This window comes from Callospermophilus lateralis (genome assembly GCF_048772815.1).
Source record: "Callospermophilus lateralis isolate mCalLat2 chromosome 11 unlocalized genomic scaffold, mCalLat2.hap1 SUPER_11_unloc_2, whole genome shotgun sequence".
Taxonomy (NCBI): Eukaryota; Metazoa; Chordata; class Mammalia; order Rodentia; family Sciuridae; genus Callospermophilus; species Callospermophilus lateralis.
In genome coordinates, this window is record NW_027510154.1 from 2912928 (window position 1) to 2985016 (window position 72089).

General features: G+C 35.9%; 2 pseudogenes; both read left to right on the plus strand.

The window, feature by feature from the left end:
• The first annotated feature begins 8018 nt into the window (after nt 1-8018).
• LOC143387432 (leucine-rich repeat-containing G-protein coupled receptor 4-like) lies at nt 8019-14562 on the plus strand (annotated as a pseudogene).
• A 5856-nt stretch (nt 14563-20418) lies between these two features.
• LOC143387431 (coiled-coil domain-containing protein 34-like) lies at nt 20419-53719 on the plus strand (annotated as a pseudogene).
• The last annotated feature ends 18370 nt before the right edge of the window (nt 53720-72089 follow it).

Below are 72089 nucleotides of genomic sequence, written 5' to 3' on the forward strand. Positions count from 1 at the left end.
TCTGGCATGTGGCATGGGTGCCAGCTGCTAACATGTATTGTGTCTTCATTGTTCTCCCTTTCTATCCACCCACCCAGCAATACAGACAGACTGCCTCATCACTTTACCAAGCACCAGTCTGGTTGGAACCCTATAACCAATCCTTTTGAACACTGGGAGTTTCATACTGTTCCCAAACCTTAAGAATTAGGCCTGGCTGTCTGGTAGAGAAAGATGCAGAAAGCAGGGAGAAGCATCAGGCTTCTTTCCTCATCTGAGCCTCAGTGTTCTTACCTGCACAATGGCATGGTAATGTCCCCCTGGTACCTGATATTCATGTAGTCAAGCATATTGGTATCTAAAGCACTTAGCACAATGCTTGGTACCTGGAAAACACTTAATAAATGGTTTTTGTTGTTTCCATGGTCCAGACCTGCTAGGGATGCAGGAAGATTAAATGAGATGTAACCTTGTCTCTAAGAACTCAAGGTCAAATGAAAACCACAATGAACCATCTAGTATATGGGGGTGGGTACAGAGTGGACACTTATACCTGATGAGGGTATCAGGGGAGTACTCACTCAGAAGGTGATATTCAAACTAAGTCTAAAAAATGACTGCCTTTTCTACTTAGGCAATCCCACCAAAAGCACATCAGAGCCTTTCTTGACATTATTGATGTTTATGACTCCCATGGTCCCTGAGTTAATCATTCATTCATTCAATAAATCAACTAAGTATCCATAAAAACTTTCTGGTGACATGACACAACTTGAGCATTAAAATGATGCTTGTCAATCTCTTTCTAGTCACTGAGCCCCCACCCTGGTCCCAGCTGGCTACTGGCATGACTGTGACAGTGTCCATGGGAAGCTAGCAGGATGGAAGGGAAGATGATCATGGAGGGTACCTGTCTAGCCTGTGACCTTTGCCAATCTACTTCATGGCTCTGCCCCTCATCCATTCTGTTAACACTGGGAGGTGACCGTTGTTCCCATTGGAAAAGTGAAGAGGCTGAAGCCCAGAGACAGTGTGTATTTCCATGGTGCCTTCCACTTTGTTTGCTGGGAGACCTGGAGGAAGGCAGTATCTTGGGGGTAGGATCATCCTGCCCTCTAAAGTCTTTAGCTACTACTGACTTGAAACTCCACCCCCACCAGCATTCCAAGTTCCTGGGGAAATTCCAACGCCTGTGCAAAGATGGCATCATCAAATTTCTAGGATCTTACATTCTTATGACACCTAGGGCTCAATTTGGTCCTGTCTTGGCTGATATCTTGTTGGTCCTCTGAGTCCTATGTCTTTTCATATTAATTCACTGTCACAAGAAATCAGTCCTTTGCTGGAATTTCCAACACACACACACACACACACACACACACACACACACACACACAGAAGACATACAGGCTCAGACAAACATATACACACACAGATACACACTTATGGATGTACCCAAACACATAAAAATAAAGACACACAAATGCACACACACAGACTTGGACTGCCTCACAGACACACAGAAACATAGAAATATAGACATACATACTTATAGATTCTTAGATACTTAGACATAAACACACACATAAAAATTGATAGATACACAGAGATCCATGGGCACACACACACCAGACTTGTATGTGCAGCAGAATTTACAAGAGTCTGGGGATATTAAAGGAGATTTTAATGCAAACAACTCATACATGAATGTTAGGAATCTTTTTTTGAATCTCCCTGAACATCTGTCCCTTTTCACCTTTTATATTCCCTGCCCCTCATCAATATTCTCCTCCACCTTTTTCCTTATCAGAACAATTTATATCTTTTCAACTCCCTAATTTCAAAGTCTGCTCTGGACTTCTCTTTGCACTCTCTCTCTTCTGATGATCTAGTTCTGCTGAGAAACACACTCTGATTTGGTCTCCTGCCCTCACATCAGGTTTTGCAAGGGAAAAAGAGTGACAGAGATATATTTGCCCACTGATGTGAAGTACATCACATGCCCTCACACAAACCTAACCTAAAATGCTGGCGTGGAGCTCACCACTTGGTTATTATCATTATTAATCAAGGGTTTTGTCTTGGTGCTGTTGGAAGTTTCCTTCTCCCCTCTACAAATCCACAGAATTTTCCCACAGTCCCTTCACCCAGTTTCCTCTAATATTGACTCTTAAAAAGATTAAATAGGTTGGGCACAATGGTGCATGTCTGTAATCCCAGCAACTCAGGAAGCTGAGGCAGAAGAATTGAAAGCTTGAGGCCAGCCTCAGCAAGTAAGCGAGGCCCTAAGCAACATAGCAAGACCCTGTCTCAAAATAAAAAAAAAATAAATAACTAAAAAAGGCTTGGGATTTCTCTCAGTGGCCAAGCACCCCTTGTTTCTATCCCCAATACAAATACATAAATAAAGAACTATAGTATAATGATCAAAACAAAGACATCAAACTGGGTACAAAACTATCAACTAACCTATAGACTTTATTTGAATTTCACCAATTTTCCTTTAAGATCCTGTTTCTGTCTGGGATCTTGTGTTGCACTTAGTCATAATGATGCCTTACTCTCTTCAAATTTGGGGCAATGCCTCGGTCTCTCCTAGTCTTTTATGACTGTGACCCTTTAGAAAGATGCTGGTCATATGTTTTGTACAAGATCTCTCCTCTTGGTTTTGGTGTTTACTTATGACTGGGCAGAATTATGGGTTTTATAGGGAAACGTCACAGAGGTGAAAGGTCCTTATGGAATTATTTGGTGGGAAGGAGAACACATCAGCATGACTGGTTAGGAGAAATATTAATTTCAATTATTTGATTAATGTGATGCTTTTTGGATTTTTTACTATGAACTTACTATTTCTCTCTTTGTCATTAATAAATATATTTTGGGAGATACCTTGAGAATATCTTATTTCTCCCTCAATTTTTACTCACTTAGGGGATGTGGCTCAGTGGTAGGAAACTGGCCTGTCATGGGTGAGGCCCTGGGTTAAATTCCCAGTAGTAGAGGAAAAAAAAAACAACTTTGCTTTTGCTCACTTAAATTTTGGCATCCATTCACAGATCTTATCCATAACAGTTATTATTATGGTCTCCTAAATGTTATTTTGTTTTTATTTCCCTCATCCTTTTTTATTTATGAACTGTAATTCTCTTTAAGAAAACAACTTGCTCTTTCTCTATTCTTTTATTTCCTATTTTTTTCTATTCATATAGGCTATGGTTATGTATTTAATTCTATGATTTATAATCAAATATTATCATTATTTATTTGCTCAAACTCTTCTAACTTGGCTGTTGGGAACTCTTTCAGATTGTTTCCTGTATCCTTTCAATAAGTCCCTATCACAGTGACCAAGTTATGCTGCATGCATTACAAATATATCACAATAAATCCTCCTGATAAATGTAATTGTAATGTACCAATTTTAAAAAAAATCAATCCCCTATTCCTTATTAAGCATGTCTCTATTTTCTGCCACCACAAGGAGTTCCAGGATTATTTTATATTTTCCCTGCTCCAGTTCTGGGATCAACCATTTCTTAAAGAGACCTGGTCTCTATTATTGGAGAATGGTATTTAGAAGCCATATCTGGGTGGAGATCTGTCCTGCTCATTGCTATGGAAAAAAGTTTTAAGTCCTCTTAGTGTTCAGAATTTGGAACTATGTTAAATCTGTAAATGCATGCATACACATACATCTCTTTTTCTTTGTTTTCTTTTTCCTTTCTTCAAAAATCTTTAGCTCATATTTTTACTACTAATTTCAATTCATCACCACAGTGTTCATCCTAACACCATATTTTTTCTTTTCCTTTTTTTTTTGTACTGGGGATTGAACTCAGGGGTACTCTACCACTGGGCTACAACCCCAGCCCTTTTTATTTTATTTTGCATCAGGGTCTCAGTAAGTTGCTGAAACTGGCCTCAGACTTTCCATCCTGCTGCCTCAGATTCCTAAGTAGTTGGGATCACAGGTCTGCACTACTGCACCCACCAAATGTCCTCTTTCCTTACTTGTGACTGTGGAATTCATTTTTCCTTTTCTTTTTTTTTTAATTAAAAGGCTGTTGCTTACATATTGCTAAATTGTGAAAAATGTTCCTCAATTGTGCCTGACACAAGAACACAAGATAGGTTGCTAGATAATCTTGTAAGAAGCTACATAAAATAGAAGCCAACTGATTTAATGGTCCTTCTTCATGCAAAAAGAACTAATCACACTCTTTATGCTTTATTGGCAGTGGGGTGCAGAAGGGTCAGCCCAGGCTGTGGAATGTAAACTTATTGTTCCAGCCAAATGAGACAGATGATATGGGATTGAAAATTTATTTAAGCAGTTATTTGTCAACATGGTTCTGAAAAAAAAAAAGTTATTTCTTGCTCCAGTCCTCTGGGGAAAATTTCCACTCTGAGGTCCTCTCACTTTGGCCACTGGCCTCCCTGGAGTCAACCTGCCTCTTGGGCTACTCTTTATCTTTTTATTGATTTCTGGTCTCTTCTCATTCCAACAATCCCAACATAAGTGCTGCTTCCTTTTCTTCCTACAAATGGGGATCTATTTCCTTTTCCACAGACTCCCTGAGTGTTCATCTCAGTGTGGGGTCTCAGCAAACACCGCTGAATCAACTTGGGTCTTCAGAATCCTTTTAATCAGAAAAGCCAAATTTACATTTTTCTTTATTTTGTGGCTTGAGCTTTGGTTTCCCTCATAGGTTGCCTGTTCTGATGACATTTGGGGTGTGGGAAAATTAACTGTTTTCCCATCCTTCTAAAAGAGCCCGAACTTGTTCAACAGGGAACCTCAACTGGAATGCCTCACCAAAACCCAAATTTTGCCTACTGTGCTTCAGATATGTGAAAAATGAGGAAGGAAGGGAAACAAGATTAGATCTCTCTGAGGGCCTATGGAGTATTATTATTCCCAACTGAAATCCCCATTCTTTGAGTTCCTTCTAGTAAGAAAGAAAATAAGCTTGGTGCAGGTATTATTCCTTTTAGAGTTATCAATGATTCCAGAAGTCTACAGAATTGTTTGACTGCCACCCTGACCCTCTTGCAGGGAGAGGTGGGGGGTCATCTACACAGTGGCCTGGGCTGACCATAAATGAACTGGAAACACCCATAGTGGGGAGAATGTCAGTGAAAGTGGGAGCCTAAGGAGAACCTATGTTTTCTTAGCCATATCCAAAGAGCCTGAATGGAACTGTTTAGTAGCCACAGACTTCCTGAGAATGCACTGGGCAGCTTCCTGGAGGTAACAGGGAGATAATTCATGATTGGGACACTGAACCATCACAAGAATGTGAAGAACTCATTTTGAGGATTCTGAGAATACTGTACATTCTAGGAAGGAATGTTTAGCACAGTCACTAAGACTTGGTGGGATGTATGAGTGATAATATTAATGATGATGTCTTTGGGTCATGCTGAGTAGGGATAATAGCAGTGGTTTAATTAGAAGATACTCATAACAACCAAGGTGGTTGGGGTTTAGTTCACATCTTCCTTATGAACAGGCAAGACACTTAAGTTTTCATCTTAATAAATTCTCACAACTGTGAGGCAGGTACTCCCATTAGTCCATTTTACATCTGACAACTGAGATTCACAAAGGTGGAGAATTGTACAGTGATCACAAAACTACAAGAAAACAAAGGCCTTTCATAAATATGATACTGTGTGGTCTTGTCGGAAGGATCTGTCTTCTGGGTTGCAGGGATTTGATTTAGCCGAAGTAATAAGCATGCATGGGGCTATGGATGGTGCTTTAGCACAGTGTCCCCAATGCTAGTTACATGACTCAGAGAAAAGAAACTGAGACCCAACTGGAATCTAATGATAGAGGTACTCAGTGAGCCAGTAAAGGAATGTGCTCATGGGGGCAGTCATAGCACCAGGGATTGAGTCTCCCAATCATGTATTCAATGACCTGGCTGGGGTTCAGAAACAAGGTGGTGAGAATTGAAGTAAGGCATGCCAGACAGACACAGCAGCAGGAGTCAAAGCACTGTAGTGTGTAGTAAGTAGCATGGTGTGGGCCTGCAGTGACAGGCAGTTTAATGCAGCCAGAATACATGGTTCAAGATAAAGGGAGAAAAGAGAGAAAACTGAAAGAGAAGCAGGGGCCTTAAATGAATCAGTCAAGGCCTTGGGCCCTAGATAGATAAAAGTCTGGATCTGGAGTCCAATTCAGCCATGTACGAACTATTTTGACCCTGGGCCACATCTTTAGAGGTTTTTTAAGCTTTGTTTTACATAACTGGAAGCATAGTGACAGATAATAGTCTACATGTTAAACTGACAGCTTGGGTACCTGGTCTGGAGTCACAGAGTTGATGAATGGATTTGTCAAGAAGCATTTCTACTTTCTATTACATGTGATGAATGGATTTGTCATGAAACATTTCTACTTTCTACTACATGTGATTAATGGATTTGCCAAGAAGCATTTCTACTTTCTATTACATGGGATGAATGGATTTTCCAAGAAGCATATCTACTTTCTATTACATGTAAAGCTTTATTGTTCATCAATTGCTTATGTATTCTTACTTACTTTTGAATATTTCAGGTCATTTACCCTGTTAATAGTGTGATTATTCTGGCTCTGAGCTTGTCCTCTCAGTCTAGGTAGCCCTCAAGTGTAGACACCATATTTTAATCTATCATCACAAGATTTAGCCATGCAGGAATCTCAGCCTTACTAGACCATTAGAATCACTTGGGTGTACCAGAAAGCTGCACAGGTCTGTTCCGCATCCCAGATGTATTAAACTAGGACCTTCAGGACTTTGGCTTGAGCTTTCACTCTTGGGCAGAAAAATTGTTGAATCAATGAGTAAACAATCATACTGTATGTACAGTTGTCCCTCAGTATCCTTGAGAGTCTGGTTTCAGAACTTCTCCTGGACTCCCAAATCCATGGATGTTCAACACTTTATACAAAGTGGCATAATATTTGTATAACCTATACTTATTTTTTGTATATTTTGAATTATCTCTAAATTACTTATAAAAATAGTACAATGTAAATTCTATGAAAATACTTGTTATAATGTATTGTTTAGAAAATAATGACAAGAAGAAATGTCTATACATGTTCAGTAAAAATGCAATTTTTAAAATATTTTTAGTTGCATATAGACACAATACCTTTATTTTACTTGTTTGTTTTATCTATTTTTTGAAATGTGAGACTGAGGATCAAACCCAGTGCCTCACATATGCTAGGGAAGTGCTCTACCACTGAGCCACACCCTATCCCATAAATGCAGTTTTTTTAAAAAATATATTTTTACTTTTATTTTTGTAGTTGTCGATGAACAGCATGCCTTTATTTTATTTTATTTATTTTTTTATTTTTTATGCAGTGTAAGGATCAAACCCTGTGCCTCACACATGCTAGGCAAGCACTCTGCCACTGAGCTATAGCCCCAGCCCTCAAAGAAATTTTTTTAAAGAAAGTTTTTGATCCTCAACTGGTTGAACTATGGATATAGGAGGCTAGCTAAATCAGTCAGGATAGACTACAGCAGGCTATGAAAGATATTAACCCCCAAATTTCAATGGCTTAAAATCAAAAAGATCTGTGTTTTGCTCACATTATGCGACCATGATAGTTTGGTAGAGGGCTCTGCTCAATGGAGAAAACATCTTAATGGGCATTATTGTTTTCCTATCAGAGAGACATATCTCAGGCTCATCTCTCATTAGCATTAAATGCTCCACCCAGGAATGGCACAAACTCCTTCCATGCACACTCTTTGGTCAGGACTAGTCACGTGACCTGGAAGTGCAATCCTGCAGGTTCCCAGAAGGTGAAGAGCCAGAAGTCATTGGTGAGCAGTGCAAATGACTACCAGACTCTACAAAATTGGCACCATCAACTTTATTTCTCAGCAATACTTACAAGGTGTGTTCAAGGCCAAGTATAAAATATGGATTGGGATTTCATTTTTTTTTTTTTTTTGGTTTGGCTCAGGGCCCTATTTTTTTGTTTTGCTTTTTTTTTTTTTTAGTTTAATGAGGCTAGATGCTATATGGCATTAAACTTGGTGGTTAAAAGCCTGAATGTCCAAACCTTCAGCTCTGCCACTTACCAGATGTGTGAGCTGGACAAGTTAAAGACCATTTATACCCATCAAAGAGATAATCAAAGGATGTGAGAGGCCAATGAAGGAGGTTCTTTCTCAAATTGAGTGCTTAGAACCAGACAGCACTTAACTGAGTAGGACTGATGGGGAGAGGGCTACGTTAGGAGGTTTCACAGAAATTGTGGTGGCTCCAGATGGCAGGGAGGATGCGTTTATCCCCCATAAATTTCTGCCTCCCTGCTTGACCCAGTGTGAATGTTTGGGCTGAAGAATCAGAGAAGCCAACTGGAGTTGGTTTAACCACATGAATTAGCTAAAGAAAGGGAATGTACAGGCTTCCTACAGATTTTCTCTCTCTCTCTCTCTCTCTCTCTCTCTCTCTATATATATATATATATATATATATATATATATATATATATACTCATATATATAATATATGAGTATGGGGATTAAACAAGGATCTTGCATGTGCAATCTACCACTAAGCTACATCTCCAGCCCTTTTAAAAAGGATTTGTATTGAGATATGGTGTCACTAAGTTGTATAGGCTAACTTTAAGCTTGCCATCTTCCTAGCCTAGCCTTCCAAGTAGCTGGGAATACAGGCATGTGCCACCTCATCTGCCCGGGGCTCTCTTTAAACCAGATAAATTTCTTGTACCACTGTCTCTAGCATGTTTCCCCAAAATATCCTGGGCTCTAATGGGCTTTGGCTTATGAGAGGCCAGTGTTTGGGGGTAGAAATACTACCTGCTTTAAGTAGAAATGGTATTTCATGAGGGGATGTCAGGCACCCCATAGAATCATTGTTAGGGCTGGAGAAATCATTGGCCAAAAAAACTGTTTTAGATATGACAGTTTGGATTATAGGCCTGTATCATTGCACCTGGCAACAGTTTTACTTTAAATTGCAGTATTATTATGAAACTTTATATATACTTGATTTGCATCCACCTTTCATAAGAGACACCTCATTGAAAGGGAGAAAGTTTGTGGTGTATCTTTATGATCATTTTTATGAGCTTTACCAGAGTGTATAACATAGATAAGGTTCCTAGAGGATAAATTGTCAAGACTAAATTATATGATACTTAGACTTTTCTGACACGTAGGTTGGGGTTTTCAAAGATTAAAAATGCTTTTTACAAAACAAAATTATGTCTATGAAGTTGCTACTCAGAGTGTATTTTACATTTTTCCCCCAGGTCTTTATCAGTACCATATGCTTATCAGTGCTGTGCATTTTGGGGCTGTGACTCTTATGCAAATTTAAACATAGAAGATAACAGCCTTCAAGATACCATAGTGTGACAAAGGAGAAAGGCAAGTACATGAACCTTTAGAAACAGAACACTCCCTAAGGCATTAATCAAAATGCATGTGTTGTAATCAGTTTGGGAAGGATCAATATGAGGTCTGTGAGAAAAATGGCCTTTCCTGTGTTACTGGCATATTTAATGTGTTATCAAGCCACATTTGTATACACTGAACTTGAACATCATGCAGGGGAGAGAAAATTGTGGGAACATTTGGTTCTTTTGAGCTGCCCACTTTTAATTCAACATACTTTGTTGTATATTCATGTACCACTGATGCAGCAAATGTCACCAGCACTGCTGAAAATGAAGAGCATAGTCAAATAATTATCCATTGTACACCCCCAACAGGTAATGATCAACCCATTTGGCTGTAATATTTTACTTTAAGTAAACATTGGGCAAATATATCTAATCTTCCTGGCGATGGATGTTATTTCTATTTTATAAGAGTGGGTCTAGATGATCCTGTAAAGCCTTCTGATTCATAGTGTGGTCAGTGTACCAGCATCTCTTGCAGAATCTCAGGCTCATACCACTGAATCAGAATCTGCATATTAACAAGTTCTTGCAGGGGAGGGTCATGTACATCAAGTTGGAGAGGGAATTTCTTGATGGTCCTTTAGGTCTAGAACTAGTTCTGAAGTAAGTCACTGGTCCATAATTTTTTTTGTTTTTATATTATTCTTTATTTATTGTAGTGCCAGGGATTGAATCCAGGGCCTCCAAAATGCAAAGCTTGTGCTTTATTACTGAGCTTAGTCCCCAGTCTTCTTCTTCTTCTTCTTCTTCTTCTTATTATTATTATTATTATTATTATTATTATTATTATTTCATTTTATTTTTGGGTATTGATTGAATCCAAGGTTTCTTAACCACTGAGCCACATCACCAACCTGTCTTACTTTTTCATTTTGAGGAAGGGTCTCATTAAGTTGTTTTGGGCCTCACTAAGTTGCTGAAGCTAGTTTTGAACTTGTGATCCTCCTGCCTTAGCATCCTGTGCCACTGGGATTATAAGCATGCACCTATGATTTTTTTTTAAATGCAATCTTGTCTATTATTTCTTATTTAATTCATTGAAGTTGTAGTTTTAGGAAAGTTATTAAATGATTCCAATATTTACTTGATTGTAATGTCATATTCTGCCTTGCCTACCAGAGAACTTGGATTTATACTTTTACCATAAAGGCAAGATTTTAAATATTTTTTGTTAAATCAGGTGCTACCAAATAGATTCCTATTAGTATGATGTCACAGGATGAACTGGCCATTAATTTTGGGGGTAGGGAGGGTGACGGGGTAACAGGGATTCAACTCAGGGGCACTCAGGCACTGAGCCACATCCCCAGCCCTATTTAATATTTTATTTAGAGACAGGGTCTCACTGAGTTGCTTAGCAACTCAGTGTTGCTGAGGCTGGCTTTGAACTCACAATCCTCTGGTCTCAGCTTCCTGAGCCACTCGGATTGCAGGCGTGTGCCACCATGCCTGGGTTGGCCATTAATTTTATAACTTAGAATCATCAGTGTTTTGAATTCACTAATAACTGATGCTGAATTGTGAGCTTCTTAAGGGTCTATGTATGTATGCTTTGAATATTTAACCCATTTCCTTATGTGGAGAAGGAGAACAAACTTAATTTTAACAGATGAGTAAGTGCAACAAGCAGGAATCATTAATGTAATTTATTTTATTGTGCAGATATTAATTTTTGACAGTTAGGAGTGCAGTTTACTCTTTTGCCCATGAATGATTCAAGTGTTGGAGATTTTACACAGAACTGATGATCAGTGAGAAGGAAACAACATACTTTTTGGAGGGGACGGTGGTACTGGGGATTGAACCCAGGGGTGCTTAACCATTGAGCCACAGTCTCAGCCCTTTTTTTATATATTATTTATAGAGGAAGGGTCCCACTGAGTTGCTTAAGGCCTTGCTAAGTTGCTGAAGCTGGCTTTAAATCCATGATCCTCCTGCCTCAGCCTCCAGAGCCTCTGGGATTATAGGTGTGTGCCATTTTGCCTGGCAGGAAACAGCATTCTTTGTAGTACTGGACACACCTATAATCGGGTTCATTCTGGAGACTGAGGCAGGAGGACTGCAAGTGCAGGGCCAGTGTCAGCCACTTAATGAGACCCTTGCCAATTTAGAGAGATCCTGTCTCCAAATAAAAAGTGAAAAAGGCTGGGTATATACTTTAGTGGTAGAACACCCCTGGGGTTAGTCCCTATACTACCCTCCCCGCAAATAAAATGTGAGAAAGAACTTTCATTCTAGCACTTCCTGACGGTTCAGAGTGAAAAGAAATTTGACTAAAAATTTTGTGTTCATTGAAAATCAGATAAATGATGCAGAACTGTAGTTCTATTGTATATGTCAAATTTCATGACAGTTCAGAAAGTTAAAACATCTTTTAGGCAATCATAATACATAGTTATCTTGCTCTTTATAGTCAAACATTTTTACTTCCTAATTATAAATGAAATATTTTTCATTTGCGACATTACCAGCATGTCAAAGTCAGTTATTAGAACCAGAAATTCAGCTACTAAGTGCATTCTTGCGATCCTATATATGTATGTATATGTGTGTGTGTGTATATATATATATATATATATATATATATATATATATATATATATATATGTTTTACTATTATATAGAGGTTTTGTTTTGTGCCAAGCTTTGTATGAATATTTAACATTGATTATCTACCATAACCAACTTCAGCAGGTTGCTGTTAAATGCCATAAGAAACTGGGTTTAAAATGTTACAAATCTGTGTATATACATACATATACAGTTATAAAATATATAGAGAGCTGGAGTTATGGCTCAGTGGTAAATGGTAAAGCTTTTGCCATGTTGGAGGCACTGGGTTCGATTCTCAGCACCACATATAAACAAACAAACAAACAAATAAATGTTCATCAACAACTAATACGAATATTTTTTTTAAAAAATGAAGTACATAGGGATAAGGAAGGAAGAAAAAAAAAGCTAATATTTACTAAAGTTCCAGTATGTGCCCAGAAGCCTGCTTAAGTATTTATGTATGCAAATTTACTTAAGCAGTCAACTGTATTAAGTAGGCATTATTATCTACATATCAGAAAATGCAACTTATTAGGCTTAAGTGGCTTTTTTAAGGTAAGAGTAGCAAGTTATGAACCATCTGATTCCAGACCCTCAATATTTTAAGTAACTTTATTTGGTAGATACTGTGCTTTGTATATTTAGTATAAGGAAAAGTAGAGGGCTGGGGTTATAGCTCAGTGGCGGAGTGCTTGCTTGGCATGTGTGAGGCACTGGGTTCAATCCTCAGCACCACATAAAAAAAAGATATTGTGTCCATTTAGAACTAAAAAAATATTTAAAAAAAGAATAAAGTAAAAGAAAATGTAGAAAATTTCTTGGAAATATCTCTATATGGCCTTACCAAATAATAAAAGAAAGTTATCCTGGTTATGTTTTGTTTCAGTACTGGTGATTGAACCCTGGGGAGCTTTACTACTAAGTACCCTCCCTGGAGCCCTTTTTATGTTTTTAGTTTGAGACAGGATCTTACTTATTTGATGAAGCTGGCCTTGAACTTGCCATCCCCTACTGCTTAAACCTCTTCAGTCCCTGGGATTATAGGTGTGTGCCAGGTACCCCAAGATATTAAGCTGCTTAATTTTTAAAGTAGCCTAGTCTGTGACTGAAATATCTTAAAAGCAATATTTTTTTTCAGTTTGGTTCAATTCAATTAGGTAGCTGATTTATTCTAGATTCAACCATCATTAGTCATTTTATCAAGAATATTAAATAAAATATGGTATTTTCTAAATTGTCTTTCATGTTTCTGTTTCTTTTTAATGTTAGGTGCTTTTAAGCCCCGTGAATATTTACTGGGAAGCTGAATGATACGTCCCACCATGTGGTGGTTCATTTTCTTAGTTGCATTGTTTTTCAACCTGTTAGTCATTTTAAAAACCTTCACATCTTGTACATCACTCCCTTCCTCCAAGTTGTTCATAGGCTTGATTTCTGTGTCTAACTTATTCATGGGAATCTATACTGGCATCTTAACTTTTCTTGATGTCGTATCCTGGGGCAGATTTGCTAAATTTGGCATTTGGTGGGAGACTGGCAGTGGCTGCAAAGCAGCTGTGTTCCTTACAGTTTTTTCCTCAGAAAGTGTCATATTTTTATTAATGTTAGCAGCTGTTAAAAGAAGGTTATCTACAAAAAATATCATAAAAAATGGGAAAAGCAATCATCTCAAGCAGTTCCGGATTGCGGCCCATTTTGCTTTTCTGGGTGCTGAAGTATCAGGCTGTTTCCCCCTTTTCCATAGAGGGGAATATTCTGCATCACCCTTGTGCTTGCCATTTCCCACAGGAGAGACGCCATCATTAGGATTTACTGTGACTTTAGTGCTGTTAAACTCACTAGCATTTTTATTAATGGCCATCATCTACACTAAACTTTACTGCAACTTGGAAAAAGAAGACCTCTCAGAAAACTCACATACTAGCATGATTAAGCATGTTGCTTGGCTAATTTTCATCAATTGCATCTTTTTTTGCCCTGTTGCATTTTTCTCATTTGCACCATTGACCACTACAATCTCTATCAGTCCTGAAATAATGTAGTCTGTTACTCTGATATTTTTCCCATTGCCTGCTTGCCTAAATCTGGTCCTGTATGTTTTCTTCAATCCAAAATTTAAAGAAGACTGGAAGTTACTGAAGTGATGCGTTACCAAGAAAAGTGGATCAGTTTCAGTTTCCATCAGTAGCCAAGGTGGTTGTGTGGAACAGGATTTCTACTATGACTGTGGCATGTACTCACACTTGCAGGGTAACCTGACTGTATGTGACTGCTGTGAATCTTTTCTTTTGACAAAACCAGTATCATGCAAACACTTAATAAAATCACACAGCTGTCCTGCATTGGCAGTGGCTTCTTGCCAAAGACCAGTGAAATATTGGTCTGATTGTGGCACACAGTCAGCCCACTCTGACTATGCAGATGAAGAAGACTCCTTTATCTCAGACAGTTCTGACCAAGTGCAGGTGTGTGGACAAGCCTGCTTCTATCAGAGTCGAGGATTCCCTTTGGTGTTCTACGCTTACAATCTACCAAGAGGCATAATCCACTTGAATCTAATGTATGAAATATGATATGTCAAGAGCTTTGTAATTTTTGAACAACCAATAAAAAATAAAAATAAAAATAAAACAATACCAATCAAAAAGAAAAACTTATTTAAGTGAACTTAAAAAAATCTTGGTGAAATGGCAAAAAAAATTTAAAAAAATAAAACAAACAAACAAACAAAAGCAATCTACCAAGAGGTAAAGACTGAACTACTGTGTTTGTAACTGTTTCCCCCATCAACCAAATTTACAGTGTTTATAGAGTGAACCCTATTCTGTTCTTTCATCTGGGAAGCACTTCTGTAATCACTGCCTGGTGTCACATACAAGGGAAGGTGGCAGTTTATTTCTCAAATCTGATATTTTTCAAAGAACAGGTGCCTAAATTATTAATTGGTGAAAAATGCAATGTCCAAGGAATGGTGGCCTATTTAAAACAGAACTTGAAAAGGATTTTGGGTGTGGTATAGCAATATAACTTTTAGGTTTTTTAGATCCATAAGGAGCAAATTTATACCTATTTCTGAATTAAGCACAAGATAAAGGACAACTGTTAATATTTTTAAAAAAGGTAGTTCAAAATGTGACTTTATATAACTGACAAAAATGCCTTGCTAATTTTACCTAATATTTGATCATTAATCTCAGGACAACTTACTACAGGGCCAAAAAAGGGATTGTCTCCCAAGTAGAACTGTGAGAGTACGCATAGGTTATCATTGTTTTCTATTTCCACTTTTACATGAGAATCACAAATTTTGTTCAATTGCTTTATAAATCTATATAAACCTGAAGATGTTTTAAAAACCATATTAACAGCTGTTAGAATAAAAAAATCAGTACATTTGTTTGGGGTCATTTTACATTGCTTTATTATGCTTACCATGATTTTCAGGGTTTTGCAATTATATTACTAGTACAAAATAAATGGCTAATTGATGTGTTAGTTTAAGTAGTTTTGGCTACACTACTTACTAATGAGATTTTAATAGTACCTAAGGGATTTGATGGCTCCATGTAATGTTCCCATTAATGAATGCTTCTTAATATCATTGGTTCTACTGATATTTTCCAGTTTTGTTCTTATGTCATCTATTTACAGTATGGATTATACAGAAAGTAAACTGGGGTCATTTTTTTAATTGGAAGAAGCTGAAAATAAATATGACACAAAGCACTTAAATTTATTTCTTAGTAAACTGGATTCTCCTAAACTTATGTTATTACTTGGAAGCTTCTATAAAATTTTCCCATACCATGACTTACAAAAAAACCTATTCAATAGTTCATATGCTGAGTTCTTGTTACACTAGACAGACATATCATTAAGTGGGGGGGGGAGGGAGAAGGATAAGGTTTAGTCCTATGTCTTTGAAAATTAAAAATTTTACCTGATTCTCATATAGGGTCTTCTGCCATGTTTTTTTGTGGAGTCTTAAAGTTATAATTGCTGAATATGTTTTTTGAACAATGTTCTAAATAGCAAACTTACTGCCATATTATTATCCTGGATATACTAAAAAATTAAGCTAGATTACAGTTTAATAATTAAACTGTACATACTGTGCATATAAAGATTTTTTATCTTATGTAAATTATTTTTACAACACAAGTTGGGTAACATGGTTTCTGTTCATTTCATTTAATTAAAGCTACCTCTTATAGTGGCTGCCAGTAGCAGAATGTTAAATTGTGGTTTATATACTTTTTTCATTGTAAATAATCTCGGTTGTACATTGTCAGTGTAAAAAAAGAATCTTTGTATATCAAAATCATGTAGTTTGTATAAAATGTGGGAGGAACGTATTTACAGTGTGTTGTAATTTTGTAAGGCCAACTATTTACCAGTTTTAAAATTTGTATATTTAAACATCTGATAAATATTAAATCATAACTTTGTAGTAATCTTAATTAAACTTGTTTTCTCAAAATTCAAGTTATTGAAAACTTTTCATTCATTTAAAAAATAGAAAGCAGATATATAAAATCTGTGGTAAACTGTGCTATATATTGTATGAAATACAATACTCTATGTTTTGAATTATTAAAGTTTCTAGAGAGCAATATATTTTGCCTTAATTTGTAACTAAGTATGTTAATGCATTTATTAACTATTATGGAGACAAATTTTAAAAGTTTTAAATAGAAAAAACAGTATTAGAAAAAATGTTGGGAAAAAATGCTCACTATCTCTAGCAGTCAGAGAAATGCAAATCAAAACCACCCTAAGATACCATCTCACTCCAGTAAGATTGGCAGCCATTAGGAAGTCAAACAGCAACAAGTGCTGGCGAGGATGTGGGGAAAAGGGTACTCTTGTACATTGCTGGTGGGACTGCAAATTGGTGCGGCCAATTTGGAAAGCAGTATGGAGATTTCTTGGAAAGCTCGGAATGGAACCACCATTTGATCCAGCTATTCCCCTACTCGGTCTATTCCCTAAAGACCTAAAAAGAGCACACTATAGGGACACTGCTACATCCATGTTCATAGCAGCACAATTCACAATAGCAAGACTGTGGAACCAACCTAGATGCCCTTCAATAGACGAATGGATAAAAAAATGTGGCATTTATACACAATGGAGTATTACTCTGCATTAAGAAATGACAAAATCATAGAATTTGGAAGGAAATGGATGGCATTAGAGCAGATTATGCTAAGTGAAGCTAGCCAATCCCTTAAAAACAAATGCCAAATGTCTTCTTTGATATAAGGAGAGTAGCTAAGAACAGAGTAGGGACAAAGAGCATGAGAAGAAGAGTAACATTAAACAGGGATGAGAGGTGGGAGGGAAAGGGAGAGAGAAGGGAAATTGCATGTAAATGGAAGGAGACCCTCAGGGGTATACAAAATTACATACAAGAGGAAGTGAGGGGAAAGGAGGAAAAATATAAGGGGGAGAAATGAATTACAGTAGAGGGGGTAGAGAGAGAAGAGGGGAGGGGAGGGGGGAGGGGGGATAGTAGAGGATAGGAAAGGCAGCAGAATACAACAGACACCAGAATGGCAATACATAAATCAATGGTTGTGCAACTGAAGTGATTCTGCAATCTGTATATGGGGTAAAAATGGGAGCGCATATCCCACTTGAATCAAAGTGTGAAATATGATATATCAAGAACTATGTAATGTTTTGAACAACCTACAATAAAATTAATTAAAAAAAAAAGAAAAAATGTTGGAAGTAACCATTAGAAAATATTGTTTGATAGTTATCTGTCAATATTTAAGAACACTTAAACTTAAAACTTTTATCCTGTCTTAAATCTGAACTATATTGTGGAAAACATATTTTGAAATATAAGTGAATACCACCAATTTAATCTTTATTTAAAAGCAAATGATTAAAAATATCTACATGATATTAATTGTAGTCAGTTGCCTAGAAATGTAGTATTACAATCTCCAAGCTCTCTTTGGACAAATGAGAAAACAAAGGGTTTAATGAAATTTAAGTGAATCCCTGAACCACAGCAAATTAGATCCCAATCAAAACTTAGTTCCTCTTAATTTTGGACACATTTTGTAGGTGTTAGTAAATGTGTATGCCTCTTCCTGTTTTAAAATTTATATGTGTTTGAAATTTTCACAATAAAAAGAATGGTTTAGGTACCCCTCTCCCTCTCCCCTTACCATACCCACCACCAAAACCACAACACACAATAAACCCTGTTTCATCTTCACCTTATTCACTAGCCCCACAATCCTTCTGCCTCTTAGATTATTTGAAGCAATCCAAGACATATTGTTTCATCTGTAAATGTCTAGAAAGAATTATTTTTAAAACTAATTGAAAATGGCATGATTTTTGTACAATGTCATACAGGAATTTGTAAGGAAAAGTCATTCTTCACTTACAGGTTACAGAACCAGTAAAAAAAAATCTCAAATATATCATGAAAGTGAAAATAAATGAGTAGTAAGAAAAAACATTAGTAAGTAAAACTTATTGGGAAAATCTTTTAATGCTTTTAATACCCTTCTTTATGACTTCTTGGCCCCAATAATGTAAAGGCAGTATAAGAGACCACAAGACTTGACTACATTCAAATATGTGTACCCACAGTATGGAATTGCCCCATAGTCTTTGGGTCTCAAGTATTGTTAACATATAATGTAATTGTCATAATGATGACCCTGAAGCATGAAGGAAAGGGATTTTTTTATAAAGCATTTTTTAAAAAAATAAAACATCTAAAGGAGGAAGGGAAGTATATAATATCTTAGATTCCCATACCAAAAAGTTACAGTGCAAAAGCTTTGGCATTCAGGTAATACAATTTACTCTTAAATCTGTCAGATCCTGAACTAGAAATTTTGAGGATTAATTAGATAGTATGACTGTGATGTAGATTATTTCCTTAATATTATAGAGGAGTAAATTAGGATCAGAAAGTTCAACAGCTTATTTATGGAAATTTATTAAGAGAAAAACCATTGATTAATTTTTTTTTCTTTCATAGATAAAACCTGTGAGTTTTCCACTATGCTTGCATTAGGTTGTTTGTTGGGAAATTTCTCCTAAAGCTTTCTTCCTTGTGAAGTCCTAAAACAGTTTAGGGTCTTTTGATATTACTGATTCTCAAAATGTTCTAATGAAAGGTTTCAGCCAGACATGCCAATATTGAATTATTAGGGTAGAGAATGAAAAAAACTCTACTAAATAAGTTTTATTCTTTGATCAATTTATTACTCATTTGGATTGCTCTGATTTTCTTCATTTCACTGTTGTTACTAAAATTTAAAAATATTTCATTTAAGAAGTTTTAAGCATGTATATTTATTTTTTTTGTGTGGTAGGGAATCAAACTCAGGGTCTCCCATGCTCTATGCCTCTAGCTGGCATATCATGTTTTATTATAGCTTCTACTTCCAGAATTGTCTTTGATTGTTAATATTTTTATCATATCTCATTGTCCTGTGTCAAATTTTGTAGATCTAAACTTCATCAAGGATGGTGTATTACTCGTTGATCAGTAACAACTTTATGTGCTATATTTAGCCACTGTCCATTTTCACATTACCACTTATACAAATTATGAACTAGACAGAGCTAAATTTACAACAGTATAAATAAAGCATCCAGCTTTATAATGTCTGTCATCTTTCTTGCTATCTTTATCCCCATCTCCAATCCCTGAGTTCCCACAAAATATTCTTTCCTCATAAAATACACATCACAGCATATTTTAATTAAATTTTTCGCCACAAAAAGATGAGGAATTTAGAGTAACAGCAGCTTTTACCCCAGTGCTTAGCAAAAGTTAGAGGCTTAGCACATAATAGAGGCTTAAAAAAGTAAAAACAATTCGCAGGTGTAGACAGACTAGTTGCCTTAAAACGCCAGGCAAACAAGATGTATCAAAACACTAAAAGATTGTCCTAAACCTGCATTATTTTTGGTAGCAGGGATGGAACCCAGGGCCCCATGCATGCTAGGCAAGCACTTTACCACTGAGCTACATCCCCATGCCACCTAAACCTGCTTTCTTAGATACACTTGTAAAGTTAAATTGCCTCACCCTCAAAAAAGCATGACTTGTTCAAGGAAATCAAGACTGGTGCACATAATCCTGATTTTATGTGTGTGTTGGGGTGGGGGTGGGATGGAGGGGTGGATGTTAGTCCTTAATTCTGCCTCTTTCCCTTTAAGAGGAGTTGCTTTATTCAGTAATAACGTTATTTCAAATACCAAATGGTCTGCAACAACACCTCAAAAAAAGCCCAGGTCCCCGCGAAGGTGTCAGCTGGAAGAAAGGCAGAACTGAATAAGTTCACAAGCAACAGGCACCTTCCAGACACAGGAAGAAGGGCAGACAGAGAGGAAGCCACGCTCTATAGGCCCAGACACAGCCGTCGCGTCCTCCTTGCGTCGCCATGGCAACGCGGCACCTGACCGGCCTGGATTGGCCAGGCCCAGCGCGCGGGGCCTGCTGGGAGAGCATGTCCCCACCTCTGCTCAGTCGGTTTGAACTTGACGGGCCAGAAGCGGGCTGTGTGGCCGTGGAGTGTTGCTTCTTCCCCTCCTGGCATCCTGTTGACTGCAGTTCCGAGTCTGAGGCCTCCGTGGCCTCCTTTTCCGCCTTCATGACGGGTCCCTGGGGGCGGTGGCGACGTCTATCTGTTGGTCGCCACTGCCTCAGAGCTGCAGCAATTCCACCATGTCACTGTTGTCTCCCCTCAGTCACCACAGCTTCTCGTTTGACTATGAACATGGTGAAGGAGAGAATGAGGAAGATGTGGACGAAGATGCCCATGACGTAGAGACCGAGGTGTTGAGCCTAAGAGGAACGGAGTTACCGGGGCGCGCCAGGTAAACCTGAGGCTGCCCGACCTATACAACAGGTCCCAAGGTTTCTTGGACCCTTCCAAGTACCTTCAGCAAACCAAACCCATCTCCTGTCTTCCACCTTAGAGGCTGAGCAGGCGCCTGCATCCTTAAATGCAGCCCTTTCTGCAGAGAGTCCTGGGCCATTTCTTACAGATGACATGTTTTCTGATTCTTAGCTCTTTAATTGCTGCTATCTCAGTTTCCTTAAAAATGACCCGTATATAGTCTCAAACACACGAAACTGCTTCTATTTCAGGAGTTTTACGAATCCTCAGAAATCCAGATGGTGAACTGAAGAACTCTTGTCCATAATCTTAGTTCCAAATTGTGTTTTATGTAGTAGGTTGTAATAGTGTAAACAGCTGAAGCACAGATTTTAGTCCACGACAGCATGCAGAGGCAGGGTTGTGTCTGATCTGAGGACGAACTTTCAGTGGAATAGTTATTGTTGTATCAAAGAATATTTGAAGCAAAGGGATTATTAAAAACCATCATAATGTTTATTTCTACAGTGAATCAGTCAGCAAACATCTATGTTTTGCCACATATTAGTTTAGGTACTGGGGACCATAAATAAAATATACAAGATTTTATTAAATTAAAGCCCAGCTCGATCCACTCATTTTACATGTAATAAAACTGCATCACAGAACACAAATAAAAAGTCTGACTCAAAGGCATACACCAATTTATTAGCAGACCTGGGCCTAGTAGTGAGGTAAACTGATCAGGTTCCCTCTTATACAGCATGACTATTTTAGGGTATATATAAATAGAAGCAAAAGGCCTATCACTGTAATAATGTAGGTCTATTTTGGGGTAAACGTCATCTTCAGAAGCCAATTTACAAGTTTCTGATCATCAAACTATATAAGGAACAATACAGGAGATCTAAAAAATGCAGACCAGAGAACATATACTTTATGTGTGAGTGACAAGATGGCCCCTCTCTGTATAAGGAATGAATGAATGGAATGTGGAACCATCTGAAATGACCCATACATGGTTACAAAAGTTACTCTTTTAAAGATGAGTGGTATGTTGGTGGAAATGTAAACCAGGAAGAGTAACCATGCAGGCTGTCCAGGCTGCTTGAAAAAACAAGAAAGAGGCCATCTCATATTAACCTCATAGACTCAGTGGTAAGAGTTAGGGTTTTAAGAGACCATTTTCATCTATGTTTTGTAGGGATTATTTAGGACTTAGTGGGTATTAGATATTTTTAAAATGAATTTTAAAGATGTGTGAAATACCTTCTGAACATAATTAACAGGACTAAACAAGGTGGACATAGTTTATCAGCCTGAGGAATAAATAACCATGAAAAACTGCAACTCAACTACTGAGACCCTGTATTAGCTTCCACAAGCCAAAATGCTAATCAAATGGAACCTGTCAAGGGAGGAGCCAGACCTATCTATGTCTCACCCAAAGCCTGAATGAGCTAATAGGGCTAAGGCTGCCTAAGCACATTTCATTCCCCATGAGTCAAAAGAATACTGAGGATGTGGGTCTAGAAAGATTGCAGAATTTGTTAGGTCTTGTGTGTGGCAAGTGTTAGATTTTTATTAGGTACTCAATAAATGTGTGTTGAATGAATTCCTGTTTCTCCTTCCTGGAGAATAGTTAGATACCATGATTATTTTCAAATGGTTCAGAAAAACTAGCACTTCTTTTCTTTTAGAAGATGACTGTGTTCCTTTAGTTGTTGTTCTGGATAGCTTGTATGGGATGAGATGAAGGAAGGCAGCCTGAGTCATAGCCCAGCCATTGTTTTGGGCTATCAGCATCCTCTGTAGAGTACAGAGAAACCAAGAGCTCTGGGATTTTATGGCTCTCTCTGCCCCTTACTAGCTACATCTGACTGTGGCATACTAGTAGAATAAGGCTTCTTTGAGATAGACTCAGGCATTGGCTGCACATATCTATGTGCTCAGATTTGTGTGTGTGCTGGGCCTCATACATGCCAGGCAAGCATTATGCCACTCAGTCACACCCTAATCCCTCAAGATAATTTTCAGTACAAGTAGACTTATGCTTAAAAGAGGATTAACCTTCAAGTGTATTGGCTGGGATTGAGAAGATGATCAAAGATGACCTCAAGACAAGATGATGAAAAGTATTTTTCTGGAGTCTTTTATAATATGCTTTGGGCCTACTGCTTTTCTATTTAGTTCTTTTCTGTCTTTCATATAACTATATTTAGGAAAGTTATGCCTTAATAAGTTTCTTTTCATAAATAGCTAATTATGAAGCTTTTCTTTATTAGGAGTATATCTGTAGTTTATATGCTATACATTTTGAACATGTTTGCTAAAAATGTTAAGGCAGGAAGTATTTAAAGTGTTATCTAAAAAAAACTGATTTGACTAATTTCTTCTTTCAACAGTGTTTCATAATCTAGACCCTCAGTCAAAACATATTTGGTTTTCTTCTTTCCTTTTTTTTTCCAGTCCTGGGGATTGAATCCAAGGTGCTTTAATCTACAGCCCTAAACCTTTTTATTTTTACATGCTGGCCTCAAACATACAATCCTCCTATCTCAGCCTCCTACATTGCTGGGATTACAGGTCTATGCTATCACAAACAGCCATGTTCTTATTTATTTATTTATTCATTCATTCATTCATGTACTTTTCTTTACGGAACTCATGGCAGGTGGCAGAGGAAGACCAGTGACAGGAAGCCCAAGGCAGTTAATCCAGAAGTTTTTAGAAAGTTTCCCAGACAATATAGTATCAGAATAAATCTTGAAGGAAGAATAAGAGTTAGTTATAGTAATAATTATAATAAATGGCACAGAATGTACTTACTGAGGGCCCAGAACTATACTAAGTGCTTCACTTCTTCATGCAACTACTACTGTAATCTCCATTTTACAGATGAGATCTCTTTTTTAGAGAAATTTAAATATGTGCAGAAACTAGGAAGAAGCAGGTAGAGATTTTATTCCCAGGCTATTTTACTCATGAAAGTAAGCTCATAATCTGGCCATATGTGAAGGTAGAGGAAAGGCATTTCAGTTTTAGGCAAAAGATGAAGAGTACAACACCATAGTGCATTTACCAACCCACAGAAGTTCAACATGACTGAAATGTAGAGTATGGATCATCCTTTTATGAAAAGAAAGGCAGTAGTCAATTTATGGATGTCAGGCTAAGGAGTTTGGATTTCATCCTGTGTGCAAATGGGCCCTGAAGAACTTTGAGATGAGAAGTTACATGATAAAAGGATGCATTGGTAGGGGCAAATCTGCCAGCAGGTTTAGAGAATGATTTAAAAGGGAAGGCTAGACACTGTTTATGTTTGGAGTGCTTGAAAGGTTTGAGAAAAGAATCACTTGAGAAAATTGAAGGATGTAGAACTGATATGACTAGTGATTGTATGGGCATGAGGGTAGGGGGAATCAGACATGGAGGGGGTAACTGGTGGAGTCAGATCTGGATTTCTGGATTAGGTAACTGGGTGGATGGTGGTAACATCCATTTAGGATTATAAAAGGAGTAAAATTTTTCTTAGTGGGGAAGAAAGGGGGTGGTGGATGCTGGAAAATGCTTAGATTTTTTTTTCAATGGACTGAGTTCAATATCATGGAGCTGTCTATAAAATTGTTGGAAATAAGTGTGGAACTTAAGATAGAGATCTGGCCCAGAATAGCTGATCCAGATATCACCAGCATATAGTGATAGTTGAAGCTGAGAACAGATGAGGTCATAATGCAAGACTGAAAAGGAAATATGTGCCTAAGAAATAATATATTAACAATGTCTCTTTTCCACTTAGAATACAAGTTCTGAAAAGACATGAATGGATGATTAAATAACATAACCCCCCCCCCAAAAAAAATTAGGGAAACTGAATCTATGAGGTAGAAAAAGTGGTACAAAGCAGTTGTGAGGCAATTGTTTGTTAGAAGGAACAATGTTGAAGATACACATACCTGAGTCTATATAATAAACTTGCCCCTGGAGCTATGTTGGGTACTGAACAACCTTCCTATCTGTGAGTACTGATTGTTAAGTTTTCCATAAGTTTTGTGAGGCTTATGTATCCAACCCAATCCTCTGTTCTTTATTTACTCATATAGTTAATTTTCTGTATACCCAGAAATGTCAGACTGATAGAAGTACAAAGTGGAGATGAAGACAATGATTAGAGATAACCAGATTAGAGAATCTTGTATACTCTAAGAACTGGCAAAAGGTCATCAAACAAAATATTAAATGTTGAAGGAGAGAAGGGCCACAGCAGTTGTGGGTGTAGCTCTGATGATACAGAGTATACTTAACATGAATGAGGCTCTGGCTTCAATTCCCAGCACTGAAAAAAAGAAGGGTATATTTTTTTCTACAGCTTTCTATTTCAAAATAATTTCAAATTTAAAGAAAAAGAATATAAAAAACTTTTGTTCATCCTTTACCCAGAATTCCTAATTATTAAATTATTTGCTTTTCATCATTCTCCCAGTATATATGTACAAATTACTTTTTTTCTATGCTATATAGTGGAGGGAAAGGGAAAGGTCTTCCCCAGGATCTGATTAACGTTATGTGTATATGTGTGAATGTGGTAGTGGAGCTGTAGATATAGTTCAGGGGCATGTCCAAGGCCCTGGGTTCAATGCCTGGTGCCACACACACACCTACAAAAGATTATGTGTACTAGTAGTAATTAGTGATTACTTGTATAGATAGAATTTTTAAGAATAAAAAAATAAAATTTTAGAAATAAATAATTTCCTCAAGTGACCTTGAGGCACATAGGTTGGGCTCAAGCTATTCCATTGGGTTTTTAAATAATTTGGTTTTTGAAGAAAGTGGAATAACTAAATGAGTAAAGTAATTCAAAATTAGATTTCCTTTTCCTGATTTTTCATATTTTTGCTTTATATAATTGATTCATATATTTTTAAAATAACAGTATTGAAAATATGTTGTTAGATTTTGTTTTCATTGTATAGTTAAATGATTTTTGACTAGTAAGAGAAGTATTTCGTGTACAAGTTCTACAGTATCCTTTCTTTCATAACAGTAAAGTTGAATCAGAAGATAACCAAGAAGAACAGAAACAGGTCCACTTAGGAGAAAGCAGCCTGACACCATGGGAGGTGTGGTTTGTTGGCAAAGAAAAAGAAGAACATGACCGGCTGCAACAGAAAGCTCTAGAGGTACAAGTAGACAGTATTCTTTCTCTACGACAGTGAGCTCACAGAGTAGTTGCTTTTGTAAATTAAAATGTTAATCTTATTGTTCCTGAAAACAATGTGTGTGCATTTATTTGTATTTGTTTACTATATTAATCTTAATAAATCTAATTGTAGAAGCAGTATATTTATTAGAAGAACGTTTAGAAAATATAGCTAAATATAATTAAGAAAATGAAAAGCTCTTTTAATTTCACTACCTAATAATAATCTTTGTTAAAATTATGGAATATAGCCTTCTAAACTTTCTTCTATGTAAGTTTTTAAAAAAATAAAAACAGTCATCTTAAGAGTCCAAGAGGTTTGATTCCAGGACTTTCTTGGATTCCAAAATACTCAATGCTCAAGTCTTTCTATATAAAGGCATTTAATGTATATATCTCCTTATCTACTTTTAATCTTTTCTAATTACTTATATCACCTAATACAATGTGAACACTACCTAAGTAGTTATTATACTGAATTGCTCACAGCATAATGACAAGAAAACAATGTGTCCCTGCTCAGTATAGGCACAATTTTTTGGCATATTTTCAATTTATGCTTGATTAAATCCATGGTTGCAGAACCCATGGATACAGAGGGCTATGTACAAATGTATATCTAGAGAGACATAAAATAGAATTTTGCTCTTAGGTAAATTCAACTATATACTCAGGAAAAGTTCTAGGAAAGAAGAGAAAAATTGAAATAGAGACAGGAATCTATTCTACCTACCAAAGAGCATGTGCCCTGTCGAGTAAATAGATTTGTGTAACTTGCCATCACCTAAGCTCCCTATCCAGACTCACTCTCTGATTTCTTTTTATCACAGAAATGGTGAAAGATACTTCTTGTTTTTAGTGAAATAGTTTCAATCTTTTTCAATCTGTTTTTTTGCCTGTTATATTATTAATATATTTCCATGTTATTTTAATTTTTTTGTATTTTTTGGAGCTGCATTGGGGATCTAACCCAAGGCTTTGTGCTTGCTAGGAAAACATGTTACCACTGAGCTCTACCTCGTCCCTCATTAAATATTTTTCAACATCACTATAAAATGATTGTTTATTATTGGCTGGGGATATAGCTCATTTGGTACAGTGCTTGCCTCTCATGCACAATGCTCTGGGTTCAATCCCTAGCACCACAAAAAAAGAAAAGCAAAGAAAAGAAAAAGATTGCTTATTATTAAAGTATATTTAAAATGTATTAATGTGTTTTAAAATATAGTAAACTGGTACACTATGGTTGGATATTTTAGTTTATTCTAGTCTGTTAGTAACCATGTTATTATAAAAAATCATGGGAACTAAAGCTTTGGCACTTTCTTTGCCCTTTATGATCTTCCTTGAAATTTTTCATATTGGTTTTGAAATTCGTTTTTATTTTTGTGATGAGTTTATACCAGGTAGGCAATCATCTGTTCAGGAGACTTGGAATGATTCAAATGATTGTGTAAATTAGTATATTCTGGCATTTCCCTTTTACATGATACTTTGTATTCTAGAATACAAATTTATTCCTGGAAATGTACACTGTGAGAGTAGTATTTATTTCCTCTTAGCAAGCACAGGGCTTGAAAAAGACTTTGTGGTTTGGTTTCAGCCAGGCTTAATAAAAGCTCTAGTTCTAGTCTTTTTACTTGCTGGATGATCTTAGCCAATTTATTTAGATTTTATACTTCAGTTTCCCCATCTGGACAAGGTGGGAAAAATAGTACCTGTCATGGGATTTTTGTGAGGATTAAATGAAACAAAGTATACAGATGGCTGATTTGGTTTTTTATTGGTATTGGCATTTCTATCATTGCTAGTCATAGCCTTTGGAGAAGATTTTTTAAAATTTGTTTTCAGAATTAATGTTTATTTTTGAGACCCCAGTCTCTTCCCTTTACCTCAACTTTAGATTTTAACATTACTAGTTCTTTTAACATTACTAGTTCCAATATTTAGTGTGGCTTTTATTTTTCCTGCTTCTTTTTTTTTCTTAGACTGCTAGAGATCAAACCCAGAGCCCTGCACATGCTAGGCAAGGGTTCTACCACTGTTCATCAGTCCTTGGGTAGTGTTTTTGAAAAATATTTGTTCACAGTGAGAAATCTATTTTTTTTCATGTTGAACATAACTATAAACCTATACATAGATGTATATACATATATATTTGAAAAAGTATCTTAATTTATTCAAAACATGGTATTCATTTTTATGAAAGTCAATTATAATCTTTTAAATTGATTTTAGACTTACAACTTGGAAAACACTGGTAGAGTAAGTTAGTGGTAAAGCACAGTTCATTTGCATTTTTTTCTAGCTACTATAGAAGTCACTTGTAAGGAGAATCACTATCAGTGAAAGGGGGAGAATAATATTTACCTTTCATTGTTATTATGAGGTCTAAATGAATAGGATATGGATATGGCCTACTATATATTAAGAATTCAATACGAGTTAGTTATTACATATGAAAGTATATAATAACTACCCTGAAAATTTGTTTCAAGAACAGATTAAAATAATAAATATAAAGCCCTTACCACGACCATTAAGCATATAGCAGGGTATAATTATTTGTATGTATTAAAGCCTTTTCATGTTTTTAGTAATTTGACATTTCTTATGACTACTTCATTACTTAACTTTGAAGCAATTTACAATATTTTTGAATGAACCTTGCCTTTTAGTTATGCCAAGGAATTGTACCTATCAACCATAACATACGGATCATGTACTCAATGACTTGTTAGCTTATTTTGAGCTATTATGGTCTTTATATTTTATTTCTTTTGAGTGAAAACTTTATTTATTTTTTTTTCTTTTAAAGAATACTGCCTAAAACTATTATAGCTTTCTGCAGAAATAATATTTAACTTCTGTCATCCAGAAAGTGTAAATTGGAGGTACTTTCATTGGAAGTAGGATCAGTTTGCTTTGCAGGATATATGAGGGACATTTGGTGTTGGGGGACTGATGATATTGGTAGAAAACAATGCAGAATTAGAAGATGGCTTATCATCACAAATTTCAGCCAAAATCTATTTGGATTTTCATGTCTTTCTCTTTATTTCCTAAGTCATGCTTTCCCTTATTTTTCTATTCCCTAATTTGCTTACAAACCATGTCATTAGAAGCACAGATTTTTGACCTTAAGGAATTGTTTATTTCAGATCCTTATAAAGCTAAGAAGCATGAAGGCGAGAGAAGTAACTTTGCCAAGGTTTCGGTTAGTGGCAGAGCTGGAACTGGTATTAAGTTCTTTAGATTTCCAATTTATGTGCTTTTTATTAAGAAACATTTTAGAAACAAATAGATCAGACTTAGTATTTGCTTTTTGAACTTATTCTTGCTTTTTTATTTTCTTCCTTTAACATTTAAAGGAAATTTTTTTTCAGTACCACGCAGAGGTACTTAACCACTGAGTCACATCTCCAGTCCTTTTTTGTAGTTTATTTAGAAACAGGGTCTCACTAAGTTGCTGATTGCTTTGAACTAGTAATCCTCCTGCCTCAGCCTCTCAAACTGCTGGGATTACTGGCAAGTGCCACCATGCCCCATTTAAAGGAAAACTTAAAGGATAGTTGAATCATTAAAAAGCTCATTTCATTCATGAATTTGTTTTCAGTAACAGACATTTAAATTTGTTTTAGACATCTCTGTGAGATTGAGTTAAAAAATTGTTTTAACCCTTTACAGTTACCCTATTAAAAATGTTATACATGTGTAATAATGTTGAAATGATAAACATGGTAAACACTGAAAATTAACATTGACATTATGCAAGCTAGCATATTGGTTTTGTAGGTTATTAAATATATTTACATTTTTATTATTTAAAATAATTCTTTAATTCTTCTAAGTTCTCTGTGGTCTTTGGCTAATTCTAATTTTTAACATTTGACTTAACATTTTAATGTAATCTGTTCAAAATTATAAAAATTATTTATATTGTGACTAGTCCAGGTACTTTTTTTCCTGTTATTTTTTAACCTCACCATTTGATCTTCAGCTATTTAATTTATCAGCCATTAAGGAAGGAATAGGGTAGGATATAGAGTTGGTGAAACTCAAAATTGTCAGTTTGTTTTTTGTTTTTGTTTTTGTTACCTTCAATAGTAAAAAATCATTTGAAAATAGGCAAAGTGTATTGAAATAATGATGCATGTTTAGGACCCTCTTTGGACTTTTGTTTTCCATTACCAAATGTTTATTCTAAAAGAAAATAGCTATAATCCTCTTGAAATTCAGTGGTGTGCCAGAAGAACACACAGGGTCTTTTGGAAAGAAGACTCCTGCTGTATCCTGGAGGAGGCCTGCCTCAGTGGTGAATAGATGGAGCCATTCAGCATGGGAAATTCTAAGAGTAGCTAGCCTTGGAAGAGAGGGTAGTGTATGAGAATGTGATGTATATTCTGGGTAGGCAAATACTTAACTAGACATTATAAGAATACAGTACTATTCAGGTCAGTGGTAGCATTTTCTAGGTACTTTTGGATCTTTTCTTTATTATCACCTATATCAACATTAACTAAAATTTGGTATTCATAAAATAGTAATGCAACATTCTAATTGTCCCCCTTTTGAGTTACTTGAAGACTGTTAAAAAGTATATAAATATAATCAATCATGCTTAATCATACACTAAAACTTTTCTTTAAAAGAAAATTTAGAACTGGTTTGGAAAATTTTGAATGTATAGTTGTCAGATTTATATCTAGCCTTTTACTATATGTAAATTTATACACATGTATATACACATACATACACACATGCATATCTGCACACCCACACACACTCTGTGTGTTTCTCCTTTTACTTGTTTTCTGGCACAAGTCCAGACTTTCTTCCCCTTATAGGGTATATTGTCGGAACCTTCTAGTCAATCTCCCTCAGAATAGTACTGATCATTTCAAACTCAGCCTTCAGTTTTAATAAGAGCTCTAAATCATCACTTTTGACTTTTATTCTTCATCATAGTGTTCAATTTACTGTCTTCAAAAAACCTCTTTCTATCTAAAGAGGAAATTAGTACCACACTTTAAATTAATCGTCATCCCCACCCACATCTTTCACTTCTTTTAAAGTCATCTTCTCTCACTATTTTAAGAAACTGCTCATTTCTGACTATCCTGGTTCAAACCATTTCTCTTTGTCTTCCCTTTTTGTTCTTTTCTCCAAACTCCTTTTTTTATACCCAGTAACTCACAGTGTAGCACTTTATTCTTTGGTATATAGAGAAAATATTAGATGAGAGACTTCTAAGATTTCATCTTTCTTTGTGTGTGTGTGTGTGTGTGTGTGTGTACATGCACAGTTCTTGTTAGATCAATAGCAGGCACTCAATTAGAGTGTATTGAGTGAGTAATGAAGGAATAACAGCTATGAGGTAGTGAATAATTCTATCAAGGTGGATATTTGTTTTGTGGGATATGGAATTCTAAGTTTGAAGATTTTCTAAGTGAGATAGGGCAACTATTTTCTTTGCAGTGGAATTTTAAGATCAGAAGTCATGGTAAACAAGTATCTTTTGATTAGTCATTCTAAAATGCAAAAAAAATATGTTCTTGGTATAAAGTTTTATCTTCATTTAAGACCCTGGAATTAACCTGAGAGTTGGAAAATTGCCCGTGGAGGTAAGTATTTGGAGAGAAAGGAAAGATGGGAAGGAGAAAGGGAGAACAATGGAAGATTCATAAATGTATCTGATTATTAGTATCTAAGGAAGAAAGAAAACTAACAAGTAATTATGATTGTAGAGTCCTAGAGAAGTCTAGTTTGAATAGCTTTCTCAACTAAAGCCATAATTTAGTCGGTGAGTGACAGAGTGGTAGCATTCAACTTGTAGTTTTATTTGGCCGTACCTTCCACATTCTTTCTTCTGAGGAAATGCCCAGACATGTAGATTCTGGTGGCAGCAAGACAGTTAAATAATCTGAGGTATGAATTTGGTTTTGTTTTATATCCCAGTAGTTATAAAATCTGTGAAGAAAACTCTGATTCTTTTTTTCTCTATGGAAAACTGAATACCTTCTTTAGATTTCTTCTTGGGTGTAACTCTAATTTAAAATTTTAATTTAGGAATTCCTTAATTCCTATTCTGTAGCTTCAGCAAGAATCTGGAACCTTTTTATAACTGTAAAAAAAAGTTGCAATTCTCTTGAGCTACTGCGAATAGCTTACAGTGGTGCCAAAATTTATGTAAGGGAAAGTTGATTTCAATGAGGGTAATTTAGCTGAAATTTAGTCTAAAAAACTAGTGTTTTAGTGACTGTTGTATTCTGCTGACTTTCCTATCCCCTACTATTATTATATTATTATAATAATATATATTATTATAATATTATATATTATATATATAATATATATTATATATTAGTGACAACAGTCACTAATATGGTATTATTTAAACATTGTGAATGTGTAACTGATGTGATCCTGCAATCTGTATTTGGGGTAAAAATGGAAATGCATAATTCATTTGAATCAAATGTATGGAAGATGAAAAAAAAATAAAAATAAATAAATAAATAAATAAATAAATAAATAAATAAAAAAGAAACTAGTGTTTTGCTGCCAAGCAATTATTTGCATTTCTAAAAAATGGCTTATATTTTTACTAATGTTTTCTTTCATTGTAGACTAGTTACTTAAGTAAGTTATTATCAGTAGTGGTATATATTGTATAATGGAAACTATATTCTTGTTTAATTTGGTTAAGCTCAACCTTTTTAAAAATATGTGATTTGGGAACTTCCCTTAAACATTGCCTTTTGTTTAAATGAAATCCACAGGAATTAAATCAACAACTAGAAAAAAGAAAAAAAATGGAAGAACGTGAAAAAAAAGATAATTGCTGAAGAAAAGCACAAGGAATGGGTTCAGAAAAAGAATGAACAGGTAAAAAGGAAAAAAATGCATACACAAATCCTAACATCTCTTTTCAAAGTCTTTCTTCCAATTAGTCCTTAGCTATATTTTTCTTATATTTCTCTTAGGTTCTTTCTTCTTTGGGGTTTTGCTTTTGTTTTTTACCCCTACCCTCATGAATATTTATCAAGTCTCTTGTCTTCTGCCCTTTGCCCCTTACTCTTCTTTTTTTTTTTTTGGTACTAAGGATTGATCCCAGGCATGCTTTACCACTGAACTACATCTCTGCCCTTTTTATTTTGTTTTGAAACAGGGTCTCACTAAGTTGCTGAGACTGTCTCTAACTTGCTATCCTCCTGCCTTAGTCCCCTTGAGTCACTGGGATTAAAGGCATGCACTACAGAGCCTGGATGCCCTCTAATTTTATTCTTTTCTGTCCCCATGAACTCTACTAGTGTCTGCCTGAATTCAGCAATTCTAAATATTTTTAAAATATTTTTAGTTGTATATGGACACAATATCTTTATTGTATTTATTTATTTTTATGTGGTGCTGAAGATGGAACCCAGCACCTCACATGTGCTAGTCAAGTGCTCTACCCCAGAGCTACAATGCCAGCCCCACCAAGTCTGAATCTTTAGACTTGAATTTTTTGAGTCTTGGATTTCTATCCATTAGATCAGCAGGCAACTCCAAATGTGTACACCTAAAAAAAATACCTTTGCCCCATTCCTCTTCATAGACTTTTTCCTATTATTCCTTTATTTCTATTACTTCTACTGTGTCTTCAGCCACTTAATAATAATAATTATTATGTTGCTCCAAAACATCCCTTCCTTTACTATATATAATTGCTGTTTCTATTTTATTTTCTGAATGGTCTCATTACTTCCTTCAACTTTATTGTTTACTTCTCCACACTAGAATATAAGTTCTTATAAGATCAGGAATTTTGCTTCTTTTTTTCCGTTCTCCAACAGCTTATCCATTACCACACATTAGAGGTACCCAGGAATATTTGTTAAATGAATAAACCCTTCCTGTATGTCTCTGCCAGATTAAACGTTGCTGAATAGATCTGACTGTCATTCCTTATGTTTAATTTTTTTTTCATGTTCCACACCTGTACTGTCTTCTGACTGAGATTTTACCAACTCTAGACTGACTGGTTAAAGAGTCTCCACTCTATTCCCTGAGCCAAAGTAGCATTTCAGCCACATATACCATCTGTTTTATCTTTATTCTATGTAGATTCTTTTTACTGGGATTATTTAGGGAGCTCACACAAGATAATCACAGCTGCCCCCCATCTTCTTGGAGTATTAGTTTTACTGGAAATTTTTTTCAGAGGAAAATGTTATATTTTTTATGTTAAAGCAAACATAGGTATATAAAGAAGGAGACTGTAAGTTTTATTTTTATTTTACATTTCAAAGTGCTGATGATCAAACCCAGGGACTTGTATATACTAAGAGAGCACTGATTTTTTTTACATTATTTTTAAGATACAAGTAAATGTCCTAGAAATCTTGAGCTTTTGGCTGTACTGCCCAAGCCTCAAGAGTATGTATTCTTGAGAAACTTTGAGAATACTTATCTTCTTACTACTTTTCATTTCCTAATTTTTACATATGGTATTTTATCAGGATGGAATCTCATCATACCCTCTGTTCTAATTTTCCATTTGTAATCTAACTCAGATTACTTCTTACATGCAGATTGGATGTTCACATGTTAGAGATTCTTTCCTGTGGATCTTTGTTCAATTTGTATTAACTTTTATAGCACTTTATCTTATGGTGCATTGTATTTTGTGTATGTTTTATAAAAAAGAAAAAAAAATGGCTGTTTTGTAGTTTGTACATCCCTTTGCTTTTCTTGTAATTTTAAGATCCTTAAGAACAAGAATTCTTTTCTATATTATTTTTTTATCCATTACAAGGTTTGTAATTCTTTGCATATAGTAAGCATTTGTTAATTGAATGAGTGAATGAATTTTCTTTTTTTTTTCATTTGATATTTTAATTTAGAAAGTAGTGATGAAATCTAGGGCTAGTTTAGAAGCTAGGTATCAAGAAAGATGTCATCTCCACTTTTATCTACTTAACATAAAATCAAATCCCTTTCTTTTATCAAGTGTCATAGAGAATCATCAAAACTTAAGCAATTTTCTCTTTAAAACACTTTTACTTCATGCATAAAATAAGATTACAAAATAATCATAATAATATTATCAGTTGAACCTCCATAATGTATTTTTGGTTTTATCTTCTGTGATGATTAATCTCAACATGGAACCTCAAAGTCATTTTATGTTGCTAAAAGCTGTACATAGACATTACTATTCACATATAATTATTCAGATCCTATTTCATCATGATAGTTTTTTATTATATCACAACTAAGACAACTTTTAAAAATCAGTTACACCCATTGATTGAGTGTTCTGAGAACCTGAACCTTAAATTTTTTTCTTTCAGTGACAAATATCTAAAGGTTCAAATTACATCAGTAATTCATACCTAATATATATTTAATAAATTTGAATTTGTATAAATTGGTTATTCATAGATAGACTCTTCTGTGTGTTACACATGTGTGCATATGTGTGTGCATATAGGAGTGCATAACATGTTATTCCCTAATTAGTCAAAATAAATTAGAAGCCACTGCAGTTCCATAGCATTACAATCAAGTAGGTTTATCCTCAAAGATACATTCTTCTCCACCTGTGTGTACAATTATGTTTTGGTCAGAGCAATTATGTAAATTTGTGTAGTGAAATTATTGCGTTAAATGATTTAGTCATCAAAACACAAATTTTTGTTATCACAATATAAATATAAAATTGATCACAAATCATCAAAGTGGAGCTATTTGCAATGGAAATGTAATTGAAATGATAAGATGAGGAAATTAATGTCAAGGTAAACGAGGTTATTTAAAACACTTTGAGTTGTGATTGCATTATTTTAAATTTCACTTTCATTTGATGTATTTAAATATGCAACAAGATGATCCTTAAGATACATGACTTTAAGTTTTTTGACTTTTTACAATTTTAAGTAAACTTCATTTCTAATCAATTTTTTTTAATTAATTTTTATTGTAGGTTATTCAAAACATTACATAGTTCTTGATATATCATATTTCACACTTTGATTCAAGTGGGATATGCGCTCCCATTTTTACCCCACATACAGATTGCAGAATCACATCAGTTGCACAACCATTGATTTACATATTGCCATTCTGGTGTCTGTTGTATTCTGCTGCCTTTCCTATCCTCTACTATCCCCCCTCCCCCCTCCCCTCCCCTCTTCTCTCTCTACCCCCTCTACTGTAATTCATTTCTCCCCCTTATATTTTTCCTCCTTTCCCCTCACTTCCTCTTGTATGTAATTTTGTATACCCCTGAGGGTCTCCTTCCATTTACATGCAATTTCCCTTCTCTCTCCCTTTCCCTCCCACCTCTCATCCCTGTTTAATGTTACTCTTCTTCTCATGCTCTTTGTCCCTACTCTGTTCTTAGCTACTCTCCTTATATCAAAGAAGACATTTGGCATTTGTTTTTAAAGGATTGGCTAGCTTCACTTAGCATAATCTGCTCTAATGCCATCCATTTCCTTCCAAATTCTATGATTTTGTCATTTCTTAATGCAGAGTAATACTCCATTGTGTATAAATGCCACATTTTTCTTATCCATTCGTCTATTGAAGGGCATCTAGGTTGGTTCCACAGTCTTGCTATTGTGAATTGTGGTGCTATGAACATGGATGTAGCAGTGTCCCTATAGTGTGCTCTTTTTAGGTCTTTAGGGAATAGACCGAGTAGGGGAATAGCTGGATCAAATGGTGGTTCCATTCCGAGCTTTCCAAGAAATCTCCATACTGCTTTCCAAATTGGCCGCACCAATTTGCAGTCCCACCATCAATGTACAAGAGTACCCTTTTCCCCACATCCTCGCCAGCACTTGTTGCTGTTTGACTTCCTAATGGCTGCCAATCTTACTGGAGTGAGATGGTATCTTAGGGTGGTTTTGATTTGCATTTCTCTGACTGCTAGAGATGGTGAGCATTTTTTCATATAATTGTTGATTGATTGTATGTCCTCCTCTGAGAAATTTCTGTTCAGGTCCTTGGCCCATTTGTTGATTGGGTTATTCATTATCTCATTGTCTAATTTTTTTAGTTCTTTGTATATTCTGGATATTAGGGCTCTGTCTGAAGTGTGAGGAGTAAAGATTTGTTCCCAGGACGTAGGCTCCCTATTTACCTCTCTTATTGTTTCTTTTGCTGAGAAAAAAACTTTTTAGTTTGAGTAAGTCCCATTTGTTGATTCTAGTTATTAACTGTTGTGCTATGGGTGTCCTATTGAGGAATTTGGAGCCCGACCCCACAGTATGTAGATCATAGCCAACTTTTTCTTCTATCAGACGCCATGTCTCTGATTTGATATCAAGTTCCTTGATCCACTTTGAGTTAACTTTTGTGCATGGCGAGAGAAAGGGGATTCAGTTTCATTTTGTTGCAAATGGATTTCCAGTTTTCCCAACACCATTTGTTGAAGATGCTATCCTTCTTCCATTGCATGCTTTTAGCCCCTTTATCAAATATAAGATAGTTGTAGTTTTGTGGATTGGTTTCTGTGTCCTCTATTCTGTACCATTGGTCCACCCGCCTGTTTTGGTACCAGTACCATGCTGTTTTTGTTACTATTGCTCTGTAGTATAGTTTGAAGTCTGGTATAGCTATACCGCCTGATTCACACTTCCTGCTTAGCATTGTTTTTGCTCTTCTGGGTCTTTTATTTTTCCATATGAATTTCATGATTGCTTTCTCTATTTCTACAAGAAATGCCATTGGGATTTTGATTGGCATTGCATTAAACCTATAGAGAACTTTTGGTAATATCGCCATTTTGATGATGTTACTTCTACCTATCCATGAACAGGGTATATTTTTCCATCTTCTAAGATCTTCTTCTATTTCTCTCTTTAGGGTTCTGTAGTTTTCATTGTATAAGTCTTTCACCTCTTTTGTTAGGTTGATTCCCAAGTATTTTATTTTTTTTGAGGATATTGTGAATGGGGTGGTTGTCCTCATTTCCATTTCAGAGGATTTGTCGCTGATATACAGGAATGCCTTTGATTTATGCATGTTGATTTTATAGCCTGCCACTTTGCTGAATTCATTTATTAGCTCTAATAGTTTCTTTGTAGACCCTTTTGGGTCTGCTAGGTATAGAATCATGTCATCTGCAAATAGTGATAATTTGAGTTCTTCTTTTCCTATTTTTATGCCTTTAATTTCTTTTGTCTGTCTAATTGCTCTGGCCAGTGATTCGAGAACTATGTTGAACAGAAGTGGTGAGAGAGGGCATCCCTGTCTTGTTCCAGATTTTAGAGGGAATGCCTTCAGTTTTTCTCCATTCAGAATGATGCTAGCCTGAGGCTTGGCATAGATTGCTTTTACAATATTGAGGTATGTTCCTGTTATCCCTATTTTTTCTAGAGTTTTGAACATAAAGGGATGCTGTACTTTGTCGAATGCTTTTTCCACATCTATCGAGATGATCATATGGTTCTTATTTTTAAGCCTATTGATGTGGTGAATAACATTTATTGATTTCCGTATATTGAACCAGCCTTGCATCCCAGGGATAAATCCTACCTGATCATGGTGCACAATTTTTTTGATATGTTTTTGTATCCGGTTCGCCAGAAGTTTATTGAGGATTTTTGCATCTAGGTTCATTAGAGATATTGGTCTGTAGTTTTCTTTCTTTGAAGTGTCTTTGTCTGGTTTAGGAATCAGGGTGATGTTGGCCTCATAGAATGAATTTGGAAGTTCTCCCTCTTTTTCTATTTCCTGAAATAGCTTGAAAAGTATTGGTATTAGTTCCTCTTTAAAGGTTTTGTAAAACTCTGCTGTATACCCATCCGGTCCTGGGCTTTTCTTAGTTGGTAATCTTTTGATGGTATCTTCTATTTCCTCAATTGATATTGGTCTGTTTAGGTTGTCAATATCCTCCTGACTCAATCTGGGCAAATCATATGACTTAAGAAATTTTTCGATGCCTTCACTATCTTCTATTTTATTGGAGTATAAGGATTCAAAATAGTTTCTGATAATCTTCTGTATTTCTGAAGTGTCTGTTGTGATATTGCCTTTTTCATCCCGTATGCTGGTAATTTGAGTTCTCTCTCTTCTTCTCTTCGTTAGCGTGGCTAAGGGTCTGTCGATTTTATTTATTTTTTCAAAGAACCAACTTTTAGTTTTGTCAATTTTTTCAATTGTTTCTTTCGTTTTGATTTCATTAATTTCAGCTCTGATTTTAATTATTTCTTGTCTTCTACTTCTTTTGCTGTTGTTTTGCTCTTCTTTTTCTAGAATTTTGAGTTGAAGTATTAGATCATTTATTTGTTGGTTTTTTCTTTTTCTAAGGAATGAACTCCAAGCAATAAATTTTCCTCTTAGAACTGCTTTCAATCTGTCCCATAGATTCCGATATGTTGTGTCTGTGTTTTCATTTATCTCTAGGAATTTTTTAATTTCCTCCTTGATGTCCTCTATAACCCATTGATCATTCAGTAACCTTTTGTTCATTCTCCAAGTGATGCATGATTTTTCCTTACTTCTTTTATCGTTAATTTTCAATTTCATTCCATTATGGTCAGATAAGATACATGGTATTATCTCTACTCCTTTGTATTGTCTAAGAGTTGCCCTGTGACATAATATATGATCTATTTTTGAGAAGGATCCATGTGCTGCTGAGAAAAAAGTGTAACTGCTTGATGTTGGGTGGTATATTCTATATATGTCAATTAAGTCTAGGTTATTAATTGTGTTATTGAGCTCTATAGTTTCCTTATTCAACTTTTGTTTGGAAGATCTGTCCAGTGGTGAGAGAGGTGTGTTGAAGTCTCCCATGATTATTGTATGGTGGTCTATTAGACTCTTGAACTTGAGAAGAGTTTGTTTGATGAACATAGCTGCACCATTGTTTGGGGCATATATATTTATAATTGTTATGTCTTGTTGGTGTATGGTTCCCTTGAGAAGTATGTAGTGTCCCTCTTTATCCCTTTTGATTAACTTTGGCTTGAAATCTATTTTATTTGATATGAGTATGGACACTCATGCTTGTTTCCGAAGTCCATATGAGTGATATGATTTTTCCCAACCTTTCACCTTCAGTCTATGTATGTCTTTTCCTATCAAATGCGTCTCCTGAAGGCAGCATATTGTTGGTTCTTGTTTTGTGATCCATTCTACTAGCCTGTGTCTCTTAATTGGTGAGTTTAAGCCATTAACATTTAGGGTTATTATTGAGATATGGGTTGTTCTTCCAGCCATATTTGTTTTTTTATGTTACTAAACATGGCTTTTTTTCTCTTTGATTATTCCCCCCCCTTTACTGTACTACCTCCCACTGTTGGTTTTCATTGATATTTTCCATTTCCTCTTTCTGTAATATTTTGCTGAGGATGTTTTGAAGAGATGGTTTTCTAGCTGTAAATTCTTTTAACTTTTGTTTATCATGGAAGGTTTTAATTTCATCTTCCATCCTGAAGCTTAATTTCGCTGGTACACAATTCTTGGTTGGAACCCATTTTCTTTCAGTTTTTGAAATATGTTATTCCAGGATCTTCTAGCTTTCAGAGTCTGTGTTGAAAGATCAGCTGTTATCCTGATTGGTTTACCCCTAAATGTAATCTGCTTCCTTTCTCTTGTAGCTTTTAAAATTCTCTCCTTATTCTGTATGTTGGGCATCTTCATTATAATGTGTCTAGGTGTGGATCTCTTATGATTTTGCACATTCGGCGTCCTGTAGGCTTCTAGGATTTGGGATTCTGTCTCATTCTTCAAGTCTGGGAAGTTTTCTCATATTATTTCGTTGAATAGATTGCTCATTCCTTTGGTTTGGACCTCAGTACCTTCCTGTATCCCAATGACTCTTAAGTTTGGTCTCTTTATGTTATCCCATATTTCTTGAATGTTCTGCTCATGGTTTCTTAACAGCTTTGCTGAGCTGTCTATGTTCTTCTCCAGTTGAAATACTTTGTCTTCATTGTCTGATATTCTATCTTCTAAGTGTTCTACTCTGCTGGTAGTATTCTCAATTGAGTTTTTAAGTTGGTTTATTGTTTCCTGCATTTCCAGGATTTCTGTTTGTTTGTTTTTTATAACCTCTATCTCCCTGTATAATTGATCTTTTGCTTCTTGGATTTGTTTATGTAATTTATTGTCAAAGTGGTCGAAGTGGTCTTTCATTGTCTGATTTTGCTATCTAATGTCTTCCTTGAGACTCCAGATCATCTGAAGCATGTATATCCTGAATTCTTTATCTGACATTCCATCTGATGCAGATATTACCTCTTCTAAAGTTGAGTTGACCTGCATTGCTTGTGGTCCTTTCTTTCCTTGTCTTTTCATATTGATCGCGTTTCTTTCTGCTTGGTGAAACTGTTGTGTTATTGATTTTTCCCCCTATATATTTATATTTCTCTTGTATAGCTGCAAAGTCTCCCTCGCAGGCTTTGGCGGTGGTTCTGCCCCTCCTCCAATTGAGGCAATGTGCCTACCACGCCGGGAGGACGCTGTGCCTGTACTTTCGATGGGCCTGTTCTTTCGGTGGTCACAGGTCCACCTATCTTGCAGGCGTGAGCAGCGGCTTTGTCCCTCCGCTGGCCACTAGGCCTGTTCTGTCTGTCGGTTGCAGGTCTGTCTACCTAAAAGACGCTGGTGGCGGCTCTGCCCCTCCCCCAACTGGGGCGATGTATCTAGCGGGCCACTGGGCCTGTTTTGTCAGTGGTCACGGTTCCGCCTACCTTGCACGTGCGTGGAGCAGCTGTGTCCCTCCGAGAGTTGCTGGGCCTAACCTGCCGGTGGGTGGCAAGTGCGCCTACCTTGCAGGCCCGGGGGTGGCTCTGCTGCTCCGCGGGTTGCTGGGCCTGATATGCTGGTGAGACGCAGGTTTGCCTACCTTGTAGGCGCCTGGCGGCTCTGCCCCTCCCCCAACCGGGGCGGGCGATGTGTCTGGCCATCCTCTGAGCCTGTTCTGTTCGTGGTCAGGGTACTGCCTACCTAGCAGGATCGTGGGGCAGCTGTGCCCCTCCGCAGTTTGTTGGGCCTGACCTGCTGGTGTGTGGCAAGTGCGCCTACCTTGCAGGCCCGGGGGTGGCTCTGCCGCTCCGCAGTTGCTGGGCCTGATCTGCTGGTGATTCGCAGGTCTGCGTAACTTGCAGGCACCCGGCGGCTCTGCCCCTCCCCCAATCTGAGCGATGTGTCTGGCAGTCCACTGGGCCTGTTTTGTCGGTGGTCACAGTTCCGCCTACCTTGCACATGCGTGGAGCAGCTGTTTCATTAGTGCCTGGGCACACTCTCCTTGTTTGCCTCCCTCAGGCCCTAAGTTTGTAGAGCTTGGGGCTGAGAACCCCCAGCAAATTTGCTTACCTTCTGGTAGCCACGCCCCCGTATCTGATGCAAGAGACCTCAGTTGTCAGCACTGGTGGGAGCGGTAGCCGTGAGTCCCACGCCAAGGCGAGTCGGTGCAAGAGACCTCAGTTGTCAGCACTGGTGGGAGCGGTAGCTGGGAGTCCCGCGCCGCGGGGTTTCGGCCGGCTCCCGTGCCGCTGCCCCGGCTGCTACCGGCTCCCTCGCCGCAGCCGCGGCTCCCGCCGGCTCCCGTGCCGCCCTCGGTCTGGCTATTGCGCTCACAGGAGAGCTGGGAGGGGCCCTTAAGTTTTCCCCGCTGATCTTTAGCTGAAAGAGCTGTGATCAGTCAAAAAAAAAAAAAAAACAGAGATGATGATGTCAGCTCTCCAAGATGGTGGCCGCTGGCTTCCTCTGTGGTCTGACCGATGTGGAGAACCGAATTGGATGGCTTCCTTCCCCGTCTCAAGCCCAGAATTCAGCTCTGAGTACAGTATTTGCACAGCTGGCGGGAGCCTGCAGAATCCGTAGCGCTGTATCTTTGCATTGTTATCTTAGCAGAGCCAGAGGGGAATGGCGGGAGCTGTCTGCCGGCCAGGCGGGGACCCTTCTCGCCGAGCGGGGCTGCCGGGGGCCGCTTGTAAAGCCGGGTGGCTGCAGCCGCGTGGCTAAGAACCAGGCGGGCGGGGTGGCTGTTTGCAGAGCCAGAGGGGAATGGCGGAAGCTGTCTGTCGGCCGGGCAGGGACCCTTCTCGCCGAGTAGGGCCGCCGGCGGCGCTTGTAAAGCCGGGCGGCTGCAGCCTCATGGCTAAGAACCAGGCGGGCGGGGTGGCTGTTTGCAGAGCCAGAGGGGAATGGCGGGAGCTGTCTGCCGGCCAGGCGGGGACCCTTCTCGCCGAGCGGGGCTGCCGGGGGCCGCTTGTAAAGCCGGGTGGCTGCAGCCGCGTGGCTAAGAACCAGGCGGGCGGGGTGGCTGTTTGCAGGGCAAGAGCGGGGCCGCCAGGGTAGCCGGGATGGCGGAAGCTGTCTGCTGGCCGGGCGGGGACCCGTCTGCCGCACTGCTCTGGGCCGCCTGCCGCTTGCAGAAGCGGCCGGTGGCCGCGGGATTGGACTCTGCGCCCGCCGGTCAAGTTTCACTTGTCTGGGGCAAACTGTCACGTCTAATAAACTTACTAATTCTCGGCAGGTCTTCTTTCAACGGAATTTTGCTAGATGATCCTCAGTAGGTAGAATGTAGCTGTTTTAATGAGTGTTTCTGATCCCGTTAATGTGGAGATATTGAGAGTGCTGTTTCCTCGCCGGCCGCCATGTTGGATCCTGAATTTTCTTTTTTTATTTTTCTTTTTGCAGTGCCGGGGCTCAAACCTAGGGTTTCTCTCATTCTGGGTTTTACCACTGAGCTGTATTCCTATTCTTTCTTTCAATTTTATTGTTGTTGTTGTTGTTGTTATTATTATTATTATTACTTTTTAATTTATGGTGTTAATTGAACCCATGGCCTTAAGCATGTTAGGCTAGCATGCAACCATAGAGCTATCCTTCATATCCTTACTTTCAATTTTAATACATTCTTATGTTGAATCACACATTAGAAATTTTTTAAAAAGGTGTTTATTTTGATTATTTATTTTTATATGGTGCTGAGGATCGAACCCAGTGCCTCACATGTACAAGGCAAGTGCTCCACCACTGAGACACAACCCCAAGCTGACACATTAGAAATTTTAAAATAGCTGGGCATGGTGGCACATGCCTATTGACTCCAACTACTTTAGAAGCTGAGATGGGTGAATCACAAAATTGAGGCCAGTCTGGGCAATTTTCTGAGACCCTGACTCAAAATGAAATTAAAAAAGGTCTAGGGGAGGGCATAGCTCTGTGATAGACTACTTATCTAGCATGCATGAGGGCTTGAGTGGAATCCCTAATACTGCCCCCCAATCCCCATTTAGAAAAAAATTATTCTGCTATAACTTTGTTTTTTATTGTGATTTTGTAAGTTTAGAATGATATTGATTTTATTATTAAAATATAACTATGAATTTAGATAAATGTTCAAATTATAGGACAATGTTTTAAATTTTTAATTATAGTTTTTGTCCTTACCTATTGTTGAATCTGATGCCAAGTGATATTATTATGAGTATCAAATAATTTCAGTAAGTTGAAGATAACATAACCTTCAGTATCCTGGCATTAGAAGAAGGAAATTGGTTAGAGAGGTGTGTGTGTGTGTGTGTGTGTGTGTGTGTGTGTGTGTATTATAACCATAAGAGTATTTGATTCTTACTTGGATAATGTTTGTTTAGAAATCAATTACTATGGATTGTGTTTGTTTACTTCATCCCCAAAAGAGTACTTTGAATAAATGTCACAATCAAAATAAGTCTATATGACCATTACAAAATTTTGGTTGACACCTTTTTGAAGTTTATATGAAAATAGTGCTCCATGTATGGTGTGCTCTCTCCTCTGAAGCTTCTCTTATCTTCTAAATTCATTCAGCTAATTTTACCATGCCAATCAAACATAATTGTTGTTTTTCTAAGAATGTAAGATACTGCTGAGGGATATATGATATATATTCACTGTTTTAGTTAGTTGTAGTAGACCTAATCCAATTATTTTTGAGGTAAAAATTGTTTTGGAGTAAGTGGCTTGCCATAACATAAATCACTAATTATTGAAAGCAAGATTCAATAAGGCAGAAAATGATTCAGAGATGAACCCTGAAAAATTAATTTACCTATTCTTCAGCATTCTTGTGCAAGTTAAAGAATAATCGATCCCTCCTTATTTTTTCTTAAAAACTATCAGATTTTTTATTCAGCCTTAGTTACATTTACTTGTATTTGTAAAGAATGCTCTCCTGGTTCTTCTCTTCCTGTCTGCCATCTAGCTTTCTGTTTACATTTTATGGTGTGTGGTCCTCTGCTGCCTCCAGCTTCATTTTAGTTGTATATTGGGGTGCTATTTTCTCTAAGTCATTTTCACTGTGTTTTATCAAAAAATCAGACAAAAAGAATTTAAGTATACATTAGTAAGATTGCTTTCTTCTAATATGACTGTAAATTGTGAAATCTTTTTAAAACAATTGGTTTATCTCATTGAGTACACTTAATATTTGTGTTGTTATGCTAATTTATTTTCCAAATTAATTTTTTAGACATTAATACAAATTTTGAAAAAGGCCTCTACTTTCAGTGTTTTAAAAGTTATTTCAAAATAAAATTGTTTTAAATTCTCAAAACACACTGATATTTTATTTGAAAGACTTAATTCAAATCAACAAGGTGTATGATTCATAACACTGTTATCAGTGTATCATTCATGCATTCAACAAATGTTTACTTAGCTTTTTCTATGTGCCAAGTAGGCCCTATTAGAGGAATTAAAATAGAAAGTCAAAAACTTTAAGTAGCCAGTTGTTTATTTCTTTCACTTTTAAGAAACAAATGTTCTTTCAGGGCACCATTTTAGAAAAGGAAGATCAATTATTGTCCTCTGTGATATAGAACCAGTGTGCTAGAAAATCCAAAGCCACTTAATGGCTGACTGCTTTCTCAGTAGCAGTGACTATTCTGACTGCCTGCTGTGCAATAAAATACATCTTATTTAAGTTTATGAGTTTGACAGATATATGTACCTGTATAATTAATATGCACCAGAGTCAAGATAATAGAATGTTTTCCTTACTCCGGAAAGTTCCCTTCGCATCCAACCCCCATTCCCTTCCAATACCCAGCCCCAGCTCCAAATATCCTGGTAATCTTTCTATTCTGTATATAAGATTGTGCTTTCCATACTTTCTTAAACGCAGAATGAAAGAATGTTTTGAACTTCTTTTTGTTGAACTTCTTTTGTTTTTAAATATATCCTGATATTTGATATATTGTTGATTCATTTTTATTGATTAGTAGTCTCCAATGAAATAGCACAAATTGTTTATCCATTGAATTGTTGATGGTCAGTGGATTGTTTTCCATTAGGAGATATTATGAATAAAATTCTATGACCATATATATACAAGTCTTTTGTAGACATTGTTTTCATTTGTTTTGGGTAAATGTTTAGGAGCTGAATTGTTGGGCTATGCGGTAAGAATGTGTTTACAAGAAATTGTGAAAGTATTTTCTAAGGTGCTTATACCAATTTATATTCCCATGACTATTTATGAAAGTTCCAAATATTTTACAACTTTGGCAAACCTTATATTTTCAGTCTTTCATTTTAGTTCTTCCAGTGTGTATAGTATATACCATTGTTTTAATTTTCATTTCCCTGAGATCTAATGCTGTTTTGAATCTTTTTATAAGCTCATTATATAAGTCTTTCAGGGATGCCATAACCAAATACCACAGACTTCGGTGGTATTAACAACCGAAAATTTTCTCACATCCCAGAGACTGGAAATCAAGATGGAGGTGTCTGCAGGTTTGGATTCTCTTTAGATCTCTTGCATGCAGATGGGTTGTCTTTTGGTTTTTCTCTGTGCACACATATCTTTAGTGTATTTTCCTCTTTAAAAAACATCAGTCTTATTGGACGAAGACCTCATTTAAGTTTTATTAACTCTTGGAAGGCTTTATCTCCTCACACTGGGAGATAGGCCTTCAACATAGGAGTTGAAGGGACACAATTCAGTTTATTATACTTATTGACCATGGTAGGCAAGCACTCTACAACTGAACTACATATGTTGTTAGCTTCTTTTGGATTTGTTTTGTATCGGTTTAAGTCTTTTGCCCATTTTCTGAAGGGGCTATATGACTTCTTCTTAACATTTAAGAATCTGTAAGAATTCACGGTTGAGTAAAACTTAGTGGCAGAGAGCATGCTTAGCAGGCTCTGGGTTCAGTCCTCAACAAGCCTCCTCTCCTCCATCAAAAGACATGTAGGAATTATTCTTTCTTTCTTTTTTTTTTTTGAGATGGGGATCTTGGTGGTATCACTTTGTTACCCTGGTTGGCCTCAAATTCCTGGGCTTGTCAGGTGATCCTCTTGACTGAGCCTTCCAAGTAGCTGGGAATATAGGTACATGTGACACTGGGTGAATTTTGTACATTTCTCTTCACTTTTTCGTTTCTTTTTTTAATGTGGTGCTGGAGATTGAACTCAGGGCCTCACTCAGGCTAGTCTAGCACCTACCAATGAGCTAATCCCCAGTCCTAGAATTCTTTATATATTCAGACCACAAGTCCAATGTCAGATCAATGCATTGCAAATATTTCCTCCCATTTAATTTTTTTTGCCAAGGACTAAATTCAGGGATGTTTACCTACTGAGTCACATATCCAGCCAGCTTTTTCTTTTTTGTTTTGAGACAGGGTCTTACTAAGTGGCTTAGGAGGGCCTTGCTAAGTTTCTGAGGCTGACTTTGAAATTGAGATCCTCCTTTCTCAGTCTGCTGAGTCATTGGGATTACAGGTGTGTGCCATCACTCATGGCCCATTTAATTTTTTTCAATAATATATCTTAAAGAGCAGAATGATCTTCCTTCCATTCTTCCTTCTATGGGGATTTAACCCATGTAGACTTTACCACTTAGATATATCCCCATCCTTTTTTTGAGACACAATCTTGCTAAATTTTGTAGGGCCTCCCTAAATTGCTGAGGCTGGCCTTGAACTTTTGATCCTCCTGCTTCAGCCTCCCTATTCACTGGGATTATAGACACACACCTCTGTGCCCAACTTAAAGAGCACAAGTTTTAAATTTTGACAATATTCCATATTTTATTTTTTTCTTTTATGGTTATGGTCTGTATGTCTTTATTTAAGAAACATTGTGTAGTTCAAGAGTATAAATTATTTATTGTTTTCTTCTAGAAGTTATAACTTCAGCTTTACCTGTAGGTTTATTTTGAGTTCATTTTAATATTTGGTTGAGTTAAATGTTGGGATTCATTCATTTTTATATATATATTCAATTGTTCCACTGTTAATTGAATAGATAATCCTTTCCCTATCAAACTACCTTGGCACATTGTTTAAAATCAATTGACCATACACACACACACACACAAACACACACATACACACACACATACATAGATCTATTTCTGAATTCTATTCTCTTCTATTGATTTATATCCTGTGTCAGCAGTAATAACTTGTTACTACAGCTCTATAATTCTTGAACTTATAGTTTTTAAAAAATAGATAATTTAAATCAACTTTTATCTTCTTTTCCAAACTTATTTTATTTTTTTGCACCTTTCTATATGTAATTCAGCATCTGATTCTGAGATTTGCTAATTATGCCTGCTTGAATAGTGCCTGGCACTATTGGAATTTTGTTAAATGTGTAGATCATTTTGGAGAAAATGACTCTTAGTAATATCAAATTTAAATTCTATGAATATGTTTTTTCTTTCAATTTATTTGTCTTATTTCTCATCAGTTTTATTTAGTTTTAATGATGGTATTATGCATCATTTGTTACATGTATTTCTAATTATTTTACATTTTGGGCTATAGAGCAGTTATTTTGCCTTGTTTCTGATATTATGTTGTAACATAAAATTAATTTGTGTAGTCATTTGTTATTATTTCTTCCTTAAATGTACATTGCAAACTACCAATGAAGCTATCAGAAGCTAGAGTACTTTGTGGTAAATTTTGAATTGTTTTATAATAAATGGTTATCCAGATACTATTTCTTCTTGAATTAATTTTGAGAAGTAGTATGTTTTAAGGAGTTTTGACATTTCACTTTGATTTAAATTTTTTGGCATAACATTCTTTTTAGCATTCTTCCATGTAGAAGTCTTTGTGGTCTATAGTGATCTACTACTTACTGTGTGATCTTAGACAAATTACTTACCCTCTTGTGCCTTCCTTTCCTCCTTTGAAAATAGGATAATAATAGTAGCTACCGTTTACTGGGATTGTAAGAATTAAGTAATGGTCCATATGTATAATAAAGTACAGAGAATAGTGTGAGGTATAGATACCAATGAAGTGTTAGTTTCTGTCATTGAAAACATTGTAGGGACTGGATGATTTCTTGTTGGGGAGGTTAGGCAGGAGAGTCATACATCACATATATTAAGAGAGATATATTCCAAGACCATTTTCAGTTTGTAGATTTTCTGCCAGTGAGGAGTAATTAAAACCCATTATTGTTCCATTGTCTATTGAGGTTTTGTTATGAAAAGATTCCTTTTCACAGCTAATGGCTGCACAGCAAGAAAGAAATGTATCAACTTGAGGAATTGTGCAAGCCCTGATTTTCAAGACTTGCTTTTGCCGCTCAGCACTGAACAGGACATATATTGTATGTAACTGATGTTTGTTAATTGGGTGTTAATTTATATTACAGTATTTTACAAAATACTTTCAGGGAAGGAAATTCTCTTTTTGGATCATCTTTCTTTGCTCCATGAAAACTGACATATATATATATATTCCATATTCCTTTTATACCTTTCAGATTAATTTCTAAAACTTTGATAAAGAGAACAATCCATGCCATTATTTATTTATAATTTAAGTACAGTCTGATGGTTATCACTGAGTTATAGTCTATGTCAAAAATTATTTTTTTTTTCTGAAAAGGGCCAGATCTTAAACATCTCAGGTTTTCTGCCATGCAGTCTCTGTGTGAACTATTCAACTTTGCTTTTGTAGAATAAAAGAAACCATATGCAAATATATAAGAGAAATGAGTTGGCCATACTTATATAAAATGTTGTTTACAAATACAGATGGCCTGTGGGCCGAATTTGACATTTAGCCTTGTTTGCAAGCCTCTGATCTATATAAAACAGTATACCTAAAGATTTGCCCTATTATGTCCTTATATGCAATCTTCAGCAGGCACTATTCATTTGAACTCTGTAACTCACATTTGGTGAATACTTATCCTAGTATTTGTATTGACAAGTTGTCTATCTAGGAAATGTTTATATACATGAGGGTAAACATCCATTAAAATACTAGGATTCAGCAGTCTAACAGATAGTAATATTTATTCACTAATTTATTTAAAGAATATTTATGGAGCACCTATTATTTACTCAGCACTATCCCAGTCGCAGGTATACATTGGTGAGCAAGATCTTTGTCAGTGTCCTAATGAAACTTACAGTCAATCAGTAACTACCTGTTATTGACATTGAACAGGTAATTGCAGTATGTTATATATTCTCATAAACTATATTGTGGCAACCACTGTTACACCACTTATTTTAAGAATAATAGAAGTTTAGAAAATTATTGCACATAACGATCTTTCCTTATGTGAGAATAATTACAGGTATTTAAATTAAAATTTCTATTTTTATTTAAAAAAAGAAAAGAAAGAGAACAAAAAATGAATAAAGAAATGGAGGAGAAAGCAATGAAAGAACTAGGGAAAGAACATTTGCAAGAAAAAGCCAAAGAAAAATATCAAGAATGGTTAAAGAAAAAAATTGCTGAAGGATGTGAGAAGAAAAAGAAAGAAAATATATTTTTATTAAAGCAGCCAGTTAGAATATGTGTTTTTAGTCTTCATAGGTGCCAAGTATATTTTAGAAACAACTATATGATTAGAAAATTGACTGTATCATAGCATAAAGATATGAAAATATCTTTACTTAGATTATGCTGTCTTTAAGCTTCAAAATGAATATGTATTTTTGGTTTTCTTACATTGAGTAATTTCAATAAGCCTATATATTTTTCAGTCGTATTCAAAATTGTTGTAAGTTGTTTTAACTATTTTTCAATATACTTTTATCTAGTCATATTACTGTATCATAAATTACTTTAAAAGGAAGGTGGATTGCTTTCTTTTTCTTGGGTTTGATATCTTAAATTGTTTAGAGGAAGACACATTAATATCACATCCCTGATCATGTTCAATTTTATTCTCAAATTATAGAAATATAATTCAATATTGTGGCCAGTAAGCCATTGAGAGAGGAAGCAACTGGGAGAAAAGACTCAGTAGAATTTGAATGGAATGTTTAGTTATAGAATATCCTTGGAAATGCTTTGGTCTTGTCATTTTAAGGAAAAAAAAACAATGGCAAGCTGAATTACAAGAGAAAAAGGAAATAGCAGATAAAAAGTTTAAGGAATGGTTGGAAAATGCAAAAAATAAACCTAGTCCAGCTGTAAAGAGCGATGGTTATGCCAATGGAAAACTTACAGGTTAGTTTTTATGTTATGTGGCTTACATAAGTATGGTTTGCAGAAGCAAATTCTATACATTTTGTTTCTTTTTCACAGAAATAGAAACTTATAAAATTTATTTTTCTTTCAAATTAGTATCTTTTAGAAAATTATACTATGTTGGTAGGAATTTATTCATTCTCCATAAATGATATATAAATGTAATGGTTGTAAAACTTCAAACTTACACTTTTAAGCAATGATTTCTAACATTAGGAAATAAATGAAATTCTCAGGGATGAAGTTGTCGTTCAGTCACAGAGCATGTCCTTAATATGCATACGGCCCTGGGTTCAATTGTTAGCATCCCTATTAGTGCTCTTACATTCTTGGATGAAAAAGCCTTACTCAGGGTGTTTTTAATGGTTCATCTTGCCTACCCTTTTTCTAACCTTCTCTAACGCAGAGCTTCCAGTGTCTTTGGCACATTCTTTGTACAGGGTGGGATATAGATAGCACATGATCAAACAGAACCAATTGGCCTTTAAGCTTGATCTGATGATAAATGGCATTGCATGTTTTTCTTTGTGCTTTATGTTGAAAGCTCATACCTTGATGACAGCTTCCCTCACTTGTTTAAATGATTTATTATTAAAAATACTCCCATTCTGTTTTGTTCACACAATGGAACATATTCCAGACTTTGTTTTGACTATCTTGGTGAAGTGTGCGTTGACATATTATGCAGTCAAAGTGGGCTGCCATGGTCTGAGAGACACATTCCTGCTGTCAGGATTAGGCCTCTCTTATATGTCATAGAGGTCATTCATTATATCCATTAATCCATTTTAGCTACTGAGGATGGCTTCTTCCTCCTCCTTCTCCTCCTCCTTCTACCCCCACCTTCCTCCCTGCCACCCTGCCTCCATCTCTTTCTTTCTTGCTTAAAAAATGTCAATAAGCAGTGATTTTAACCTAATGATTAGATAGTAAAGCTAAGATATTAGATGGGAATATACATATTGACTAGAAATTAATTGCTAAAACAATGGACTATTTTATTAAATTACTTTGCTTTTTAAATGAGTTTAATTATTTTTTATTTTATTGGTTCTCTTATTTATACATGAAGGTAGAATTCATTTTGATATAACTATACAAATATGGGACATACCATTCTTATGGATGTACATGATAGTGTATTTACATACATTATATGAAAATTATTTTGAATTCATTTCATTCTTTTATTTTCCTATCCCCATCCCTTCTCTTCATTCTAATAAGCAACATATTTGTCTGCATGCTGTACTTCCCTTAAGTCTTTATTTTTTATCCTATCATTTTTATGAATTATGAAATAAAGGAATTTGTGTGCCTATAATGACCAAAGGATTTGAAGATAATTTACAGAATGTTCTTCCTCACATAGTTATTATTGTCAGGCATCACAAGTTTTAAACAGTATGTTCATCAAAAGATGCTCTCTAATTAGTAAAAAGATTGCACTGATTCTGTGAAATCATATTAATTTGAATAACAGAAAATCAAAATTCCCTGGTTCTAAACAAAAATCTTGATTCACTTTAGCTGTATAAGCAAAATATTTTTTTTTGTAAATCTTAGTCTCTGACAAGGGGAATGTAGTTCACAAATAACTCATTTCCTTGATAGGGTTAAGAAAATGAAGATTTTATTGAATTTTTTGTTCTGAAATTAATTCCATAGTAAAAACTTTACAGGTATTATTATTTGCATAGATTTTAACAATATTATTTGCATTCTCAGCATTAAATTTTGTATATGTTTCAACAATATTGTTTGGCTTCTCAGAATCATCTTTTACTACATTGCTATATTTGAAAGTGTTAGTTTTTTAAATGTATTCAGATTAGCTTGGTGTGTCAGTGATAGTTTGCTTTTTTGACAGTTTAACATTTTCTAGGAATTTTAAAATAAGTAATTTTTCTCAAGAAGTTTAGTTGTTTTGTTTTGTTCTGATTTTTCAATGATTGTAGGTTTTTACAGTGGAACTTCTTATCCAGAACCAGCCTTTTATAATCCAATTCCATGGAAATCAATTCATATGCCACCTCCCAAAGAAGTTAACAATCTATCAGGAAAGAAGAATTAAACACCTGTGATAAGAGAGCCACACAGGTCATCTCTGGTAATTCATAAATCCAGAAGCAATCTTTGCCTTGGAACTCTGTGCAAATGGAAAGATAGTATATGTGGAAAATACTATGCTTTTACCTAAAGCTACTTAATTTTGAAATCAAAAAGATTTTTTATTTCTCAATCAGCAAGTTAGTACTTGATGTGATTATTGACATACTAATTTTTGTATTTTATATGGAGTCTGAAGGATTAATTGAGAAAGGTATTTTTTACGTTTTGGTTTTTCTTTTAAGATTGATCTTGGCATATTGTTTTGCATGATAAATCTAACAATTTTGTTTAACTTGTATTAAAACCACAGTGTAATAACCATAAAACCAATTTTTTCCTGTATTATTTCATACTCTAATTGTTTTCTGATGTTTATGTTAAGAACATAAAGTTAAGATTAATTTGTCCAAATATGCATTTCTAAACTGCATGCTTTTCTAAATGGGTTAGAAACCAAGAATAATCAAAAACAGTCTTTGTTTATGGCTTTTAGTATACTTTTCCCATTTAGATATTTTAAAAATAACTGAGTAAAAGTTTATTTTATTACAGAAATAAGAGTTGGGACTTTCAAATGAAAATCTAAATACATTGTTTTATGCTCTGCACCTTAGATTGATTTATCATAATCTTGAGACCTTAGTAATATTGTGATTTATTTTGTAAAAATACTTACGTTTTAATTGTACTTCTTTTTTAGCTTTGAAATTAGGATTGTCATTGCATTATTTTTTAATATTGAAATGTTAATTGTTAAGTTGTATGTTCCTGAGGTTGAAATCACAGATCTTATTAATAAACACATTTTAAGGATAAAAGTTTAAATGATTACCTAAATAGCACACAATTTTTATTAAATTTTAATAAATGTGCTTTTTAGGAAAACCTGTTATCTCTTTTAGGGCCTGAGAAAGAAATGAAAATTTATTCATTTGAAAGTGATTTATATTTAGAATATATTCCATATTTTTGCCAGATTAGTCACCGGCCAAGTTTCTGGTGATCAGGTAGTATGTTGAACAATGCAAGGACAGCAGAATTTTTTAAGCATAATCATGTAATCACAACTTTAGAAAAATGCACTTCTAAGCATCGAACAATTTGTTAGCAATCAGTATGGTTTGTTTAGTCAAAATGTTGGGGAGATTTAGGTTTAGTTTGTCTGTTTGTTTTCATGCAGTTCTAAGGATTGAACATAGAGCCTCACACTCACTGAGCTATGCTGAGCTATGATTCTGGCCCTTGTGTCCCTTGACCATATTTCTTACAATTCCTGAAATAGTTACACTTCCAGATAATCATTCTATTTGAGTAAATTTGCCTTTATAGAGAAAATGTAGAATTTTTCTGGAAGCAATATTTTTCTGTTAAAAAATATATATGTGCATTTTCTATATAAAAGCAATTTTGGCTTTATCTCTCTCTCTCTCTCTCTCTCTCTCTCTCTCTGTGTGTGTGTGTGTGTGTGAGTGTGTGTGTGTGTGTGTGTGTGTGTGAGAGAGAGAGAGAGAGAGAGAGAGAGAGAGATGTGTATCTGAAGTATCTGAATTTCTGAGGGTTTCACATGTAGTTGTTATAATAAACATTCTATTTCACAGCTGAGATTAACTGTTAAATATAACTATTCTAGCAAGAGTTTTCATTCAGTCATTAATCATTTTAGTGTATATCCTGAGTTCAATAGATATCAGTAGTTTGAATTTTATTCTTTCTCTTTTTTTAGTACTAGGGATTGAACCTACAGGTGCTTTACTACTAAGAAACATCCACAGCCCTTTTTATTTTATTTTTTTTTTATTTTGAGACATTGTTTCACTAAGAGAGAGAGAGTGTTAAGAAAATTAAGAAATTGCAGAGGCTAGCCTCAAACTTGTGATCTCCTTCCTCAGCCTCCCTTGTTGCTGGAATTATAGCTGTCTACCACTCTGCCTGGATTTAATTGTAATTCCCTCTGAAGATTTAATACAGGGAATTTGATAAGGTGTGGTTTATTCTTTGAGATTACATTGGCTGCTCTGAAGAAAATTACTTAATTGGGAGGAGGGTAGAATGGAGGAGGGAAATGTTTAGAAGATTTTTTTTTCATCTAGCAAAGAGATCATGATAACTTGGATTAAGATGGCAACAGTAATAAGAAGTAGAGATCTATTTGAGTTATATTTTTGAGATGAAGCAAACAGGCCTGCTATTATTTGGATATCAGATTGAGAAGGAGGAAGAATCAGATATGACTTCTAGTTATTTGGCCTGATAACTATGTAAATAATGATAATTATGACAGAAATATAAAGATTAATAGAGCAGATTTATGGGCTAAGATGAAGAAAGAGGGAGGTCTTTAAGAATTCAGTTCTGTATTTGTTAGGTTTTCAGCACCAACTTATTATCCTAGTGGAGATGGTAGTTAAATATATGTATCTGATGCTCAGAAGACAGCCAGGATTGGAGATATGAATTTGGGCAACATCAGCACATAGATGGTATTTAAAAACATGAGACTTAATCAGAACACCTAGGAAGAGTTTAGATAATAAGAAGGGTGGGCTGAATATTCTAATTTTTAGACATTAAACAGTCACCAAATCCTGAATCAGCAGCCAGTAGAGTAGAAGAAACCCAATAGAGTGTGATGTCACAGGAGCCATGAATAGAAGTGAGTTGTGAACTCTGTCTACTGCCTCTTGAGGACTAAGACAAGGAAGAACCTTCATTATTGAATTTGGTAAGATGAAAGAAGTTTTTTGTTAACACAATAGTGAACATGTATTGAATCATTTCTACAGTCCTGGTATTCTTATGCTTTCATATGTGCTATTTAATCCTCAAAACAATCTTGTGAGATAGTTACTTTCATTGTTTTCATTTTATACTTGAGGAAACTGAGATACAGAGAAGTTATATTGCATTAACTGATAGTAAACCACGGAACATGGATCAGAGCCCAAGAAGTTAACTTTCAAGCTTAACAATCAGATTTATTTCCTTTCCTATATAATATATATGAAGAAAAACTGGAATAAAACTATAATGAAGTAGACTTCATAGAAAATCGGAAGTAAGAAAGCAGAGCCCACAAGTTAAAGCCACTTTTTTGCAAAAGTTTTATAGTGAAAGGAGAAGCTAAATGGGATATGAGCTGGAAGGAAATGTAAGGTCAAGGTCACTTTGTTTTGTATTAGATGAGTGATATTAAATGTGTTTCTGCTGTTGGTAATGCTATACTTGAAAGGCGACTTGAAGATTTAGGAGAGATTAGAGAAATGATTTGAGAATTAGAGGATGATTTGAGAAATGCAGTTCTTAAATAGCAAAAATGGTGGCCTATATAGAAGTAAGGAAATTTCTTCTTTTTTATTAGAGAGCACATTTTTCATAGATCGAAAAGTAGCTGGATTAAGAGTATTATAGGATGGGAGGGGAGGGGGGGATAGTAGAGGATAGGAAAGGTAGCAGAATACAACAGTTACTAACAGGGCATTATGTAAAAATGTGGATGTGTAACCGGTGTGATTCTGCAATCTGTATTTGGGATAAAAATGGGAGTTCATAATCCACTTGAATCTAATGTATGAAATATGATATGTCAAGAGATTTGTAATATTTTGAACAACCAATAAAAAAGTAAATAAATTAATTAAAAAAAGAGTATTATAGGAAGTTGATGTAGGTATGAAGTAAAGGCAATATCATCTGCAGAAAAATTGAATAGGTTATTATAAGTTGGAGAAAAAGGTAATAGAGAAATAAGCATTTTGGAGAGAGAAAAACAGAATTTTAGAGAAATCAGAAGAGCCAATTGGCATTGGTGCTTTCCATTTGATATTTTTGGTAATAGGGTAAAACCAATTAGCATTGTTCTATCATGTTTTTCTCCATTTATGGAGAAGAGTTTAGCTATGTGGATTTAGGCCCAGAGTAAGGTTTATTGAGGATTAGACAAGTAGACAGTTGGATGGAGAGAAAGAGGAACAAAGCAGTTAAAGAGTTTTCAGGGAGTAATTATAGTTCTGGAACATGATGTTTCACAAAGGATGGGTAAAGAGGGGTGAAACAGAGGAGGAGATCTTTAATAGAAAAGTGTTTGTTAAGATGTCACAAAGGTTAAGTTAACTGGAAGGAGACTGGAGAGGCAGGAGCTTGCGGTAGAGAGTAGCAGTGACTGTATCCAGAGTATAACCATGGCAGTGGGTGCTCCAGATAGAAAAAAAAAAAAAATATATATATATATATATATATATATATATATATATATATATATATATATATATATATATATAGAGAGAGAGAGAGAGAGAGAGAGAGAGAGAGAGAGAGAGTGTGTTAAGGAAATTAAGAATTTGGGAGGCCACAGTATGAGGAAGAGGATTATTATTTTTAAAGATGGGTACTAAAATTGCTGAGAATATGGCACAAGTAGTGTAAAAGAGGAAGACAGTAAGCCAGGTACCAGAATTTCAGTGAAGTGAGGTCATGTCTTAGCCAAATGACAGTCAAGAGGAACAGTATGGGCTAGTATGGTCAGATGAAATAATCTTCAGAATATCTGGCAGTTTTGAAGGAAGAAGGGGGGATAAAGTTGTTTGAAAATAATATTGGAAACAAGGTAGGGGGAGAAGACACCTATCTACCAGTATCAAGCCTCAAAGTTACAGAGGGAAAACAGTATTTTCAGGAGGTTACTACAGGCATGAACAACTTTCAAAAGCATGCCTGTAGTAGGATGGTTTGGATGGGTAGCGACCAAAGGCAGAGCCACCAGTAATAATACTGTGGAACTATTTCAGGGAGAGGTGAGTGAGGATCAGACAAGGCCAATAGGGTTGGAGAGAGATGTTTGAAAGATCCATCAGTAGCAGAACTTGCAGGGCTGTTTTAGAACAATTGATAAGATAATTGGTAATCATATTGGCAGAGAAAGAGAACACCAAAATGAAGGACAGATTTGGGGGGAGGAAACTGAAGGTCTTTTTTGGGAGGGTAATAGGAACTGAACTCTCAGGAGAGACTGGGCAATAAGCCACATCCCCAGCCCTATTTTGTATTTTATTTAGAGACAGGGTCTCACTGACTTGCTTAGAGCCTTGGTGTTGCTGAAGCTGGCTTTGAACTCTTGATTCTCCTGTCTGGGCCTCCTCAGCTGCTGGGATTACAGGTGTGCACCACCATGCCCAGCTTTTTCTTTTTTTTAAGTCAAATAGTACTATTTTTTTTGTTAGGAAAAAGAGTATTTTGTTTCACTTCTCACTGTCTCTTAGTTCTTCTCTCAGGAGGATATTATAAATTTTTTCCTTTGGTTATTTTCTCCTATAATATGTTTTGTTCATTTCTCCCTTAGAATCCTGTTTGGCAGTTGTCGGTCTTTATGATTTAATTGGGTATTTTAAATGTTGCTTTTCTTCTATCTTACTCCTACCACCATGACTCTCTACCTAGTGAGGGGACTATTTTCTGAGAGATTTCTTTAATATTATCTTAAAATTCTTATATAAATTTTTATGGTACCTTATTTTTAAATTCCAAGCATTCTTTTGTTTGTTCCTTTTTCATAGCATCCTATACTTATTTATGGATATAACATCTTCTCATTTCTAAAAACATTAATTACAATTTTTCTTCTATTTTAATTGGCTTTTTTTGCTCTGTATACCCTTTCCCCTTCATTTTATCATATTCAGAAGTTTCCCTCAATTGTTTATTAATCTATGTGTGTCTTTATATTCACAATACAAATCCCTGTCTGTTGGTGTTTAGCAACAGGTCATTAAAGAGCTGAATAGAAGCCGTGTGGGCATAGGTAGGGCTTGTCAGTGGTGGATAATTTTGTTGTTTGTGGTACCTCCAAAGTGTTAGAAGTCATTTCCCCTGGGCTGTAAAGTTTCTTAGAGAAGCAGCTTCTAATTTTCTAGGGGGACATGAGCCTGGTTCCAGGGCCTGGGATGTGATAAACTAACAGTCCATAATATATAATGAACTGTGGTTCTGTGTCTCAGAGTTCATTATACATTATGTACTGTCAGTTTATTTGGTTACAGTCTTGGCAGTGCATAAACTGTCCTCTCCTTGGTTCTATAGGCAGAATTAGTTGTTCTTCTCCTCCTTTTCCTTCTCCTCCTACTCTTTCTTTCTTCTTTCCTTTTGTAATCAATGCTTAGAAAACTTCAGATGGTTAATGAGAAAAGATAGGAAAAAGGCACCCAGTGGAAACAACTAATTAAAAAGAAGAAAAAAATCAACTATTGTAATGTCCTTAAAGATGAGAAAAAAATACTGCATTCATACTGACTTCTAATTCAGACATTTAACCTCTATCTGCTTTCTTACAAAAGTTTGTTGGAATTTTTAATTAACCACTGTATTCTCTTCTGTAATCTTTGTCCTTGTAAATTTGTATATTTTTCCTTCAGGAAATTTCTTAGCTATTATCCTAAGGAATGGGACAGAAAGGAGATACTTGTGTGTGATTAATCTGCTATGTTCAATTGGACTTCTTAAGTTTTATTTTGAGCATATTGCTATAGATATGCTTGTGGAGATAGAGGGATGTTCCAAGAGTTGAGAAATTTCACTTAGTGATAGATATTTAGACCTAATCAGATTAATATCATTATTGAAGCATATCCCAAGAAGTCTGAAGCATGACATTATTTTATTTGTTCACTCAACATGTAACTATCAAGCGTCCACTGTGTGCTGGCAAGAAGATGATGGACTAGGATGGAATGTGAGGAAGGAACATAGATGTAAGGCAGAGAGAAAAAAGCCATTGAAGAGCACCAAAAGTGATTGGAGGAGGACATGAAGAGAGTTCTCCTATAGTGAGAGTGGGTACTTTAAGAAAGGGTGAGCAGAAGGTATTCTGTAACATCAAGTAAAGCTAAGGTTCAGGGAGAATGAGTGAGTGAGAACTTCTACTATTTACTGAATCTCTAACATGGTGCTAGATTCTGGGTGAAGAAGACTGTCCTAATCTGAAAACTGTAAGAGCTTATTACATGCCAGCAGAGATAACAAAAATTAATCTTATACTCGCCCTATGAGGAGGTGGCCCTCAGAGTGATTAAACAGACACAGGATGAGCCACCCAACTAAACAGAACTTCAAAGAATTAGTAATCGACTCAAAACTCAGGTGTATTTCAATATATAACCTTTTTTTCTTTCAAAAAATCCATAGATGTTATGTTAGCTTTTAAAGAACAAAGGGATTTTCAGAGGGTTTGCACACATTGACATTGACATATTAATACAAAATTACAAAGGAAATTTGAAAATTCTTAGTCATTTGTAAAGAAAATCCAAAGCATTTCATGGGAAAATATACTTTGAGGCTTTTGATGTTAAAATAGTATATTTTGTAAATATAAATAGTATATTTCTGTGACCTCAAAGTCTGAGGTGACAAAATGGGTTATTTATGTGAAAAACAAATTTCCAGTGAACTAATTGGCAATTCAGTGTTTACACTCTCATTGACTTGCTTACTATGATACTCATGGCCCAGGTGAATAACAAAAATATGGAGTAGTTTACAACAATTACAACTTAAAAGTAAAAACTAATTTTTCTTTATTGAAACAGTAAACAATATTTGTGTTCTTACTATTGCCCATTAATATCCTAAATTAAATCAAATTTTGGCTTGAGAAAAACATGCCCCCCTAAAGCTACTTTACCTACCTACTGTTAATAATGGCAGTATGCCTGATAGAAAATATTTTTTCAGAAAGGACAGCAGTGTCATGGATTTCCTCTTAAAACTGAGAATACATTCAATTATCTGTCAACCATAAGAAAGCTGTGCAGGGGCAAAAGTTGGCAAGGAACACTACCCTTTTTTGCCTAGAAACGGCAGAGCCCTTCCATCCACCCTGTTTCCCTTTTCTCCTTCATGTTCTTCTAGCTGATAGAATCATCACAGAACTTAGAAAGAGGATAAGCCTCTCCAGCCTAGCTTTTACAACCCTGTGAAACACCTGAGGGCCAGAGGGAGATGGAATCTCTCATTGTTCCTTTTTAGTGGCAACAAAGGGTAGTGTGGGAGTGGAATGTTTTCTTAGTTTGATTAAATTTACCAAAACAACCACCTAACCCCTACCTGTCTACAGCTCCCACTCCCTCAGCAAAAGGCTTTCCTCCTTTGGTGTAGGCTGAGATGCAATGTGCTCACACAGATAAATCTAAAATGTGAATCAGAGAAAGTGTCTCTCAGTAAAAAGCTCACCAGTTTTATCTGTTCAATAAAGACCCTATCCTGGATGATCTCAAAACCTCTTTTTGTATGCTAACACTTTATTATTCTGAGTGATTATTTTTTGTAATTGTAGGGTGCAGATGTTGGTTACTAATCTCTACTAAGGACAGAGAGAGCAGCAGCATTTCCTTTGTAGGAGGGTATGTGTGAAATAAAAACAGCTTCCTTCAGGGAGTCTTCCTATGGGCCATGCCCAGCTCCTCTTGGGAGGTAGTAGGACTCAGGAGAGCAGTAGCAACTCACCAGAGTTTGAGTACATGTTTTGTGGGGACTGAGACAAGTCTTAACCCCCTTAAGCCTCAGTTGATTCTTAAAAAAATGGGCCCAATAAAGCTTAGTCCATTGGTGGATGCAAAGATTAAAGTAAAGTACCTAATACAATGTTTGGCACATGGAATTGCTTATTATGTCATTTGACTGTACTTATTAATAATGGAAGTAGTATATGCCCTTCTTAGTTTGAATAAATTTACCAAAACAATCACCTAACACCTACCTGTCTACAGCTCCCACTCCCTCAGCCAAAGGCTTTCCTCCCTTGGTATACAATGAGATGCAAAGTGTCCACACAGCTAAATCTAAAAGGTGAATCAGAGAACGTATCTATCAGTAAAATGCTCACCAGACATACCCATGTACAATTTTCCCAATATTTTGTGCAGTTACAGAGAATTCACCATTGTTTCCTCATCCCAGAGTGGACCCAGCCTCAGTTTGCAATCACAAGTGCTTTTGAAATACTGTCAAGTATTTGACATTTTCTTCACTCAATTGTAGTGTCATTTTGCTGTTGTTTTGTAAAATATTGGGTCTTCGGAAGTTGCATGATCAGATATCTATCTGAAAATATGTGATGCTTTAAGGATTGACTATCTTTTAATGATGTAGATAGAACATTTAGTATAACCAGTTTCTTTGTTTTTATTTTGTAGTACTCTTCCATTTGAATTTCATGAAGGAATTCAGGATCATGTTGGTTTTCTCTGACTAGGTTGTTTTACCTCATTAAATTTGATGCTTGGTTAATATGTCTCTTGGAAACTCATGTAAGTTGTCTTTGGTGGAAATGATGGGAAATTATTTCTCACATTTCATAAGAATGAATTAGAAAAAATTCTCAAAGGTTGTCACTTTATTATGTCTGATTCGATACTCTAAGAAACAGACACTAAAATAATATTAATCATTCAAGAGGTTATTTGGGTCATCGCCTGGGGGTAAATGGGAATGAATCCAATGAATGCTAAGAGACCACAATGCTAGTCTGGTCCCTGTGGAGGAGAGAAGAGAAGGATTACAGTTGGGTAGTAAGAGTCTTATTACAATGCAGTTCTAAGAAAAGTTCCACCAGTCTGATGAGTTTTCCAACCAAAATTGCAGAGGTGTTCACTTGCAGTTATGGGCCTGCTTTAGAATCCCTTGTCTGCTGAACCACAAGCAAGAAGTAGGCCACTGGCAGGGTGGCCTCAGATAAAATACTGCTTCTGCAGTAGATATGAGACTCCCATTTCCATGGCCACTACAATTTTATTGATTCCCATAACCTATGTTACAGTCTTATGTTCTATGTAATTAACATTTTCTCAGCTATTGGTTCACAAAATTATCGAGATACTTGACAGTATTTCAAAAGTACTTGTGATTGCAAACTGAGGCTGGGTCCATTATGGAATCAGGAAATAAAGGGACAATTTCTGTGTAAAGAATTTGAAAATAATAAACTGACTAAAATATTCTGGTCTTTCTTTATCACCATTGGTGGTAATTCTAAGTGATGTCACTGATAAATACTTCACCTCATCAGGACAGAGGACTCCAGCCATCACACCCCCAACCCTTAATGTCACTGCCAGGCTTCCTTTTTCTCTTCTTTTTCTTTCCAACCATGAAAGTGTGCCAAAAAAAAATTGTACAGTTTTTCTCTCCAGATTCCTGAGAGGAATGTACTTAAGAGCATCTTTGGGAATGCTAGATACTGAAGGGCTTTAATGTTGCAGTACTATATGGTTTCAAAAAGTGAAGACATTATTTTATTTATTTATTTATTTATTTATAGTTGTAGTTAGACACAATACCTTTATTTATTTATTTGTTTGTTTGTTTGTTTATTTTTATGTGGTGCTGAGAATCAAATCCAGCTAGGTGAGGGCTTTAATCACAAAGAGTTTCTTAAAGAGTGGCCAAGGAAGCCCTCAGGCGCCAGGCCTAGATTTTGAAAGATGGTAGATTTTGGCTTGGCAGAAAAAGGCACATGGTAGGCTTGTAGGGTATAGGTAGAGTATTCAGGGCTCAGAGGATAAGGAAGTATAAAATATATTTGGGAAATAATCAAAAAATGGTGTCATACTGGGTATTAATAGAAAGTAGGACTAGAAAAGTAAGTTGGAATCAGAATGTTAAGATTTTTTAATGCCAGTTTGAGTAGTATGTGCAGACAAGTTTAGAAACCACTGTCTTAAAAGTTTTCAAATATGACTTCTCTCCATACCCACTACTATGACAGTAGTCACAGGTCACTTCAATTACTTCCTGTTCAGTCATTTTGCTTGTAATCATCCCTCATAGTTATCCTCCCCACAGCAACCTGGTGATCTCCCAGCAAAAGTAATATGACCATGTCAATGCTTCTGCCTTTATCTTTTCAAACATCTTCAATCCTTTTTTACCTCCTGGCTCCACAACATTTACCAGTATAACACAGGCAGGTCCTTCGATGTGTATTGTACATGGTGATTTTCAGCCTACTTGGATATATACCCCTTGGAACAGTGTTTAGAATCTTGGGAAAGAAACTCTTTGTTGTCTCCATCATTTCTTTTTTTCCCTGTCACCTTTTCTTCATTCTGAGACATATTCTGCCAAAGGGCTCAATATGGAATACAAAGCCACTTACTGAAGTATCCCTGTTTCTCTAATCTCATCTTTAACCAAGCTCTATTTTGTTACTTTAACTTCTCATACTCCAAACTTCCTAAAATTTCTAGAAGAGACCAATTATCAATTATTCCTAAATTGTGTGCCTATGCTTAGTTCTCTCCTGTCTTTTTAGAATGCCTCGCCATTTTAGCTTCTCCAGTTCTCTCTCTCTCTCTCTCTCTCTCTCTCTCTCTCTCTCTCTCTCTCTGTGTGTGTGTGTGTGTGTGTGTGTGTGTGTGTTGTATTGTAAATAGACCTTTTATTTAATTTATATGTGGTGCTGAGAATTGAACCCAAGGTCTCACACATGCTAGGCTAGTGCTCTACCACTGAGCCACAACCCAGCCCACTCTAGTGCTTTCTCTTTAAAAAAAAAAACAAACTTGAAGTTTTAAAAGCAATCAGCAAATCTCTCAATATGGGGATTATGTCTTTGGAGATTACTCTGACTTCTTACTCTCCTGGGTTGGGACTCTTCTTTTATTATCAAGCTTCCTATGTATTTTTCTTACTAAGCTTGCTGTGTTATACTATAATTAATTGTTTTAATAGGTCTATAATTGTTACCTATGTCCTCTAGATTTTAAAATTTTATAATACTTTGATTTAATTTAGTTTTTTGACTTCAAGAAATTCAGAGAATTATTCTTAACAGAAGCTAACATCAAAATATGTCAATACTGAAAAAAAATTATATATTTTTAAAGAAACTATAACTGCTACATAAAACCATATATATTTATGGGGTACCATGTGATGTTTTCATACACACACACACACACACACACACACACTCTTTGTGTCATGTTCAAATGGAGGTAAACATATCTATTTCTTTGAACATTTACTATTCCTTTATGGTAAAACCATTTAAATATTCTAGCTTTTTAAAATGTATAGTACATTATTGTATAGTCACACTACTATACAGTAGCACATGAGAATATCTTTCTCTTACCAAATGGCACTTAATATCTGAATCTTTCCCCATCCTTTCCTCTCCCCTACTCTCCCTGGCCTCTGGTAACCACCATCCTACTATGAATTTCTATGAGATTAGCTGTTTTATGTTGGACAGACCTAAAACAAAAGTAATTCGTTTTGTTTAATCACAAAAGTGTGTTTTATACTTGCTGAATTTGGGGAGGGTGTCATCTATCCAAATGGAAACATTGCAACATGATTTAAAAATATGAAATTACACTACATGCTGGAGAACTTAATAAAAAAAGGTAGGTGAAACTACAAAAATAAATTATATATAGGAAGAACAAAGGACTGAAGACCAATCATTAGGGCAACATCTGCCTTCAAAGAGCAGACATTCAGGAGTTAAGTAGACAAAAGATTTGTAGAAGAAGAGCCAGCATAAAGTATAAAAACCAGAAAAAAAGGAGTGTTTTGAGAAGCAGAGATGTGACGGAACTAGTGTTCCAGGTGGCAAGGGGTCTTGTGAGGTTTCTCTCTGGTGACACCTACTCTGGGAAGCAGCATCCACAAAGAAGGAACCACCATCTCCAGGACTCAAACTGGATAAATTTATGGAGGCTCCAATCCCTTTAGCCGTAATCTAAACCCAAGTAGTTCTTGGCCTTTTTGAGACATACAACCTTTTGAAAAATCTCATGAAATCTAATGACTATCCTTAGGAAAATGCACCTGGGTACACATACATATGCAATTTTACTTATAATTTCTCATGGTTCACTCTACCACTACCCGTAAACCATCCCCACTCAAGCTTTTAAATGGACTTCCACATTGCAAGTATGGTTCCACCATCAGATCACAAACAATGCTTGGGTTCTGAGGACAGGTGATATGCTTGAGGATTAAGAATTATTATCTCTATTCAACCCTTAGTAGGTTTAAACTCATGGAGGCCATAGGAGAAATCCTCTTTTGCCTTACCCTTCTAAGGAGCAATGGACTGAGAAGAAGTATCCCTTGGTGCCTGCTAGTCTTTCCAGCCTGCCAATTGAGCATTTTCTGGATTTCTACCTATTGACTAACCAAGACACTAACTTAGGCCTCTAGCTACTGTGGTTCTGCAAGCCTTGGCTGCCTAAGAGATCTCCTCTAGAATTTTAACCAGAAAATAATTTACCTCATCCATGTCTGGCTTTTGGCACCCCTTCTTTTAAATGACTCACCTTCATTTATTCCCTTTTTGAATTAAAGAATTTAGGAAAGCAATGAAAATATTCTGTCTTCCAGAAATAGTTGTTTAAATTTTTAAAGGAAAGGGGAACAGAGTGACAATCAACTTTTGTCAATATTAGCTCAAGGAAAGAGCAGTGATGTGAGAGATTCAGAGAACTGGACAATAAAAAATATTATCTTTGTGATTTATATTATGAAGTTGTTTTTGTATGTATTTTATGATTTTATTTTCTCTGAATTAGCATAAAATATTTTTGCAATAACTGTTTCAAGAGAGAAATCACATGTGTTGGGAAATTATTTTGGGATTCTAAGTGTGTTTATTTGATCTATATGTGTCATTAGTGATTAAGTCTTGATATCTCTTCAAGAGAGAATTTTAGAATTTGATAAATGGAGATTCCTTTAAGTAGAATATGATATTTTGTGATAAAAACTAAATGTAGTGAATGTGAAAAAATATTAGTCTAGAAATAATTATTATAATCAATTTTATATTTGATTTTTGAAGAGTAAAGTGTTTGCATAAAAATCCTGCCCCATTTTATAAGGGGTCTTGGGGGTGATGGGCTAGTCTGGTGCCATTCTGTTGAATTAGATGACTCTGCATTTTTCAAAAATACATAGAACTGTATACCCCAAAAGTAATTTTTCTTGCATGCAAATTTTAATAATTAACCAGTATGGAAAGCAGACTAACAAATGGATCTAAATGTCTTACAAAAATAACCTCTCTGGAAGGGACATGGAATAAAGGACTTAACCTAAATAACTTTGGTAAACAATGTTTCATCTAGATAGTACAAAGGATCCAGAAGTAAAGACTAAGAAACCATTGAAGATCAAAGAAGACTTAGGAGGAAGATAAAAGCAGTATAGTAGCCCAGGATAGTATAGGCCATAGATGGAAAAGCTGCAGAAATTCAAATGAAGTCTGTAGTTGAGTTAACAGTGTTGTGTCATGTTAGTTTCTTAGTTTTGATAAATGTGCCTTGGTTATATAAATGTTTATACATGGTTATGTGTTAATGTACCATGGTTATAACTAAGAGGAATATGGGTGAAAGGTGCAGGGAAACTCTCAATAATAGTATGTGCTCAACTGTTGTAAGACCAAATTTATTTTCATATAAAAAGTTAAAAAGTGCTGCCTCAAAATCTAGAAATTTAAAAGTTAGGCTTTGTTGATTCTAGTAAATACTGGATATTTTGGTATTCTTCTACTTTAATATGATAGGTTGTCATTTGGTAGAAGACCATTTAAACATAGATATAAATGGAATTTAATTAAAGAAAGAGCTTTATTTTTAGGTCTTAAATAGAAACTAAAACCAAACTGAATTATTTATCAAGGCTAAAACAGGTTATGAATGTGCATGTGTGACTGTTTCATCCAGCATAATGCTTTTGCCAAACAGAACTAGTGTTTGAAATATTTCCAATAGAATATTACTCACAGAGAACAATGCATGATTTCACATTAAATGCATGTTAAGATACTATAATTTCAAGGTGTCAGTGGGGGAAAAAACAGCCTATTGTTTATGTCATTGTATCTTCTATTTTAAAAACACAGGGCTGGTGATATAGTTCAGTGGTAGAGTGCTGGCCTAATGTGCACAATGCCAGAGGTTCCATCCCCAGCCCCCTACACAAACACAGACACACAGTTCTTAACACTGCCTGTTGCCTCCCATCTCGGCAGTGATAATTACTTTATCATCCTGCCCCTGTAAGCTTATGCATTTACATTATCTGGTATGATGTTATGGTTTGGATCTGGAATGTACCCCAAAAGCTTTTGTGGTAAAATCATGATCCCCCATGCAGCAAGGTTCAGGGAAGGGTTTTATAAGCAAAAAATAAAAAAGATTAAAAAACTGTATCTGGCCTTGGCCCCTTCCTCCTCCCCCACTTCTCCACTCCTGCCACCTCCTTGAGCTGAGCAGTTTTTCTCCAATATACTCTTCCACCTGATGTTTCGGCCTTGGAGCTGTGGACCATGGACTGAACCTCAGAAACCATGAGCCAAAATCAATCTTTCCTCCTCCAAGTTGTTCTTGTCAGGTATTTTGATCTTGGGGATGAAAAGCTGACCAACACACCTACATAATGGGAATGGGAATAACTGTTTCCCTTCAATTCCTGCAATTTTGTTCAGTATAAAACTAAATAATTAAGTTTTTACTTAAATTTACTATAACTATATTTTAACTCTACAATATATTTGGTTTTTTCCTCCCTAGAAGTGGTAATTTTCTGATAAATACTGAGAACAGATGAGCTTTGCTTAAATTTTTGAATTTAAAAAGTTGTACAGTTTTAGATCTAAAACTAGAGATAGAGCTTTGTCCCCTTTATACTAATCATTGATTGTATATATGTCTGGGTTTAATTATAGTTGGCATCTCTAGATTCTGAGACAAAATTACATTGCTGAGATGTCATGTCTTTCTGACAGTCCAAAAGTATAATCACTCAAATAAATAATGACTCCTCCAGCCTTTTTGTAACCTGGTCTTAAGGTCTGCCTTACCTCCCCCTCTCTGCCCCCATACTCCTAGTACCCCCTCTGATTTCTCATTACTTACCATTTAATCATTTACTCTAAGTAACATGACTTAACTTCTGTATGGTTGTAACTTACCTCCCTTTTAGATTCTAAAGGCCTACTGAACAGAATCAACATTTTTTTTTGTTTTTTTTAAAATGTTTTAGTGCAGAAAAATCGAATACGTGCAAATATTTGAATTAGTGACTCATGAAACCAAAATATCGCCCTTTACATTGTTCCTAATTTCTCAGTATTAAAAAGTTGAACAAGTTTTAAAGTCTTCAATTTATTTTTCTAGTATAATACAATTAGGATCAATAAACAGTAAGTTGGAAAAGCAAACTATCATGTTATGGCAACTTAATTATTTTTCAATCTAATCAATGTATTTATGTATGTTGATGATTCTAAAAATCTTTGTTACAACTCACCTGCATCTGTATTTCCTTGGCATTGTTTAATGTAGGATCTTGAATTTCAACTTTGAATTCATACTCTAATACAAGAATCTTTATTATTGGTTGAGCCCAGAAATCTGGATTTTAATAAACTGGAGTGGAGCCTTTATGTATTCTAAATTTTGAGAAACACTGGGATTGTTGAAGAAATTATACCTTAATTTGGAATGATTCAAGTACATTAGTTCAACTTAAGTTGTACAGGGAAAAATAAACAGTATAAATTATTAATGAATAATAATTTCAGTGTGATGTTTGGGAAGTTAATATCTTTATTAGTCTACAAATGAACTTCACTGATGTTATATAGTTTTAAAAATTCATTCAACTGTGGAAATAAATTTGACAAATCCCACCTATACTGAGAATTACTGAGATGAAACAATAAAACCACTGAAAAGCAGTTGATGATGGTGCTGATGGTAGTGATAGTGGTGATGGTGATGGTGATAATGGTGGTGATGGTGATGGTGATGGTGATGATGGTGATCATGATGATGATAATGATGGTGGTGATGGTGATGATGGTGAGAGTAAAGATATTGAGCATTAGATCATTACTGAAGGCATCAGCCCTGTTGACGATGATAATTAGCATGTCAGTGTCAACATGGACAGTGATGATCCCTGTGAGGATGTTGAGGAGGAGGAGAAAATTATGATTATGGCTTATGTTTACAATGATGCATTAACACGTAAGTTACTCCTAAGAACATAGAGAGTAGATAACTGACAATCATAGCACAAGGAGTGTACCTTTTTCTGCATACCTGTAATCCCAGATGTTCAGGAAGCTGAGACAAGAGATCACAAGTTTGAGGCCAGCCTGAGCAACTTGGTGACACCTTGTTTTAAAATAGGAAATGAAAAGGCCTGATGAAGGTGATGGGGGTGATGAAGATGGTGATAGTGAAGAAAATGATGATGAAGCTAACAACAATTAGGGAGATATGAAGATGATGATGGTGATGATGGTGGTGATGGTGGTGATGTTGGTGATGATGATGGTGGTGGTAGAGAAGATGATGATACATGTATTGATTATGGAGATATGAGGATGATGATTTTGATGGTGGTGATGGTGATGATGATGGTGGTGAGGTGGTGATGCTGATGGTGATGGTGGTGATGTGGTCACAGTGATGATGGTGGTGGTGATGGTGGTGGTGATGGTGATGATAAGGATGTTGACAGTGAGATAGTCAATGACGGCGTTGGCAATGTCGATGGTGATAATTGTGGTGCCAGTGAATGGTGTGGACCATGCTGATGATAGTGATGATAACAATGAGGACATCCACAATGTGGGAGGTGAGAGAAGGAAGATGATTTTGGTGATGTTGGTGATGATGACATGGGTGATGTTGACCATATTGATGATTGGATGAGAATGATTTCCCAATATAAATTAGAAGCAGAGATAAAAGGAATCACAAGAATTTGGGGGAGAAAAAAGACAAATAGAATGAAAGAGAATGGATCTCACAGTCTTTGGTATTGCCACCGAGAGGACAGTAGACCAGCCAGTGGTGACATTGTCTGGTTGACTAGTGTGTCTCTTCTTCTAGTTCTGGGCTTCTGTATTCTTTTATTTTTCTGGTGTTGCTTATATTCCCAAGGTGGCGGCTTTTGAAAGTCCATATGCAAAACCAAAGACCTCTGTGCTGAGCATATTTACATGGTTTTCAATGCAAACTCTTCATCTGAAGTAGGGAATCCCACCTGATGTCGCTAGTAAAAAAAATCCCAGAGAACTTGGAGAAATTAGCTAGTTCCACCATTTCTAATACATGCAGAGTTTGGGGGGTAACCTTATCCCTTTAGCGTTGGAATTGCCATTGGGAAGTGGACTTGAGAAATAAGAATCATTGAGCACATTTGCCACAGAGGCTCCATATGGAGTTTGGGTGAAACTAAGAGACTCATTGTACCTGAACTGAATTTGGCATCATTTATCACTTTCTTCAAAGGGTATTGGGATAGGTATGTTTTTTTGCTTCTATTGGATTTATAAATATAATTCTAGAATTTTATAAATTAGCCATACCTTCAAGCTGGCTCTTAAGGCATGGAAGACAACATTAAAGCCAATGAAGAGTTCTTGCTTCTAATTTTCA